Raw genomic sequence first — 72,089 nt, 5'->3', positions numbered from 1 at the left:
CTTCAGTGCAATTAAGTTAGGATCCATAATGCATTAATGGAAACACAGCAATACATCTATTTTCAAGACTGAAAGATAACTTACTCTTCTTATTTAGTGTCTTTATAAAAATATCAAAATTGTGTAAAAAAATTGTGTAAATATCAATTATATATTTCTTGTATTAGGATGATATGCAGGATGGGATTAACCTAAGCAATCATGTAGCAAGTGTCATTTATTGTACATTTTTTTCTCATTTTTTGGATATTCCTGTTCTACTTCTTTTGAATTCACTGGAAATTTTTCTGAGCCACTTCAAACAGAAGTCATCTCTTTTTTTAAATGCACTTGCCATAAGAATGATTTTACTTTTAGACATATAAATAAGGAATTACCCTGTCACTTGTAGCAATGTTCAGTCCAAATGATGATAAGTCAGCTCTTCTATGAGGAGGGACTGGAACAGCTTCAAAAGTCAACACCCTGAAAGTCAGGAGCTGTGCATTTGGAAAGAGGACAGCAGGTTCTTCAAGCCTTGAGAAAGCTTCTCATCTTACATCTTCAAACAGTGATGTCTTAGAGTACAGACAAGGGCTATTTTATCTCCCAGAACATTTTCTTTTCTTCTGGGATGAATAGAGCAAAGTAGAATACTTCTGCTCCTGCAAGAGATTTTACAAAAGACATACACAAAATAAAAGTCCCTCACCCTGCTCTTTCCACCTTCCTGGAGGATTTGCAGATGAGCTGGATGAGACATTTGCTGGAATAGTCTGAAGGATTGCCCTCACTTCTGTGGAAAAAAATGTTTAACTTAGTTGTGGTTTCTGCCCCCATGATTAATGCATCCCTCTCCACTGAGGTGCTGAGGCCACTAATCATCCATGAAGCACAGACCAGGAGACACAGGTCTGGGCATAGCTGACTGGTCATATAATGATGATAAAAGTGTTGTCTCCTTGTTTTCTTTGGCCAATCTAGAAGTCAGCCAAATGCACACAAAAACTTCCACGGCGAAGTAGTTGTGGGCGTGCTGCTAGGCGTACTGTGGGATTGCAGGTGCCAGCCAGACCTCCCTGAGGTACTGCCAGGTTGTTTTTCATACTGCAATGGGCTGACATGAATCCACTTTGCATCTGTGTTGATTCACCACAGTGGGGTAAGGAAGGCATGCTGGTCTGGTCTGAGGGGATGGATTCAATGACCTAGACCATGTTTCTGGTGTCATTTGAGATGCTGTGTGGCATCCAGGTCCTTTACCTAGGCTGGCAGATACGCCACAGGACCTTCCAGGAGCAGCAGCCTGATGCCAATGGGGTCATGTCCAAATGTCTCAAGTGTCACTAGACAGCGCTACTCAGGAAACTGAGGTCACTGAGTCTGGGTGCCCTGAGTCACCTGTGTCTATCTCAAGCTTGCTTGGGAGAGAGGTAGTCAATTATGTCACCACAATTTTGACCACTTACCAGCAGGGCTCAGTAAATTCAGAAAGTGAGCAGTAAACTGCAGCACTCTCTTATCTCCTCTGCACAGAAGCATTACCACTGAAAACAGTTTTTCCCTCTTTCCACAGCAGGAATTGATTTTATCTCCCAGTGGCCTTGCTAGGAAAGTTCTCTTTGCCCCTATTGAATGTGAGGAGTAAGTACACGACCCTTCTCCTGCAGGGACTGTGTACTGTAAGAAAATAAATGGTCCTTGAATGTTTCATGAAGCATGAGTTGAGCACTGGGCTCAGTGTGAATATAACACTCAAGTGTTTCCATTTCTCTTTAATGTTTAACAGGTTGATAGAGCTCATTCCTTTTGTTACCATAAATTACTACTGGGGAATTATAAGCAAGTGCCTCACCTACAGTAAGGCTGCATCAGATCCGTTTGTTTACTCACTTTTACGTCAACAGTACAAAAAAGTTCTGATCAACATCGTCAACAGGATCCTGAAGAGGGACCTGTATCCATCATCAGGGTACAACAGTTCTCTCGACACTGAAAATGATTACTGCTTGCACAGAACAAACTGACAACAGGAAAGCACTCCCCTTCCAGGGAGACAGGTGTTTGCTGCTGCTGGAAAACTGCCTTTCTCCTCTCCTGCTGACAGTGGTGACAGTGTCTCCAGGGTGTGAAGGCTGCATTAATGTGACACATTGCATCGTGGACTTTCATAAAAAGGCTCTTCCCTGGTCTGCAGCCAAGCACAATTCATGGCAAAGCCTTGTCTCCAGTGAACAGAGTTGGCTTGGAGGGTTTTGAGAGAGCCTTCCGAGGCTTTAGAGGATCTTAGACAGCTCTTAATGTTCCATGTGTGAAGACTTGGTATGTCTTGGAGTGTTCCATATCAGACAGGACATCCCAGGGTCTTCTGGGAGCACAGGAATCCCCACCTTGGAAGGACACGTTCAGAGTCCTCCGTGCTGCACATGTAACTTGGCAGCCCAGGATCTGCTGTTGGTTTTGAGCATCAAAAATAGATATTTTAATTGATTGATTTATTGCATTGGTGCCTCAAGTGAGTCAGCACTTTGAATCTGAGATTGTTATTATTATTATTATTATTATTATTATTATTTATTACTAGGCATCATGATTGTAACATAGCCTTTAGGAAGTGGTACATATATATATATATTTGATATGCCAGTATTCTATCAAGCATAACCAAAGTCCACATATCTGAGTTATTAATATTTAGCACTTCAGTGGTATGTAATTACAATAACTGCAGCAACAGTAATGAAGACATGTATGGAATTTAGTTAAATAGAACTGTAGTTCCACCACTGAGCTAGTAGTCCTATTTAAGCAAGCTTTTTATTCAGAAAAAAAAATCTGTAGAAGTGACAGATACCATTGTGTTTAAGATGTATTACTTCAGAAGCTATCTGTTTTCAAAGGAAAGGCTAAAATATATTAATTCTTTTTAAGAGGTATATAATGTGTAAAATATTTAATGCATTGGCTATATATGGTGGATTGTCATAATATTGTACAATCTTTTCTTTAATAATGATCAATTAATCTGGTGATTTTAACTGAAAACAAGAGATTCAGAAGTATTAAAAAAGACCTGCTGCCAAATGCCCAGAAATATAAAGCTGCTTTGTTATCATATGTATTTTTCTCTTTTATTTCTTTTTAAATTAAACAGGTTTTGGAAAAATGTGGGAATTATTTTTGAACAATATTCCTTTGATTACGTAAGACATTTATTAAAATTTAAGAATTCTATGGCATTCAATAAACTACTATTTTCTAATTGAGTATGTAAGGGAAAAAGTAAAGCAATTCCAAAGTATATTTTAAGAAAATAAAAAGAAAGATGACAGTAAAGTACTCTTATTTTTTATGTAACAATGCACTTGACCTTATAAAGCATTGAGAAGGCTATTTCTGGTCAAACTAAGCATATAAGCATGTGATTAGGCACAAATATAATTCTCTTTGAAGCTAACAGTTCTATTTCTATGCTGAAAATTAAGTACACACTCAACTGTTTTGCAAAATCAGTGTCAAGCTGTCAGCACATTGAGAGGGTTTTTCCCACCATCCACAGTGAGGAAGGAGAGTGTCTTGTTCAATCCCACTGAAGTCAAGGAAAGATGATGCTGCCTAACAAAACTAACAAATACAATGTTCTCTTACCTCCTGCTTTTAATCTCTGGGGCCTTTATGATGCTCTTTTTTTTTTTTTTCTTTCCCCCATGCAAGTACCTTAGGCCTCTGTGCTTTGCATCTATAGTTCTGCCTGTGTTTAAATTGAATGTACTATAATGGTTTTGTCTTAGTAAAGTATTTGTACACTCTTCAATTTTGTGTAAATACAGTATTTCAGAAAAAAAAAAGTTGCCTGTGGAATCTTTTCAGTTTAAATGTCTTCCTGTCTCCCCATGCCTCCCCCTCTTCCAGGCTGCTAGAAAAACCTGATGTTTCAGTCTCTCATTTCAGCTGCAACATAAGGACCTGATAACTCTGTGGGGAGTGGGAGGGATGCTAAATTTTCAGTAATTTTTTAGTCAGTTTTGTGCCAAAAAGTTTTAATAGCCTACAGTAGCTGTCCATGAATAAACATGAGCTTAATTATATCTACAGTTGTTAGCTTACCCTTGGTTTCCTAAACAAAATGGTCCTCACTTTGGGAAAAGAATATGTTATATACAGTTAAGTGTATTAACTTGTCATCTTCAAGACATATAAATGAAATAAAGCATTATTATTAGAGAAAATAGCAGAGGAGAAAAAACTAATAAACTTTACAGCTATTGGAGTAATTAACTTCTAAAGCTAATAAGCTATAAGCCATATTTTAAAGGTTCAAAACAGAACCTAGTTAAAATGCTACCTCTGCTATTAGGTTAATTAATGATGCTTGCATTTGCCAGTTGAGGGTGTACACTTTACAATACCTCTCTATCTCACTACACATTGAGTATTTCTGGAGGTGCTCAGGTCTAGATGGGGGAAAAACTATTTGAGCCTGCACTAGGTTCAGAACATCTTTTAGATTTAATTTCCACACCGAATTAGGAAGCCAAGCTCTGCAGTGTTGCAGACCAGAAGCTAAGCCAGGGCAAGGAGAGCTGCAGTGCTCTCAGCCCAGATTTGCAATGAAGTTCAACAGCCTTGTTTAGCACTACCAAAAAGCATCTCCCCCTGCTCAGTATACAGGTAAATTTGTCCTTTATCTCTTCTTCTCACCACCCACTCCCCACCAGAAAAGGTCTTGCTCTGCTTTTCTAACAAAGCTTGAAACATTCAGTGAGAGGTCTCACTTTCATTCCCTTGCCTTCCTGACACAGGCAGAACTCATGAGGTCTGTGCTCTATTCTCCATGCTGTGGGTTATTCAGGGGCAGGAGGAGCTGGGGGAAACCACACTCTGCCCCCATTGCTCTGGAACCCATACAATATATCCAAGGATTTAGTGCTACATATATTTTACATGATGGGAACATTCAGGAGAGGTTGTGGATACCCCCTTACTGACACATTGACATTTTAGGTGAAGCACAGTCCTGACAGCAGGGTTTTGTTTGGATCAGATTTCCAGCAAAGCTGAAGTGTGATATCCAAAATGGCCTCTTGCCATTGACACGCTCTTGCCAACTCAAAGGTGGTGCTCTAGGAAACTTCATCTGGATTTCCTGCCCAAGGGCCTGGGGCACCTTTGCCAAGAGACATGAGACTGGCAAATACCCAGCAGGTGTGTTGGGGAGGTGGAAATGCCACAGAGGTGAGCAGGAACTGCCTGAAACTCTGATTTCCTCAGCAGGAGGTACTGTGTCACCCACCTGTGGCTGAGGGGAAAGGATAACAATTCTTAAAAGAGTGTACAAGAAAATTTCTCAAAGCAGTAGGGCCCCCAGAAATTTCCTGGGCTGTGAGTTTCAGCTCCTGGCTGCAATTCAAATTCACAAAGTCCTCTCCTCTTCTCCAAACTTGTATTTTGTCTGCAAAGACTGGAGCTGAGAACTGCACCTCCCCTGAACAACATCCTCCACCTAATGGCAGACAGGGTATAAACTCTGCAGCACAACAAACCTTTAATTAGTCCATGCTAAACCTTAATTCTTAACACATGGTCACCAAAATATTTCCAAGCCTGATGATTTGGATATTCTCAGGCAAGATCCAGGATGGTATTTTGAATCTGTCTTTTCAGAGGAAGAAATGGAGTCTGTGTGCCTCATTTTAATAGGTGAGTGCTCTGATATTCATTTACAAAAAAGAGCATCACCTCTTCAAAAAGAAAATAAAGCTTTGGTTTTTTTTAACATAAGCTCTGAGACTGACAGACTGAGTTTCTGAGGCAATAAAGTCAAAGTGTTGCTTAGACTACAGATTCCCAAAAGGTTTAGGTATGAGCTGGCTCCCAGTCTGCTAAATTCTGACAGGATGGATGTGTTTCACTACAAAACTAGTTTTCTTGGATGAGAACTTTAGTGTCTCTGAGCTTAGATGGCAGCTGAGCATTGAGAACCGTGAATTTTCTCTCCACAAATTCCTTAGGCTCACTGAAGAGCAGACATGTAACTCATCTGGGTAAATCAGCATCTAATAAACTTCAGCAAATAATCTGTGCAGCTCAGTGATTACTGAATACATATTTACCTTGTCTTAACATGAGTAATGCTGGTATTGAACTTAAATTTCAGAGCTAATTGCAATGTTAGGCTTGTTACATGGTTAAATGTGTTTACTGCTGGAGTCCATGAGCTCAAAAGTAATTTCCAACTTAAATGGCTCCATGATTTTAAGTGACAATCCAGGTTTCTTAATGCAAGTGCTTGGATATGACCAGAGACTGATCATATTCTTCTACAATTGTGGTTTAAAATCGGAGCTCTTTGATAAATTTAGCAGCATTGAGCCTTATTGAAAAAAAAAACAAACCACCTATAAAAAGATATTCAAGCTCCTCTATGTGAAATGCTTAAAAAAAAATCAAACACAAAACACAAACTGAAGAGAACGATCTAGTGTGAGTGGGAAAGTTTGATTACATCACTTAGAGGGCATATTTTCTGTTGTATTTGAGGTGCTTTTTCCTCCCCAAATAATTACCTGCCCATGTGCAGATGGAATGAACACGCAACTGTGTGTCTGTCTGAAAAGCACATAGCATATTTCAGTATTGTGAAGAGCAAATGGCTTGTTCAGTCTGGTTCAGGAGGACACCTGGTTTGTGGGAAGTGTTAATTACACAAGTAAATCAGAGATTCTGGTTTTTATTTTTGGAAAGTATTCCAATTAATATTTAATGGCTCAGCTGGAGACACAGCAGAGATGACCTTAAGAAAGGTTGTAAATATATGAATATCTTTCAGTAGCAGAAGCCTGGGGGAGCAAAATGTCACCTGGCACAATATATGCAGCCAGCTCCTTCTCTGAGCTGGAGCTGCTTTTCCCTGCGGCTTATGAATGGGAAACAGGCCAAATGACTGGTCCCATGTCTGCGTATCCCTGATTCTTCTCCCTTTAATGTCAGATTTTCCTTGCCAGGACAGAGGGTGCATGATGCAAACTTGGTGCTTCTGCTCTTTTCTGTAAGTGAGCAATGCATGAACCACGAGCTGCTCCCAGCCAGGCTTCTCATACATTCTCTATGCAAATGAAACATATTGCAAAGCAGGTATGTTGGATGTCAAAGAGTCCATATGGTTTTAAAGGTAGTTTTGAGTGTTGAGAACTACAAATCATTCCAGTCCACTGACATCACTTTTTAACTAGATGCCTTTAGCCATAAGTGAAGCACCTTCATTTCAGTGTCCAATCCATTAGCACAAGAGTGCAAATTGTTGAGCAGTCCACTGTGGACAGTAAAGATACCAAAAAAACCCCAAAAGCTTCTCCTTTGTGACAGAACCTAAGTTTTGCAGTGCGTGTTTCATCCATCTCACTGCATCCTGCTGTGTCATGTACAGGTTTGTATCCAGCAAATTTGGAGCAAACTATCCAACATATCTTTACGTTTCCAAGTTTCCTTTACCAAATGGATTGAAATCTTCAAAACACTTTCCAAGAAAGCTCCTCATGCCTAACACTAGAGTGCTTTTACTTAACCCACTTTCCCAATTTGATTTTTTTTCTAACCGAGGCGTAGCACTCAAATTGTACTTCAATGAAGTCTGACCATAAGTGGCAGATTCATTACCACCTCCTTTTCACTTTTATAATTCCTGTCATTACATATCCAACCTCTCTCCTCTCTTTGCTTGCAGCTGTCAGCCCCGATGCACATTTTCAGAATGTTTTCTGAAGCCCATTTAATTGCTCAGTGCCCTTACTCCACGGCATGGGACTGGAGATTGGGTTTGTGTGGTTTGTGTGTGTGCATCCATGGAAATATTTAAACATGTTTTAGGTCTTGTGCTTCATATTTGTCTTTTATCATGGGAAAACAAAATGTTGATTGGTGACATGTGACCTTTTGTTACAAAAGGCTGATCACCCCTTGCAGTTCTTAGCTCAGACTGGCTTTCAGCTTGAAATCTGCCTTTTCAGCTAATCAGACCCATATTGTTATCATTGTTAATGAAGCCTGCTTTAGGCATTTAAAATATCTTTTGGGCTTCTCACACAGGAGTCTGAATACTTCATTATCCTTTTATTCTTAATACCTTGCTGGAAGCCAGATAAGTATTAGAACTGCTAATCTCAGGACACCTGAGGCACAGACAGATGAAAGACCACACAGCCAGGAAAGGATCAAATTGCATGAAATGTGGTTCACAAGATACCTACGAATGGAAGACAAATAAGGTCACACTGAATCTGTCTGTTGATCTTTTGGTAAAAGTTTCTTAAAAATGTGCTTGTCATAATGGTTAAGCATACCTCAGAGTTGACAGTGGAGATGAAGTTTTGGGAGAAAGATATTTAGGATACAAGAATAGGATGTTCCTTCTCCTCTCATCCTGAGGAGCTTGCCATGCAAAAAAGGGAGTGGCAGACACCCCTCACTCATAAAACACAGCTGCATGTTGAAGTTACAGCTCCCTTTTGAGCTTTTCTAGATGGAGTTTCAGTGTTCTTCTCTGGGTGTGACAGCTCAGGCTGGGATCTCTCTTCTTGGAGGACACCACTTTGGCCAGGCTGAAATTCTGGTAGAAATTTGAGCTGCTGTGTATGAGAGAGAGCAGACTCCATGTAGAGGATGGTGAAGTTCAGTGGGTAGGGCATTTATCACAAAGGAGGGAGGATGCCTCTGCCTCTCTTCTGAGGGCTGCTTATAGCCCATCTGTGTATGAATTCCAAATCATTTTGTTGGTGGGCTGAAAATAAGTTTCCTGAATCAGAAAATAGGTTCAGGGAAAGGTCCTGACTTTACTGACTGCCAGTGGAGGTAAACCAAGATTTTTCTTGAAGGTTTTCATCGGTAGACTCCAAGTTTAAATTTGCAAAAATCTTATGAGAAGGTCGTGTAAGATCACCTCAGTTATGAAGTCTGCTCACTGAATTAATCACATTAAAGAAAAAGAAAAAAAAGTTTGATTCTTATATACCCTAGTGAACCACCTTAACAGCACTGAATGGAAATGTAATCTAAGGTGTACATTTTTCTAAAAGTGATAAAAAAGATGTCAAGCAGACTGAAAACACAGATGGTGTGGCTGTGGAGGAGCCTGCACTGCAGTGCTCTGACAGCCTCTTACACCCCTGAGCCCTTTTCTCCCTGAGCTTTCTCGTGCTGCTGTGCACACTCCTGCTTTCCTCTCTCTGCAGAGTACCTTGTGAGCTCCTTTCTTCCAGACCCAGAGGAACACAGGGACAGTGGTTCTGAAAAGTGATTCAAACCAAGGGTAGGTTCCTTCCTTCTTAAACCCCATTTATTCTTCTTATTCATAAATTACCTCCTACTCCATTATTTTAATCTCTGGCCTTAGACCTGAACAGAGACATGAACAGCATTTGCTCTTTGCATCTCTGCCAGCCTGCCTTCCCTTATCTACTGCTGGAAGCTCAGTCAATTCCTATGCTCCCTCCACCTTCCTCAGCTTGTAAAGTTTCTACCTGCCCTCTGGTTTCTCATGTCAGCTAAAAGGCAGGCTGTTCTTCATCTTCAGACCCTTCTCTCCTTGATGCATTCCCTTGGGCTATTATGATGATACTCTCACTTTTTCTTTTCTTTTTTTTTTTTTTTCCTGTGGTTGTGATTTTCTGTGGGTTTTCTTTGTTGACTGTAATCAGTTTTCCACTGACAGCCTTTTCAGTTTTTAATTTTGTGCAGCTGAACAGGATTGCAAAATGCAAATTAAACAAACTAGGAAGAAGGCTGTGCCTCTCACTTTTTTGTGCTCAAGAAAGCAAGCTGATAAAGGAATAAACCCAAGAATCTTACTGAATCTACTTTGTCCCTTGGGATTACAGCCTACCAATTTCTGCAGTCAGTGGTACATAGAGTAATAATAGGACTACTGTCACATTCTCACTTTCAGATAAAATTACCAGATATCCATTTATGGCTGAATCAAGGTATTCAGCATGAATTCCTCATAAAAATAAAATTCTTATTGTTAGAGCTTCCATAAATCTTCCTCCTACTGTCCTAATAAGCATAATGAAGGGAAGATTGGATGGAAATGCAACTTACCCCATGTGGATGCTTAGTAGGTTTCTCCAGGCTCTTTCTCCACTAGCTGAATGTCTGTAATTGCCCTGGCACTTCAGAGCCTCTATGTCCAAATCTGAAGCTCTCAGGTTCAGCCCTTGAGTGTCAGCCACCTTTTGATTTTCAGTTGATTTTCATATCACGATATGAACCTACAAAAAACCCAGATAAATGGATCCCAGGACCTTCAGCTTTGTCATTTCCCCTATTGCCATGACATTGATTTGAAGAGCCCTGAGGGTAGCTGCTGTTTGGCAGCTGGAAACAGAACAGGACCAACATAAGGTGGAATATGTAAATAGTTTACTCTGAGACCCTGGCATCCTTACAGAGGTTGGACTTGCCTTCTGGTAGCATGCAGTTTACTCCAGGAACAAAGAAGTTGTGATTTAAGCTCTGTCTAGCACAATAATCTGCAAGAAAATGTAAATCAGGAATTTCTTGGGATATCTGTTCTCCAAATTTGTCTTTCTTAGCAGTGCTTTAACGGATCATCCTGACTAATAAAAATTTTGATCAGTAAAGTTAATTTTTTTCATGAGACATTAGTTCTTTTTTGTTCCCTAATGATAGTAAAAGATAAATCAATGAACAGTTAGAAAAATTCCCAGTTTTCATAGGGATCTCAGGTTGTTAATCATATGACTAGAAGGGCCAATGACAGCCTTGGAGCTGCTAAAGGTCTTGTCCTGAAGCCTTGAAACTGAAGAAATCTCTCCCATAGAGTTCAGAGTTCAGTTTGATATGTGGATAAAGAGGCATTTCTCACACCTGTTTAAAATTTAACAGTTCTGGGTCAGCTCTTTAACCAGGGAAACATGGTGATACCAGCAGCACTGGATTACTTTACTCTGGCAGAGGTTTTATTCCAGAATGCTGGGTTTTTAGAAAAGCAGAGAGGAGTATTTGACTAACTGATGGAGCTGTTCCCAGTTTAGCCCATGGTATTGTTCTCACAGTTCAGCCTGTGGCTAGTAATTAAGACCTTATAGCTGTTTTTTTTTCTCTCCCTACTGCCCTGTGCTGATCCTCTTGACCTTTCATAACTGTGTCTTGGCCTGCTTTATTCAAGTTATTTTTTCAGACTTTGACTATTAAATTATTCATTATTTGGCCACGAAAAAACCAAATTCAACAGCTCAAATTATTTCTCATTATGAGTCAATGCTTAAGCCCCCATCCAATTTGTTACCTCTCTGCAAATCCTTTCCAATTTGTTCATGCTTTTCCTGAAAAGGAAACACTCATGCTTCTCATGTCATTGAATTCACAACAGCCTGGCTGAAGCATGGTACATAGCAGTGCTTGCAGGACTCTGTAGCTCTCTGGTTGACCCTGGGACAAGGCAGGAGGCAGCCCTGAAAGTGACACAGCACCACCACCCTGCCCTCCCCACACAGGACTCTGTGCAACCTACATTTGAAATAGAAATCTAGAAACCAATGAGTTTCTTACAAATGGCTTGGAGAGCCAGGATGCTGCACATGGGTCTGGCATGAGTTCTGCCCATGTTGATGAAGCTGGGAGAGCAGCACTGGGGTCAGCAGGCAGTTTGTGATGGCTCTGTGGGGCTGAGTATTGTGCTGCTGAAAATCCTGGCAGCATGGGATCCTGCATGAGCTCCAGGACAGCCTCCAGCCTGGTCTCTGCCCCTCTGATATCTCTATCCAGTACCTCTGGTGCCTGCGGGCAGTTCAGCACATCTTGAATCTGAACATGATGAGTGGAGCATGCCTGAATACCACAGGCTAGAGATATTGTCTTCCAAGGATTGTCCAGGAAAAAAAAAAAAAAAAAGATGGTTTAATTTTTGGTCTGGTAGATGTTTTGATACACTGATAGATGTTTTTCAAATTCTTTGAATAAATGCAGAAAATAAAATTTTAACTAAAACCCCTTATCTTTTAAAATAGTCTCTGTTTATCTGTTTATTTTTTATAGGCTGTGCCACTTTGAAGAGTTGGAACCTTGTTATAAAAAAACCAAATATTAAGACACATATTAGCATGGCACAGATATTTAGTGTGGTATGGATTCTCAGTATACTGGTATGGAATTTTAAAGTGCTTAAATATATTTTTAAACATTTTATATTGACTAATTTAACACCATTTTTCTCCTGGTGTTAAGTCAGACTTGTGTCTCAGAAGTGTATTTCTGAAAGTGAAGTTAAAATCCTCAGAGCTGTCATGATAGTATCACCTGAAATGGCTACTAGTTCTCACTATCTGAGATGAACTCCCAGCTTTCTGGGGAGTGCCAGCCTTGGAGGGCCTTATTTTTTCTTGAGAAAGTGCCAAGGATCTGCTTTAAAAGCATCAGGGTCTCTTAAGTATTTCCCCCATCGGGTATCTACAAACTACAGCACTCCAAATCACTTTTTCAAAATGCTTCCCAGCACCTCTGTGAATGTGAAAAGCAAGCCCCAGAGAACTTCTTTTGAATGTTTTGGCATTAATGTTCTGTGAGACAGGGAGAAGAGATGAAGTGAAATGAGTCTCAAAATAGGACTGTCAAGTTCTTTTCTGGTAGAACTTACATTAATTTTTAATACTCCATCTGTGATCAGAAGAAAAGAAAGATCTTTAGTTCTCAGCACAGATCTTTTTTGAGCACACATTTTTCCTTGTAGCTGTTATATATTCAGTTCTATGATTCACGAACATATTTGTATTATTTTTCTTGCTTTATGGGAGTCAGGCAGAGTCACCTTTGGGCCTCATCTTGAACAAAAACAGCAAAATGCATCACCAGTAACCCCTCAGCAGTAATCCTGCTTTGCTACTTTACATGTGGGAGTAATAAGAGGCAGCCTTTGAGAGGATAACAAGGTCCTTATGGCAGCCCTATCTCTTTAATGATTAAATTTAAATAATATTGTGTACTTATAGCAGGATCTGGTGATCAGTGCATGCTATTTTGCACATGTTCTGCTGGATATAGAATCATATTTATTACTGTTGTCCCTTTGTGGTCTCGTTCTACCATCTGGTGCCAGGTTCCTTTCCAGTCTTTTGTATCATTGGTGCCTTTGATCATGGATGAATTTTAACTAGATATCATTTTCTCCTGTCATCAAAAGAAACTTTCTGAGCAGCTTCATTTCTTACTGATTAACTGAAACAAGCACAGAGACCACATAAAGGGTAGGCTAAAAGAAAGGCATGTGGCCAGTTGAATCTTTTGGGGATGGTAGGGCCTTCTCCAGTTTTAATTGTGTTCTTCTGCATTATGACAGGATCAGCTCAGTGAATCACCTGGATGTGGTATAAGCAACTAATTTTGTGGGTCAGTGACTTAGTTAATCCATGACAAGTCAGAAGATAAAACCAGAATTTAATTATCACTGACAGTACTTGTATTGAACTTTAATAATTTAAATATTTTTCAAGAGCTGCATTTTTTAACATGTATTATATTTAATCAGGGAGGAAAGATGTATCTGTGACTATAATATTAAGTGAAGGAAGAAAACCCACCCACTCCTTGCTTGCTTTTGTTTCCAGCTTATGAGGAAAAACTGGGGGAAAGAAATTGGCAAGACATGTCAAAATAAAACTTAAAAAATAAATAAAACAAAGACCAATTTTGCAGAAAATTTAATTTTTTGAGTATGGTGAAACTAGTTCACACTGAGGAGGTTTACTGGAGCATTATTCTTTCTCCCTTAGTGACTTGGTACAAATATGTACTTGATGAATAATGATAAAAAATAACTGGTAGAGGCTACAGGGAATTTTGAAGTATTTAAGACATGTAGGCAGTTGCAGTCCATGGTCCATTGTAGTTTAAAATTTTAGGGTACAGTGTGTAGGAAAACAGGAGAACTTGTTCTTGTGGTCTTTTCTTTATAGTCTCTCAATCAAATTTCCAGCACTCAATGTTTATGTGTGGTAGTTTCTAAACTGAAGTTTTTAATCCTGTGGGTCATAAGGGGAACAAATTGAAAGTTGAGATAAAAGGCACCACTGAAAAAACTCTCAGTGAGAAAGTTAAGAGCTCCCCAAGTGTAATGTAGATGGTGCCAGAAGGCACAGAGAAACATCCCAAAATATCTGCTTAAGTGCAAAGCTCAGAATAGCCTGTGTATCTTTAGAGGAAATTAGCCATCTCTCTTATCCAGATGCATGTTAATTTGAATTAGAAATCTTTGTTTGGAGAACAAATCTGTTTTCCTTTTTTAACTTAGCATCCAGAAGCTGAAAGAGAAGCCCCTTGTGGGCCTTTCCAGTTCTCTGCTGTTACATGAAGCTCATTCCATTCATAGGGAGATAAGGTCTTGCAAAGAAGAGGGTTGGATTTTTTAAAATTGCTTTGTAGGAAGTTGCTGATTTACTCCCTGCCTGTCCTGAGACCAGTTCCTCTTCTCTGCTCTGTTTTTCAGAAACTGAAAAAGGAAGGGAAAAAACCAAAACAAAAAAAAAAAAAACCCCACAGAATGCAATTGGTTGCTTCTGTGCAAATGAAAATATCTCCTGGATTAATTTAAACCACTGTAAAGTCCTAAAACCACAGCTGCTGACTTTGTGCTGGAGCAGATGTGATGTGCTGCCAAACACTTTCTGCCAGCTTCACGAGCACCTAGTAGGGGAGAGAATAACAAGCCATGAAGTAGCATTTTCATCTGGTCTATGTCTGTTTGTCCTTCTGAAAAATTATCTAGACAACACTGCTTCTGTTTAATGTTCAACCTCCTCTCAGCAGAGTCAAAATAAAAAAGAACCAGGTAATGAAACCCTGTCTAAATCTAAGATATTCCTCTGCTAAATTTCTCTTACAATAGCAAGAATCATGAGAATGCAAGCAAGTTAAATGTACTGTATTTAATCCTACTTTGAGTACCTGCCAAGGACATAAACCATTTTTGGTATTTAGTCCAGTCTGAGGATTTCTGGATTGCTGCTGTACTGTGGACTGCAGGCTAACAGAAAGGTCAGATCTGGAAAACAGAGTCAGCAAGAGCAGCTAGTGAAATTATCTTCTACCTTTATTGCAGTGATTCAAATGCAAATGATGGAACCTAGGTGATGTTGTAACATCTGCTTAACAGTCTGGGATTCACCGGTTCATTTTTAAGATTCTTTCGAGATTGGGGTGAAAATCATATTTTTAACCCTATGTCAGAACTTGTTTCCAACTTTCAAAGATTAGAAGATTCACTAAACACAGAAATGAAAATAGAGAGATTAAGAAATCCCTCTATTCCCAACCATTCCTTCCCTAGGTGCTTTTAATGCTTTTAGGTTTGGTCACACAGCTGTGCAATTCCTGCTAGTCCCATTTGATATAGTTAGTGTAAACACACAACGAAAATATGAGAAGGGCAAGTGATATACACAAACTGCTTATAATGGGCTGAAAAAACCACACAAGTTAGAAAAGCTGGAAGGCTGGAAATATAGTGTAAGTGTGAGAGCAGTACCTGAACTACTGTTCCCCTCAGAAAGGGGAAGGTCTATAGGGGAACCCAGAGGTGACAAACATGCCAAACCTTCACAGAAAGACACACTGTAAATGCTGGGATTAAATCCCTTGGAAAGGAAGAAAAGAACAGGCAATCTAAGCTAAAAGTGAAATAACCCTTCCAAATATTCTGATTTCTGTACCTTAGGGAATGAGAGCACAAAAAAAATTTATAGATTGAGGTGACAAACTGATAAATTTACCTTTGTTGTTAATTACCTGAATGTCATTCTTAGGCCCCAATCTATCCTACTTATGCTCTAAATTTTTTATCCTGGTATCAAATAGACACCCTGATTGAATGTCAATAGTCTGTGAAAGCTGAGGAACAAAGAAGCTTGGAGCTTGCCAGCTACTGACAGCTTTATTTAGTGTATGTAGTGGAGGTTGTGAAGGATGTGATGTTTGTGGTGTCATCTAGACAATGAGGACATGTGCAAGTTCATACAGAAATGAGGGTGAGTCCCACAGTGTAAAGCACACACACGACTCCAGACAAGCTGCTTTGCCACCAGCACTCACATAAGTGCACAGAGGCCAGTCCTGCTGTCCCTTTGTGGCTGCTCAGTTTGGAGGCTCACTGGTGAAAGCACAAATGTTCCCACTCTGGCTTCACAGGTAGGCTCACACTCACAGAGACTCCTCAAACATCAGCACAAGCTCTCACGTCTGCACCCTGGGCCCTTTACCCAGCCACTGATCCATACCTCAAGTCTTTTCAGGTAAGTCCTCTCCTACTTGCCAGACTGAAGTTTGCTAGCAACCTACACATGGACACAGGATTGTGTTCATTTGGGAAATATAAACCCTGCCGGTCTCTCCAGAGGCTGACACCTAGAGCTTGCAGCTTGCACCTCAGTCTCTCAGCTTGCTGGCATTTTGACCATTCAGCCTGCATACCTAGGTCAGAGAGGGAGATTGCATAGTAGGAGAAAAAAAAAATGTTTAGGATTGAATATGAAAATAGACTGAATTTCAGTGATCAGGCACAGGACTCAGACAAGTGTACAGCCCCACAGCCCACCTGCATGCAGCCATGCCTTTTAATCTCTGATTTTCCTGCTCTTGGCCTCCCTGATCCACACTGCTTCTTCCCTTTACTCCTTGCCATCATAAGTTTTACACGGTCTGAATTCACTTCTAATATCCAATAATAATGACATTGGCCACATTTTAAAACACATGGTCCCAAAGTATGTGGCATGTACACTGGCAATGGTGACTGAAGTGCAGTGGAGGTGAGAAATAATTCACAAGGACATAGTGTCTAGGCTGGAGGGTAGGAAACAGAGAAAATACAGGCAGGAAAACATGCCAACAAGAAAGAAGTGAAAAGCTGACAGGACTATAGATAGTGCAGAATTAGCTCTGCAGCAGAGTTCGCTGCCACAAGCATTGGGATGTATGTGACAGAATCTGCCCCCTCTCTCTCAAGGGCTGCAGAAAACTGGAGAACAGACATGAACATTTCCAAGGGTGAGGGTTGGCTTCTGTTTGTAGGTAAAACCAATTCTGCCTTTTGTTGTTATAAAAAATTGAGCCACATCACTTTGTTTATTTCTGACCAGCTTCTTTTTTCCCTTTAACACAAAACACAGAGGCTGGGGGCACACAGCAAGCCTCAGTCTTGGGACACACCCTCGGCTGTACCTGAGCACATCAGGTACAAGTGTGGCAGATTGGTATTCAGAGCAGCCAGTTGTTGGGGAGCTAGGCAGAAGGTGAAGTATTCCTTCCTTTGGAGGCCACACTTTCAGTGCTTTGTTGTTTGTTATTTTTTTTTTCTTGAGGGTCCAGCCATACTGCTGTGTGATCAGGACAAAAAATAAGGCAGGTATTCTTGTCCTTGGAAGTTTGTTCTTTCAATCCTGATAAGCTTTGGTACTGTTTAGTCAGTTTAGACATGGCAGACTCTGCAGTCTCCAGATCTAGAAGAAAATCCTGGAGATAAAAAGCCAACCTGCCTTGCAGAGCCTGGAAGCAGAGGACATGACTGCTGAGCTTCTCAATGCATCCCTTTCAAATGAGATGAGACATCAATTACTTTTTGAGACACACACAGCATTCTCCTGCCCTGTCAGCCTCTTTAGTGGTTTCCCTATGGGGGGTTCATTTGATTACATTATCATACAGCACCATAACTCCCTACTGATCTCCAATACTGAGCAGCAGGAGCCAGCATGCTCTGCCTGCAAAGACAGATTCTCTGCTCTCCTGTGTAAGCAGGTATCTGTTCTCAAAGGAGAATGCACTGCCTGAAAAAGACAGGATGCTTTGGTCTGTTTTGGTCTAGATTTTGAGGAAAAATTCCCTTTTTTTCTATGATATGGGATGTTTACTGATGTGTAGGTAAGAAATGAGGAATTTGCATCTTAATTAAGGTATGCTTCTCCACCATACCTGTTGCACGGAAATAAAAACATACAATACATATTTCTCTAAAATATACTGAAAAAAACCCCACCAAAACCAGCCAAACAAGTAAATTAAAAGATCAATTTACTATCAACCTAATGTAGATTTACTGTCCATTTTAAACCTTATAATGCTGTCCTGGAATCTTATTTACACATTTGTGAAGTTATTCTTTTTTAAAAATTGACAGAAAATACTGGAATCCCTCCAGATGACTTGATCTTAAGTAAAATGCCCAGGAGGAGTATGCAGAGGTGGCTGGTGGCTGTTCTGCGTGTTCCAGTGTGCTGGAGGGACATTCTCTGTGTGCTGGAGGAATGCAGCTCAGAGTCCTTTCACTGTCATGTTATGTCCTAAACTTGCAGTTAAAAGTATGCAATGAAATACCACAGTTTGAGAGGAAAGTTGCTTTCAGTTGTTTGCTTTTCTCTGTCTCTTCCCTCTGCTCTCTCCAGACAGTTCTCTTGGCTTCACGGAGACACACATTCATGAATGTCCCTTGTCCCTTAGGAAAAGTGCTGCATGAAGACCAAAGGGATCCGGGGTGGGGCTCGACCCGGCAGGATCCCCCCTTTGCTCTAACTGTTTATGGAATTGTAAACCAGGCTGCAGGAGGGAGACGGTCTGGAGGCAGAGGGGAGGGGGAGCTCATTCCTCCTCCCTCTCTGTCTCAAAGCCTTTTGCTTTCCAAGCTGAAATGCAGCTGAAATCTGACGCCTGGACTGCACACACTGTGAGACGTGGGCATGCCCTTGCAGTGCACTGATTTCCTCTGCAGCTCGGAGAGCCAGAGCCGCGCTGAGGCTCGGCAGAGGAGTCACTCCATCAGGCAGTGAGTGCCACATCACTGTGCTGCTGTGCAAGGGGCTCCAGCATGGTCCTGAGGCTCCTGCTCCTCCTCGCTGGGCTCCTTAGGGCCACCAAGCCAGCACCCCGCTGTGAAACCGGCCAGGAGACCCTAGGTAAGCCTAACCACCCCAAAAGTCCTCCTTCTTCTCTTCTTCCTTCTCCTGGAGATAAGTAAAGAGTTCCAGCTCCAAGGGGAGGGAGACAGGAGCTGTCACTCTCCCCTAGAGATGAGGGGGATCAACTTTTTGGAAATCTGCATACTGCTGGTGGTGAAACTGGGAAGCATGCATGGGAAGGTGGGAGGTGTGTAGCTGTGCAACAGAAAAAAAACAAGGCTGTGATGTCAAGGCTGATAAAGATCCCTCATCACTGTCTTTAAGGCTGTCACAGAGGTGTCTTTCTGTCAATCTGTGCAGCTCCCAGTTGTAAGGTCTCCCCTCACTCTTATGGGGAATGCAGAAGGTTCACCTCATCTCTGGCCTTGCCTTCTAGGAATGTGGTAGTCAGATTGCAAGAAGGTGACCTTTTGACCTTCTGTAGGCTTTTCTGCTTAAGAAAAAAAAGCTTTTCCTTACATTTAGCTTTAGGTCATTTACTTCAAGTCCAAAGTATGAGATTTATTAGGATCTGACAGCTGTAGGGTGTGTTTTAGCTTGCTATAAGCAATATGGAATTTGTTCCAGTTGATAGGCTGGAAAAGCAGATTTACCCTTTAGAATAAAGGTTAAACAGGAACATGCTGCTAAATTAATTTAAAGTTTTGATCCAGTAACAACTTGGCTAATAAAATATATTAACAGTGCCTTTTAAAAATACATGTTTTTTATCAAGTGTGCTTAATTATGTGGGGACAGAGAAGACATGAATTTCAGTGTAGTTACAAGGTCTATTCCAGGAAAAGTATTTTCAGAGACTCTAAACGTAAAATGAGTCAGAAAAATATTTATTTTATGGGATTACAGGAAGAGATAAGTTAACCTGAAACTGACCTTAATGCTACCCAAGGAAATTCAACTATATTTCAGTGCTTAAATATAAGCCATAGACTGTCACTGGCACTGAACTGCTACACAGTACAGTCCATGTGCCATGCACTGCATATAATTTGAGAGTGCTGTTCCCATGAACATCAAAGTGAGGTCTACCACAGCCTAAAGGGATTTTATTTTTGGATAAAGCTGCACAAAGAGAAGAGTTGTACACTATTTACAGCCAATTACAGGAAGAGACTGTGTGGTTTGCAGCATGACCTTTCTCTGTGAGGTATGATTCTGCTCCAGTTCCAGCTGATCAGTGTCTTGCCATGGGATATTAATCCTGGCAACCACAAATGTATGGATCATTGAGGGGTGACTCTGAGAGTGTTCTGTGTGTGTTGGCAGCTGTGGTGCCTTTAGGGCAGGGCTTGCAGAAAGGCAGCTGAATATGGAGGGATAAATAGCTGGAGGGATGGCTAGAGGTAGGGAAAGGGAGCTGTCAATGGCACTGCATGGTGTGCCACGTAGGGGACACACTGCCCACTGCAGGGCTGTTGGGTCAGACAAAAAAGAGGCAGCTTGGACATTGAGAGACCTCACAGATTTCTCCAAAGTCTTTCTTTCCTAAAGGGGGGATAAGATCATGTCAGGCCACATGAAAAGAAAGGAGCCTGCAGTGATGCACAGGGCTGTCCTCTCCGTGTTCAGGGCATTGGCTGTATCTTCAGCTGCAGAAGTGGCATTTTCTCTTCTGGTTTGGGATGCATTGTGTAGGTCTTGCTGTATCCCAGAGGCCAGACCTGTAGTGCCCTGTAAGGGGAGATCAGCCTGGGGCCGCTCTTGCAGGAAAGAACAGCAGGAGCCAGTACAACTGTCTGACTCCCAGCAAGGCTGGAGCTGCTTTCTGTAGGCTTCCTGGTGGTATTTGTTCTGCAGTGACTCATTTTGCCTTTTTTTTTTTTTTTAAATAAGAAGCCAAAATGAAACATGATTTACAATACCAAGATCCTTTGAAAATGCTTTGTGCTCTTCTGTTAAGAAAAATAAGGAAATGATTACTGTCATCCAGCTCCACAATAAGACACAGGCATCATACACTATGTGGCGAGCTTTTTGGGCAGCAGTTGGGAGCTGTGGCACTGAGAGAGGGCACATGTCTTCTCCCTGGCTGTGTCCTGTATCCCTAGGCAGTCAGCAAGCTCTGTCTCTCAGATAAGATGCTACAAGGTCCCATTGTCAGACCCTAATGAGTTTAACTGGTATCTTAGCCTATAGTTTGGGTGAGAAATGTACAGTTTAGCACGTTTCCTCTGAGAAATGGTTAAACATTTTCAGAGGGAGCTAATAGAACAGGTTCCTCTTTATCCAAGTTGTGCATCTCTGCTACTGACTGATGCAGTCCAGTGGTAATTAGTTAAATGAAGTGCTTTATAAATATCGACAAAAAACCTAAAAACCCACAAAGACAGACTGAAGTGATATGTGTTCAAATAGGCGACTTTCCTTGCAGCTGGGGACAACTCTACAATTGTGATGCCACCGGGGTCAGGCTGAGGCTGCATAACAGAACCACAGAATGGTTTGGGTTGGACGGGACCTTAAAGGACATCTCGTTCCAGACCCCCTGCCTTGAACAGAGACACCTCCCACTAGATCCGGTTGCTCCAGCCCCCATCCAGACTGGCCTTGAACACTTCCAGAATGGGGCATAACAGTGAAAAAACAGTACTGCTGCTAAAAGCAGCAAAGCCTTTCCTTTCCTGTTACTTGTATTCAGGGAGCGCTTTTCTAGAGCATTCCGGACGGGGGTACAGGGGTGTTGCAGTGGGGTTGCAAACCCCCGGCTCCCACAGGGAGCGCGGGGATCCCGCCCCAGCTCCGGCCCGGCCCGGCCCGGGCCCCGCCGCCGCCTGTGGTGCCCCCGTGCGGCCTCTGCTCAGCCCTGCTCGACCCTGCTCTGCCCCTGCTGGGCCCTGCTCTGCCCCTGCTCGGCCCCTGCTCTGCCCCTGCTGGGCCCTGCTGGGCCCTGCTCGGCCCCTGCTCTGCCCCTGCTCTGTCCTGCTCTGCCCCTGCTCTGCCCCTCCTCTGTCCTGCTCTGCCCTGCTCGGCCCCTGCTCTGCCCCTGCTCTGCCCCTCCTCTGTCCTGCTCAGCCCCTGCTCTGCCCCTGCTCTGCCCCTCCTCTGTCCTGCTCTGCCCTGCTCAGCCCCTGCTCGGCCCAGCTCGGCCCAGCTCAGCCCCTGCTCGGCCCCTGCTCAGCCCCTCCTCGGCCCAGCTCGGCCCTGCTCGGCTCTGCTCGGCCCTGCTCGGCCCTTGTTCGGCCCGTCCGCACGGCTGAGGCGGCACCGGCCGGGCCGCCTCAGGGCCAGCGGGGCTGCCCGAGCCTTCTGCCGCCCTCCCGAGCCCTGCCCCAGCAGGCTGCGCCTCTGCCCTGAAGGCTGTTCGGGCAGGGGCACAGCCTGGCAGATGGAACCATGGAATTGTAAGGCTGGGAACGACCGCTGTGATCTTCGAGTTAACCATGAGCCCAGCACCGCCGGGTTCAGCGCCAAACCAGGTCGCGGGCAGCCCATCTACACATCTTCTAAATCCTTCCGGGGATGCTGACTCAACCAGTTCCCTGGGCAGCCTGTTACAAAGATTGACAACCTTTCTGTGAAGAAATCTTCCCTAATATCCAACCTAAACCTCCTGTAGACCAACCTGAGGCTGATTCCTGCTGTTTTTACTTGTTACCTGAGAGAAGAGACTGCCCCCAGCCTCACTACAGCCCCTCTTCAGGCAGTCGTAGAGGAGAAGGTCCCCCTGAGCCTCCTACTCTCCAGGCAGGAGTGCTGAGGAGTGGGGCTGTTCAACATGAAGATTTGGAGGTAGGAGAGCAGCCTGAGTGCTGGTTGGCACACCTGTCACTTAGGGGTCTCCTCCTCTTCCAAGCACCTTGTTGTTTTCATCATTTTGGCTTTCTCCTGAGACAGACATTGTCCCATCCTGAGGATCTCTGACCTTAGCCAGTGGAGATGAGAGAGTGGGGAGGTACAAGGAAGGGAGATGAGGAGTGAGAAAACAGCAGGGCAGGGGGCAGAGGACAATTACAATACATATTCTGGAGCCCAGAACGGATTTTGTGGCACTGGCTCCTCTCTGAGCTATAACATTGAGTAATACTGATTGTCAGACTGACAGAAAAAGTGTGTTCACATAGAGATGTTATACCTTTCCCCTCTTCTTTGCAGCTCCTAACTCCACAATGTGCCACAGTTTTTGCTAAATAAAAGACAAAAAATGGGAAAAATTATTTTCTCCTATGACCTTCGCATTGGCCCCGGTCCACAGGACCTGAGTAAATTTGTTCACCTGCTGTGGATATTTCTCATGCTGGCTTCCTGGTGAAACCTGTGCACACACAGAGGCAGAACCTCTCCAGCTGCTGCTGCTTCTCTGCTGGCACTGAGTAACCTGGCAGTGGGCTGGGGTCTTCCCCCTGCCCCGGTGGGGTGGTCCCTCACCCTGCTGTGGCTGGCACTGGCAGGTGGTGACATGGAGCATGGCCACAGGGCTGTGCTGCCACGTGTGGGAAAGCCCAGGCTGCAGGAATCTCGCTGGCTGGACCTGAGATGGATGGATGTGTCCAAGTTGGGTCAAAACAAAAAAATGCACAACTAGCGTCTACATCATGCTCACTCACAAGATGAGAAATTCCTGCTCTTTGTGAAGCCAGTTGTCATCACTGAATCATGTGAGCTCTGCTGAATTCCTGCCAGTGGCTCAAGGATTTCTACACAATTATTATTTTGGCAACACTGGCCTTCAGCTCCTTTTAACATGGGAAATGGGATCAGAAACAGACGCTTATGAAGAGACAATTTATATTGAAAATAAAATACACAGGTATCTCCTTATACTGCTAAAATGATTTATACATGATTTTAATCTGAAGGCAAAGTTTTCTTCAGAATCCTTGTACAGACGTTTTTAAAGTGTGGGGGTGTGCATACATAGTCAAAACTTGAACAAAGTCCCACTGCTCTTAGTCACAGCTAAGCTTTTAGCAAGACTTAATAACACTAATGGTTGATCCCCTATAACATTTCTAGACACCACCTCTCCCTTCACACAGTCACAGTGTTTGAGGATGCTGGCTGGCTGACGGCTGCCACGGTCCCCTTAGGGCTGCTGATGCCTTGTGAGAGCCAACCCCTTCTGAAGCCTGGGCCAAATGCTGGATAAATGTCATGTGTTATTGCCTGATGCAGGGCTGAGCATGGAGGTACCATCAGAAATCACCTATCATGTTGTGAGCGTGGTGTTGGAGGCTGCTGGGCCATGTCCTGGTCTCTTTGCTGGGCTTTTGTGACCCAGGGTTTTTATGACTGGACATCCTCCCAGTTGGATGCAGCTGTCACAGATCAGTGAAGTTTAGGACTTGGGGTTACTTTTTCCACTTCAGAAAAAAACCTAAAATTTCAATCCCTTCATTTATGCTCTTGCAACTCCAGTGATATAACTGACACCAAATTTTTAGGATTATAACAGGATACATTTATCTAGTAGACAATATGAGATTAAGGCACAGATTTTAGTCAAGGTTGTAAATTAACTGTCAATCTTTTATAACCTAAAAGGACCATATTTGGTTAAAACTCTGCTTACAGAAGAATCAGCTGTGATGTTAATTATAATATTCCTCATACTTTTAAACTAAAGAAAAGAAAGACAGTGTTGATCTGTGGGGATGGATACACTGTTTAAAGAGGATGGGATGATATTTTGGCAAATGTTTTGGAAACATTGTGGCAGAAAAGATAAAACCCTCAATTTTTCAGACATGATCCCTGTCCCATGGCATTCAACAGAGTTGGGCTTGCTTAAAGGAAAACGTCTTACTGTGGTAGGTTATTGGCCAAAGTACTTGGAGAGTACTACATCCTTAAACCATGGCTACTGAGCTGTAAGGAGTGCATGGTCACAAAGTAAAGCTATGGGGGCATCACAGACCCAGATTACCTGACTGATAAGTGTTTTCAGTCTTTGCCAGGCAACCTGGCAAAAAAAGTGATCCTTTAGATGATCGTTGTAGAGATTTCCTGACCTATTCCACCTTCTTACCCCTGCTGTTTTCTAATGCCATCATCTCCCAGATTTGAGCTTTTTTTCTCTTCCTTGACTGATCAGACCCTAAGAGATGATCTCTATATGTCTCCAGACCATCCTGGTGCATAGGAAATCCTTGTTCAGCAGCAGCCCTTTCACATGTGACGCTCACTAAGCCTTCAGCCAATTTGGCAACTGCTGGCCCACTTTGTTGTCATCATCTTTGTTGCATTTTCTTCTCCCAATGGGTAATTTTTCCCTTGCAGCTTGGAAAAGATCTCAACTGAGGCCAAAAAAGGCGTTTCTTGGGTTTTGTTTAGGGAATTATGTTTATGTTCAGGATTTTTAACTCCTGAAGGACTCCTTGGAGCACCACTTACCAGCCAGAGACACAGCTGGGGTGATACCAGAGTCACTAGAGGCACCCAGGCAGTGGTGGGGACAGACAGACAGAAATACTCTTCATCAGTTCTTTTAGGCACCACTTACCACTGCAGACATGTTTAAATTGCATCTGAACAACCAGAAACAAGGGAGGATTACAGGTGCCCACTAAGGCTGTCTTTGTGCCCTTGCCATGTGACAGGTCTTGGTGTGCATCTGCACAGATTTTGGCCTGTGGTCTGCAGGTTGTGACCTTACATCACCCATGGAAAAGCTGCAGCTCCTTCCCACTGGCTCCAGAGCAGCCCTGAGAGAGAAACAATCCTGAAAGAGCTGATTGCAGTGTCATTGCTGTGGGCACACCTTCAGTAATTCAATAAAAATGGATGTTTAACTGAATGCCAGGCAGCAGGTGGGTTAGAAAGAGGGGTGATTGGCAATGAACACTGGCTTGGATCTTCCTGCTGTGATCTTGCTCTGCAAAATAAAGGCAGAGGAGGCATTAATCTCTTTCAGGTGCTTTCAGGTTTCTTCAAGTGAGGGAGCAGGGTTAAAGGAGAGCTGCACAGAGCTCTTGGGCACTGCTTCTGTCTTCTTCAAACACATCCCTCCCCGAGGCAGTTACTGCAATTGCTGGAGGGTTAATAACATCTATTCAGTCCTCTTCTCACAAAACATTTGATGTATCCAGAAAATGGAGTTAACCATGTGGCTGCTTTTTGCAAGCACTCCTCTCTCTTACAGTTTTCCTGGAATCTCTTCTCTGTGGCTGGGAATCTTCTCCACTTCAGCCTCTGCACGTGTGCCTTGGGTGTGTGGCTGCCCTCTCTTCTGGGCTTTCTGCTCAACCATTCTCCCCCTGCCCAAGCTGCTCAGCTCTCTCATTACTCTGCCCCTAGTCCCCTTACATCTCCACTCCTTCCACACTCTTATCCTGATGATTCTGATCCATTTAAGTGTTATATAATGGATCTTGTCCTGCCCTTGTGCTTTTGCTGTAGTTAGGAGCTGCTCTGGAAGGTTATGCTTTGCCATTTGAAGGTGTTTTTCCAGTGCTTGTATCTTGCTACTGATACTAAGTTTTGTCTCTTTAGAGACAAAGGCAGAATATCACTGAAAGACTGACTTGATGAACCATGTGAAACAGCCAGGAGAGTAATAGTAATGTGATAAGGACCTGAAATGCTTTGTTTGGAAAAGTGGAGGCTTTGACAATAAACAGACTAAAATGAATACATATGTTCTTCTAGTTTAAAAAATATTTGTAAGAAGCTCAGAAAGCTGTGAGGGTGTATGCTGGTCTTTACAGTATAAATTATCTGATCTATTTTGATCTGTACTGACCAGCACACCCCTCTACCAATCTGCCTCACTGCATGACTTAGATATTTCAGATTTAAAACTTGCCCTTGGGCTTATTCCAGATCATCAATCTCAGGAGTCTCCTGTTGACTTTGCTCTTGAAAAGGCAACATGGTACTAGAAGTAGCTGTTGAGCTCTGTTGTCTGGGTTAGGGTTAATCACAGCAGCTTGCTTGCTTTGGTGCTGAATCATCAAGGGGAAAAAATGTAAGCTTGGCAGTAAAATATGTATGTGCTGCATTGTAGATTTTCAAGCTTGCCTTTGCAAATTAAAACCAGAAGCGTATTTTATAGAGAGAGCTCAGAAAGCTTGAAATGGCTTTTCTCCTCTTCAATAAGTTATTTTATCCATAATCTTAATAGAAGCTGTGCTACTGAAAGGACTTTTGTAGCTCTAATGGAATAGTTAGAGTATAAAAATAAACATAAAAAATTGAAAAGGCTGTTCTGGGTCAGGAGGAAAAAGGTCCCTCTGTACCAACCTGTCGGTGGATGGGACTTAGAGAGGAGGTGACACTATCTTCCTTTGAGCCCAGGGAAGCCTTTACACAAAAAAATTGAAAAATTTAGATTCTTTCAAGCACAGTAGAAGCAGCAATTGAAGCCTGCCAAGTGAACTGGGAGACCTGAGAAACTCTTTGTATATCAGCCCCTGTCATTTCTCTTATGAAAATGAGGAAGGGAGTGGCTGATCTCTTCTGGCATTGCCAGAGCTTAGAGAAAACGAGCTGTCATGGGCAGGGATGGGGATTTTCTGGTGGTTTCTCTGTGCAGAGACCCAGGGCAGTGGGTGCAAGGTTGCAGGAGCAGACCGTACAGCTGCAGCCTGGGAGCTGGCCTTGGAGAGTTTCCTGCTATTGGCTCTCCAGGCAGGCAGCTCTGGCCCAGCTACGTGTATCCACACTTATTTATGTAAGCACACATCCTGCAGAATTATCCTTGGCCCCTGCAGAGCTGCACCCTCCAAAACATATGTAAGCATTGGTGTTAGGAAACACTGGGAAAGTCAAAACACCACATCAGCAGACATACATTTAAGGCTGGCTATAAAGCAGAGTCTGGTATAAACCTTTTCTCTCTTGATTTTATGTATACTGACTCCTGATGACCTGAAATCCCAAGCTGTTTCAGTCCTGGGTGTTTACAAGACAGAGCTGTGGCTGATATGTGGGTCACGCAGCAGCTTGCATGATGGGGAGAGGTGGCCAGAAGAAGTTGCATGTATGTCTCTGGTAAGGAGAGACAGAGAGAAAATGGCATGGTATGCTGCAATAGTGTAAGGTTTAAATCTAATTTTAGCTTAGATCTAGATCCAGGTTTAGATCCAGGTTTAGGACCCAGCAGCAAGGAGCTGCTTTTGCTGATCAGTGGGTGAGTCTTGGTAGCTTTGAGTTTGTAAGGGGCATCCTGGATCACAGGTAATGGAAAAGCTTTACCCACTAAGCAGAGGTGTTGCAGAATTACCTCTGCTTATTACATACTGAGATGAATAATTTCAGTTGCAATGGAAAATATTTATATGGATTTGGTACCTCATCTAAAAAATAGATTTATCCTCTTCAGTCAGCATCTTTGTTAATGAGCACTGGCCATGTTGCTTAATAGATTTCCTCTCCCTATATAAATATGGTAAAAATATCAAAGTGTGGATGACATGTAGCACAGTCTGAAACCAGAGATGTCTTTCCCTCTCCTGTGTGCTAACATCTCCTCCTGCTCACAAAAGGAGCCAGTCCTCAGGTGAACCCCGGGACAGCATATCAGTGGAATTTCACATCTCTTCCATCAGCTGTCAATTGCTTCCTGATGCCTCTCCTAGCCAGCTGGGCAGAAAGAGGCATCTGCTAAAGGCAGCAAGTCTGCTGCTGCTCAGGGAGCTGGGGCAGGGAGAGGCAGCACCATGCCCAGACCCTGCCTGCTGAATTTTCCCCTTGGTTTCCTCTGCTTGCTCCAGTGTGTTGCCAGAACACCTTTTTGCTCCAGCTGAATAAGCGGAATTCTGAGATGCCATTGAGAACAGGGCTGTGCCACATCTCAAACTGACTGGTGGCTAATAGCACTACTGCACAGCAAAAGTGATTGTGTATGCCTCAGTTTCATTATTTGATCATTGCACGTCAGAGACAAACTAACAGGACATTTGTAGCTTGGTCCTGGAGCCAACAGAAGGGAAAGTGCATCCTATCTTTGAGGAAGTGTGAGCAGTTGTAGAAAGACCATTCACACTCCCCAAATACCTCACAAAGAACTGTGCCCAGCACATACAACCCTCTAGTCTAAAATAATAGCTACAATACATTAATTTTCTGCTCAGAAGAGGGAAAAAAAAGGTGTCAAATATTTCTCATCCACCCCTCAAGGTAACAAAGGGGATTCATTGCTAATAGCCCTGGTGATAAACTGAGATAGTGTCCCTCTCCTACTCTCCTCGTTGGGACGTGGCTAAACTCAAGCCAGTCCTCTCCACACTACATTTTCCCCTCTGTAAGGAATGTTTGGCTGACTCCAGACTTATGTCCAAGGTCTCTCAAACGTGGGTGTGATGATGTTAGAATGTAAGACCATCCAGATTCAGGGGGCAGTAACATCCAATTTTATCAGCAGGATTAATCGCTGGAGCTCTTACTAACAAGAGATCGTTTCTTTCTCTCTCCCAACTGGCATTGTACAAACTGCTATTCCTTGATTATCCCCAGATGTAGCACTGTATGCAGTATCTGGCTGAGATGAAGCTTTTTTAGAAATGCCTTGACCTTAATAACTAACTCACAGAGGGGATTGTGCCTAGCTGGGGGAAACAATGAAATCCTATAATGGATTCATCACTGTTGATGAACCAGGTATTATTCAATGCAATTATCATAATGTACTGAGCCAGGAAAGGAGTTTGTATGGATATAATTTTTTCTAGCTTGCTGCTTAACAGAACTTGTTGGTGTTGGGGATGGGCTTCTTCTGCTAGTTCTGATGCCTCATTTATTTTATGAGGTAATGTGGCTCAATTACAATCCATAATATAGAACCAGACTGATTTCCAATTAAATGTCTCCCTCCAAGATAAAATCCCAGGGTTAATTTGGTTCTCGTTACAATGACTTTATTTTGGCTAAAGAATGATCAACTCATTAGCAACACATATGCAGATGATTATGTTTAAACAAATATGCCAGGAGTAGAAGTTTAAACTCTTTAGCAGGAAAAAAGGATAACATAATGAATTCGGTCTTGTGAGGATAAATGCTCAATTTACTGACCAAGAAGCTGGGATGCCTGTCCCCCCAGAGAGAGCAAGAAGAAATAGCAACAGAAGAGATCCCCAGTACACCACAAGAAAGGTGAACCTGGTGGTGTTCAGACTTGCACAGAGTGATTTAGCTCCTTAGAGGCACTGGTGAAACCAACTCCAATACCTTGGCAGAAATATGTTTCTTTAGCTGCCAGTATTGGAGAAGGACAGTATAGAATTATTGGCTACAGGAGCAAGAGAAGCAGTTCCTGGGCCATCCAACCATGCTCCTTCAAAATCAAGAGAGCATCATTTATTTGACCTAGTAAACAGAAAGCAGAGGAGATCTGTTGGCTCTTTGCAAACACAGTGTGAAGGAATGCACCAGGGAATGAGAGAGCTACTTAAGCTAAAGGACAATGCTGGCACAACAACAATGGCCACAAATACTTTTAAACAGGAAATTAAAAGGAAATTTCTAGCTGTTAGAAGATGATCTTTTGGAAAAGCTTTCCTGTGAGAGTAGTTGGGGAGGGAAATAATTAGCTTTAAGACATTATTAAAAGTGTGATAAAACCCAACTGCTAGAGATACAATTAAGTAGGATGAGGAGGGAATAAAGTCCCCTCATATCTACCAAAGGCTGAATTGCTTTAACAGGAAAGGTATCCACAGCATTATAAGGGACAAAAATATCTTTTAGAGGAGATTGATAAAACACCTTGATATGTACAGGACTCATGTGGACTTTTAGACTAACCAGATTAAAAAACACCTAGGTTTTGATTAGTGAAATTTCCTAGGCACCTAACTGTGTGTGGATGAGGGGCAATGGGGTTTCTCAACTCAGCCTATTCTGAGATTCTGTGATATGTGCCTGCTGGGAATATGTGCTTGTTCCTGGTAAGGCTGGTATGGCTCAGTCTGAGCTGCAGCAGATACCAGATCAGACAACTCCTAACACAAAGGAGGAACCATGTGTACCCACCCTGTAATGATTTTTCTTTTCCTCTTTATTTACAGGTCAATGTCAAACTGTACAGAAAGGTATGAAGTGTCTTTCCTTGCTGTTCTTGAAGAACCTCAAAACCATAAGTATTCCTTCATAATTTCCTGACAAGTATACTCATTTTGGTGCTACAGTAGGCTTTCTCACAAGAGAAATGTGCTCTTTCATGCAGTGCAGTATTTTGCTGCTGTGGCAACAGTGTTTCTTACCAGCCAGAATCATTACCAAGAGAAGGACACTCAAATGTAGACCCATTACTTTAACAGCCAGTAATTTTATGAAGAGATGTCTTTCTATTACTCTTTTCCACTTCTAAGTGGGTTGAGGGTGTTACCAACACTTATCTTTCCTAAGACCTCCCTAACCTGATTTATTAAAATGTATTGGGTTCATGAGAATATACATGTGATCATATTATGGGTCTGCTTGCCTGTGAGTTAAGCACCAGAATGACTTTTCATCTCTGGGCAATTTCAATCAAACTTCGTGGAGGGTCTACAGTTTCAGAGATGTTAAACTCTACAAATTTTGCAGGGCCAAGCAAAGAAAAGAGGTAACTTAGCAGTACGTTCCCCACTAAAGAAGAAAACCTATAGGATCTCACACCTACTCAGGGAATCATATGACTATTCAAGGACAGGGGAGAGAGTGATATCACAAATACACTTTCATTCTGGAATCTTGAGTTTTTCTCACCAGCAAATTCCCACCTTTCTCTTAGTAATTCTCTGGTCAAATTTCTGAGCTCAAATTATATCTCTAGAAGCAAGCATGTCTCTCATCATCTTTCTATAAGTGGTTTTAAACATGCAATTCAGTTTGCAAACTATTCCCAGCCTACCTGACAGCTAAAGAAATAAGTTCATTTGACATAGTATTTGTTATCTTCTCTTTGTCTACTCAGAATATGATTGAAGAAAGTTATGTTTCCTATGTTCATCTCCTTTTCATAGCAAAATGTGTGGATATTGCCCTGAGTTCTTGTACTGATGTTGCCTACACTCAAATGGTGTATCCCAACTTTCTGGATCAGAAGTCTCGAGAAGTCATTGAGTACAGCTCTGAGTACCTGCTCATCAGCGTGCTGCACAACCTGCTCCAGGGGGAATGCAACCCTGACCTGAGGCTCCTGGGCTGCTCAGTGCTGGCCCCGCAGTGTGAAAAGGACAAAGTCATAAAGCCCTGCAGGCACGTCTGTGAAAACCTCAAAAAGAATTGCCTCCCTGCCTTTGATGCAATAGACATGGCCTGGCCCTACTTCTTAGACTGTGACCGCTTCTTTGCTGGGGAGGAAGAGGGGTGCTTCGACCCGCTGGCAAAGCTGAGAGGTGAGGGAGGGAGGGAGGGAGGGAGGGAGGGAGAGAGGGAGGGAGGAAGGAAGGAAGGAAGGAAGGAAGCAAGCAAGCAAGCAAGCTTGTCTGCGTGGGGAGGGTCTCGTCTCACTCAGCTTGACTTATCCATGGCACAAAACCTCTTCACTTGTCATGTCAGCCTGCTGTCTTTGTAGAGACCTGTAATGTGTCATTAATTTTGTTCAACCTCTTTTATAGACTTCATTAAACTGGTCTGAAGAAGTATCTATTTCTCCCCCTCATTTAAAAAGAGCATCAAGACAGGCAGCTCAGAGCACGATATTTGGATGAATTTAGATAATCCCTGTCCCGTGTGATAGCTGTCTATATATTTGAAATATTTTATTTAAAAACTGAAACTTTGATGCACTTATAAGTGTATGACTGCCTGTCAAGTTTAACAGCTCATTAAAATATTCTCATTAATGGTTGTCACAGATTTTTGTTTGGATGAAGATACAGATAGCTGAAGACAGATGAATCTCATTTAAGAAAAAAAAAAGATTCACCAAATTTAAAGGGAAAAATCTGCACAATTTGTTACTGAAATGAGCTAGCATGCCAAAGGTCAAATTTAACTGGAGGTTTCACAAATATTTGTTAGTGTGCATATGCCTTAGTAGGATTTAAAAAAAAGACGTCACAATAAAGTGTAGGATGTACTACATACATTTAAGGTTTTGATTGCAGCTTTATTTTCTATAATTCTTCTACTAATAAAGATAATTTGAAAAAAAAGTGCAGGTTTTCATATAATCCTCTGAGCACTATGGTTTTAAACACTGTTATGATTTTTCATTGCAGGAGAAGTAGATGCTGAGGAAGATTTGCCTTCAGACTTGCCAGCAACTTTTATTCAGTTCAAACACCACTCATATTCCCAAATGGTGAGCACGCTGAAGAAGACTGCCTCGAGGTGCTCCCACATTGCCACCACTTACAGCATAGGGCGCAGCTTTGAGGGGAAGGATCTTTTTGTGATTGAGTTTTCAACCAAGCCCGGACACCACGAACTGCGTGAGTTTGATCAGTGCTGAGCAGGCTGCTGCAGGGGAGCCCAGATTATCCAAGTGAAAACAGGCCCTGTTACTGGGACGCTCTCAAACTGTAAAAATCATTGACTCCAAAACATTTCTCCTCCCTTTTGTTTCCTGAGTTGCAGTGATAGCTGATGATTCCTTGTAGCAATTACAACCCGGCAGCAATTTCTTACTGTTATGGGCTCTGTGCATGACCGTGCTTGGTAGTGCTGTTCCTTGTATCACTGTGTATTTGGCTGCAGTGAAATCATTGTTATTTATTTGTGCCCAATGCACAAATTTGGGATACATTGACTTGCCCTCCCTATCATCTACCACTTCCTCACTGTCCTTCACATCCTAAAATACACAAGTCTTCTGAGAAGGCCTCAGATAGGGAAAGACATTGGCACTAAAAAAGGATGATTCAGCACAGAAAACAATCCTCCTGAACAGAGATTCAGTCACTACTATAGCTGTCACTTGGTGATACCAGGAATTTATGTTACTGTAGCCCCTGAACAGATGTTATTATACTATTTATAGATGCTAATATATACATTAGGATATGAGTCCTCACAAATTTTCTGCAGAGGGGAGCACGACAAATCTCTATTTTGTAGTTTCATCACTAAGGCACCAAGGGCCAGATTTTTAAGTGTTTTAAATTCTTCACAAAGCAGATAACTTTCTAGGGCAGAATAAGGTATTGTTTTCCAGTTACTGGCTCCCAGGTTGAAAATAATACTTGTCTAGATATGGTGGATTGCTGAGAGCCTCAGATTGCTTCTCATCAGAAGAGCTCCAGCATCAGCACAGCCTCAGCAGTGTGGCAGAACTGAACTACATCTGACCTAATACTTTATTGAGATTATGGTCTCAGATCAGGCTGCTGTGTCCTCTGTGTGCTGTGCTGCACACAGAGGGGACTCGGAGAAGACAGCAGAGACTGGTCACTTTGTTTACTCTCAGCTGTACTGCCCTGTGTGGTCTAGAGATATTTTGAGGTGCCTTTAAACTTAATCAGGTCCCAGTAGATGTCATTAACAGAACAAAGATCTACGTTACATTTTCCTGGCCTATCACCCTTTGTGTCTTTTTCAAAGATAATAAGTTGCAGGTGTCTTTTTGAGCTTGTACTCCATTTGCCAGGAAAACACAAAGCCTATGAATCAGGCTTTTAAATGAAAACTGTGATATGGCATGATAAAAGATGGTAGTTTAACACATTTCCTAGCATTTTTCTCTAAATCTATTGCTTCATGCTGCTCGGGACACCATAAAAGGAGGTAGAAATAGGTCCAGAGCTGGAGATTTTGCCAGCCTGAGCAAGTGGCATAATAGCTCTGTGCCAGGCTCCCTCCAGTGCCTAGTGCTCAAGGCTGGCCAGGATCAAAGGCAAAGATGAAGGGATAGACAGGAAAGGGTGTCTCCAAAGTGCACCTATTTTCAACTTTCCATTAGTCACTAAGGAAGGATGGAAATTGAGAGAATAACTACAGGGAATTGCAAAGTTATGTGTTTCTAATAGGCTTATTCCAGGGTTATTTAGCCTGAAAGCCCCTTTTTATGCATAACCCAACTTCTTTCCGAAATAAAGGGGTAGTACATTACATATCTGCAGGTGGTTTCTGGGATCTGTGACAAAATGAGGCATTGAAGCCCCCCCAAGGTAGGTCAGGGTGTCAGGGTTGTGTTTTGTTTCTCCCCAGCCATGGCTTGATATTTTTGTTTTCAGCGTCCTTTGCTCAAAATTAATGATGACTCTAGCAAAAGCTTAGAGCAATGATCAGCTCTTATGGTTTGGAATCCTAATAGTTTGGAATTAACTTTATTTCACACTATTTAAACTGTTGCTGAAGTGATGTTTAATGGAGAGAAGTTCACTTAGAACTGCTGTGCTATTTGCAGGAACGTGTGCATGAATTTAGCGTAAATAAAACTTTGACTCATCAGTAAGCAGCTTGGCTTACTCTGATTTTGGAAGCCACTCAGGTATAATCAAATTAAAGCATCTCATTATTTTACATTCCACAGTCAAGCCAGAATTTAAGTACATTGGCAACATGCACGGAAATGAAGTTGTGGGGAAGGAGCTGCTGATATACCTCGCACAGTATCTGTGCTCAGAATATCTTCTTGGGAACCCTCGCATCCAGACCTTGATCAACAACACCAGAATTCATCTCCTGCCCTCACTCAATCCTGATGGGTATGAACTGGCTGCAGAAGAGGTAAAAGTTTTATTATAAGCAGATGTTCAGGCCTTCATGTTTCTATAATTCTCCATGGGAAAGAACAAACTGGGAGGGGAGTGTAATGTAAAGGGAGGAACACTAATAATTGACTGCCAGAATCCCAGGTAGCATTGATGGTGCATTGCTTTCCAAAGATGATGTGAACAGAACTAAGAGGAAATCAGAGCCATATTTGTCAGTTTTGCTGCCTGCATGTGATGATGTGGAAATGACTGTGTTACTTTTTCACACACCCAGCACTCTCTGCTATCAGTTCTAGAACAAAATGCCTGACTCACTATAATGACTTACATTGTTTTATAAGGAAATGCAGTTAATTAACATGCTGATGTTCCCCCTCTTTTAAATCTGTAGGCATAATGAAATGTGAATATTGTCTGTACTGTCAAAATTTCATAATGGATGGCAGTTTTCAGAGATCAGCTCATGTCTGATGGAGACCTGTGAAAACTAAGATTCTATTATTTGTTACCTGACATTCTTATTTCCCCCTCTCTGTTTTCTTTATCTCCACTAGCATGAAGTAGACCTTTTTTCTCTGTTTTTGCTCATTGTATTAGTCTGGGGCTATTGCACTCTGCCTCATCCTGTCTTGGGGCTTCAGCTGTATTTTCTTTTTCTCCTCTAACCCACTCTGCATGCTGCTCTGAGCAAGAGGCTCCTGTGTTCCTTTCATGAGTCACATCACTGGTGAGTGAAACACTTCCTGAATGCTAGTTAGTGCATTAATATTCATGGGGACAAAATGTGATTAATTAATAAGCGTGGGTTTTTTAACAGTACAGACATTTTCAGTTTACTCCTTTTAAAACTTCCCTTTGATTAATCAGTTTCCACAAAGTGTTATTTTGAGACAGGGAGCTATTCTGAAATTGGCTTCTGTGTGGCAAAATAGGGGGCTGGTTACAATGGATGGGTCATTGGACGACAGACAGCTCAGAACTTGGACCTGAACAGAAATTTCCCAGATTTGACATCTGAGGCTTACAGAAGAGCTGGGATTCGTGGGGCCCGTCTGGACCACATCCCCATTCCACAGTCCTACTGGTGGGGTAAGGTATGAATTACACATTTTATAAATCACTTCTACTACAGAGCAGCTCAGGAGTTAAGAGACTGAAATTGCTTGTTCTGAAGTTATTTGCTTGTAATCAGATTTTATAAGGAGGACTCAAGTGGACAGGCTCAGAATTGGCATGAAAATCACGGTATGTCTGGCCAAAGAGGCAGGTGTCACAAATAGTTTGGAAAATTTGTGGACAATTTGAACTTTGCTGGTTTAGATTAAGAATAATGACTGTTATGAGGGGGTCACAAGTGTGTAATGATTCATCATTAGTGCTTTAAACCGTGGTGCCTGTTAAAGCCTTTATGGATTTGGTTGTCATTACACCAAGCCCTGCACAGGTCTGATGCAGTAGGAGTTTCTGCCATGGAAAATGTACAAATGCTGCATGTAAAGCTGTGTGGTGTCATCTTCCATTAAGAGAGGATATTTATAGATGACTGTAACCATATGGAGCAGTGGAAACAGCCAGTTGAGCTGCAGAGGTGCTGGGAGGGAAAGTTGCTGCTGCAGAGGTCAGAGCAGGATGGAGGCAGCCCCACAGGGCCTTGCACTCATCGTCACTAAGCTCTGTGTGATGTTATGTCAGGAACGCAAAGCTCAGCCCTACCTGTGTTGCTGGCAGACCAGCTGCCCACAGCACAACTCTAACTGGACCTTAGCTGCCCTTCAAAGAAGAATCTCCGGAAGCTAAATCAGTAGTTCAGATACTGGGAGCTCTGCTTTTCTTCTACTTTTAAAGTAATTGTATTCTGATTCAATATTTATTGCTGGCACAAAGTCTCAGAGAGGTGGGGAACAGCATTGCTTCATCTGGTGTCAGCAGAAGATTTGAAAGATCATACTCCAGGTTCCTACTCTGCTGCAGGTGGTCTTATGTAAAACCAGGTCTAAATCCCAAAGGCATTCCTGATGCTACCCCAGTGTTCTGGTACCCCGTTTCACAGTAGTAGAATCTAGATAAAAGTACCTCTCTTCCTCAGCATAATGTGCATATGAAGACCCAAGGCTGTAAGAGGCTCAGTAATGCACAGTGTATTAGACCACTAATTTCTGCCATAATTAAGCTCAAGTAGTTTATTCTGTTTTTGCATGTAATCATAAATCCCAGATTATGGCACTGAATTTCTGCATGGTTATAAGGTCACAAGCTTAGAAGTTTTCAACTTTTGTCTGAATAATAACAGATAACAGTGAGCTGTGTAAATGCGAGTGGAGTTCAGAGCCTCAGATGGTAAAGAAGGGTTGAGAGCTGTGGAGCAGACCCTGAGGCCAAATAAAAATATCTGGGAGGGAAAAAAAGGGATTTTAGGAGAAAAGTCAGAGAGATTTTGATTCACCCCTGTGGTGAGTTTCCCTAGTTGGATGCCAGGTGCCCACCAAAGCCATTCTATCACTCCCCTCCTCAGCTGAACAGGGGACAGAAAATATAACTAAAAGCTCATGGGTCAAGATAAAGTCAGGGAGAGATTGGTCACTAATTAACATCAGAAGCAAAACAGACTCAACTTGAGGAAATTTATTTATATCTATTTTATTTATTATTAATTGAATTGGAGTAGAGTAATGAGAAATCTTAAAAATACCTTCCTCCCACCTCTGCCTTCTTCCCAGGCTTAATTTTGCACCTGAATTGTATACCTGCTTCCCCATTGTGGTGCAGAGGAACTAGAAATGGGGGCTATGGTCAGTTCATCCCACGTTATCTATGGTACTCCTTCCACCTGAGGGGAAGGACTCCTCAGACCCTTCCCCTGCTCCAACATGGGAAGGAAAGGATGGAGATCTTCCTTCAGCCATGTGTTCCCCCTCTCTCTGTCCAGAGGTGCAGGGTTGAGGACCTGGGTAATATTGAAGAAGGTCAAATGTGTCTTTGACCATTTTTTTGCCACTGCCCAGTGCAAACTGTGAGCTTGTCCCTGTAACTCTGGATTTCCTGGCTCTAACTTCTTCCCTCTCCAAGTCCCTGGTTCTTCTGCTGACCTGGGAGAGAGCTGGTCAGTGCAGGCAGCCACTTGCAGAAACCATCTTTACAACCATGTATTTATCTTTGTTAAGCACTGTGCAACATCACAGCAGCTTACAGAGGGGTGGGTGGAGACAGCCCAGCATTGCCCTCACAGCTACCATCACAGCTCTGCCCCAGCTGCAGCACCACCCTGGGTTATCTGTCACAGACAAGGGACAGGGAACCTTGGCACACAACCACCCCACCCCACCTGAGCTCTGCCTCAGTGGGTGTGGACCCACTGAGGGGGTTACAAACCATCACTTCTCCTGCAAACCTTTTTTTGTTTTTAAAGAAGAAATAAGATGGCCATCCAAGGTACCTGTATGAGCACCAAAACTCAGGGAACTTCTAGGTGCTCTCCTAGCCTCAAAGCTGCTTCTCACATAAAAAACCCTCAAACATCTCCAAATCCATATGCTTTACAGAGCATATGAGGGAACCAGGCCTGTGGCCTTAGTGGCACCACAAAACCTCCTTGCTGACTGTAGTTTCCTGTGTTCCACAAACCTGGCAGTAAGTGGTCTCACAGCCTTGTGTCTCCTCTGCTGATGGTACCATGGGACTGCCAAATCAGCTGTCCCTTAATGACCTTCAGTTTTGTCAGTCAGATGAGCCCATGGCTCTTAGAGTGGTGCTTTGTGCATACAGGAGCATTAGGTTGAATGTTTTAACACCAACCTCTCTCCTTTCATTTACTTAACAGTGTTTGTTACCTGCCTTATTAAAGTAATTACCTGAGTGCTGCAGGGCATTGTATAAAGATCAGGAAGCAGAAAGTGAGCTCAGCCAGAGCTCCTGCTCCCCAAAAGCCTGGCTTCATTCAGAGTGTTTTGTTCCCCTCTTCTATGAATTATTGTAATAAATGGTCTGAGGGCTCAGACAGAAAGATTTCAGGCTACATCTCAAATACAGTTCAATTGTCTTGGTTCAAACAGAATTCGGAAGTCTATGCCAGTGGAGGCTGGCATACTCTGTAAGAAAATTAGTCTGGCTGCTTTTTAAAGGGAGAAAAAAAATCTTTGAAAGCTATGGAGACAGTGACTAATTGCAGTATAATTGAAGAAATGAGATTCAGGTTTAAAAAGGGTAGTGGCCCTTCTCCATACTCATGCAGAAATAATTTCTCTGTTTTCTAGTTGTGCTCTGAATTGTTCTTGTGAGATGGATAGTTTAAAATTGATCTCATCTAACTTAAAAGCAAAAGCCCCGGTGAAAAAAAAAAAAATTAAACTCCACAAAACCCACATTAAAGGAAAACTCAAAGTCAAGAGTGGCATAGATAACACCTGCTGTCATCCAGTGGAGCTGAACCAGAATATGCTCATTGCATGCCACTGAAATGTTATTAGGATAAAAATAGCAGCATTGAAACTCCTGTTTTTTCAAAACATTCACTTCAGTAGGGCACTGTCTCTGTGAGACAGCACTGTCTTTGGGTTTATGCTTAGTCAGTTGGCTGATCAGGATGAAGTATTGAAACCAGGAGCTCTCAAATAAAACTGTATTTGACTCTTGTTCACTGAATTGCAGAAGCAGCTTTAAAACCCTGTCAAGGCCCAAGGCTGCTGTTTGAAAGCAGGGCTGATGCTGTGTCAGGCATGGCCTCTCTGGCTGGGCAGCAGGTGCTGGGGCAGCTGCAGCAGGGCAGGGAGTTGATGGGATTTTGGGACAGCAACCTCCTTATAGAGGCTGGTGCTATGGACTTGGAAGGTGTGAGCTTGTTCCAGGTGCTCAACCACCCTGAGAAACTCCCAAAGTGCCCAATGCATGGGGCAGGCAGTGACACAGCCCCTTACAAACCCTCAGGGGTCTTCTCTTCAGAAGACATGGGCTCAGAGGATGAACTTCCAGGGTGCAGGTGGAAGTGGCTGGTTCAGTTCAAAGCACTACTGGGATAAAGATCATGGTCAGGTCATCCCAGGGCACTGTACAAAAGCCAGAAAAACAAATCCTTTGGTGCAGATAGCATTCTTTGGACACTGCCATGTTTCTCGTCAGGAAGCCTGGGGGCTTCTTTCTCCTCCCACTTCTGCATTGTGTGAGTTGGTGTGTGAGACTGCTAAAAGTCCTTTCCTTTTGGAATGTCCTTTATCCGTATTTTTAATTTTTTTTTAATGTCATGCCTTTCCTGGAAACTCGGTGTTTAATCTTTCCTATTATGTAAAAATCTTTGATTAGGCTTCTAGTGGGCACAGTGCATTCTGTGTGTTCCTCAGTTGATCAGACTTTACCTGTTACATCCCATTTTTTAAGTTGTCTCTTTAAAATGCTGAAGTTGAAAGCTACAGAGTAGCATTTGTGGATCCCCAAAGGTTTTTTAACAATAGCAGATTAGGGACTGATCCAAAGAAAACAGGAATTACTATTGTTGAAACACTTCAGGAGCTTTATTCAGTTGGTTTAGTAGCTTTTTTCTTGTTTGTTCTGGATGTTTTTTCCCTGCACACTGTCAGTCACTACTGCTCTGGAGCCCTGGCTGCCTGGTTTTCTGACAGCTGAGTCAAAGCAAAGGGTGACAAGCAATCCCTAAAGCAGCCCTAAATAGATGCTGTACTAACTTCATCATAACAGGTATTTCTCATTTTTATGAAACCTGCAGACCTGCAGTGGTGCAGGGTCCAGATGAGCAGCCTCTGCCCTCCTCAGGTTTTCCCCAGGTAACTGGCCCCAGCTGCAAGGAAAGGAACCTCAGCTCTCCGGGGGCACTGGCGTGAGTCTGGGCTTGCAGGCACCGGCCGCCAGGTGCCACTGTTATCCCTAAGAATGAACCAACGCCGGAGCATCTCCCGGAAATCACTCCTCAGAAACGGGGTGAAGGAGCCTTCTGCGTGCCGGGTGCCTGAACATCTCTTGGAGTCTGCTGCCCTCTCCCTTGGCTGCTGTCACTGAGGGGGGACTGTCAAAAACTTGACTTACCTGCCACAGTTCAATGCGGGCAAACCGCAGGCACTGATGTGCTTTATACGTGTTAGTTTTCATTTATTTACAGATTAACCTGCACCTAAGGATAGCAAATATATTTTCAACAAGGGATGAGAATTGCAAATTTATCCTCCTATTCCAGTTTATCCATTCGGATTTAATCCTGCTGATTCAGAAATTAAATTAGATAGAGAGTTAGGTAAGTAGTGATAAAATCCCACAAGTTTTCCATCCTAAAGTACTGCCATCATAATTTGAAAATGTCACTGTAAGGAAAAGTTTCTTCTGCTGTCAAATGTTCTCTTTTCTTTTTTGTTCCAGTTTTTCCACAGTGAACAATGTGTATCATCCATTCCCTGGAGAAAAATTATTTTCTTCCCCCAGTAACTTTTGGGCTGGAAGAGCCAAGGAGCTTCAACATTCTCCTTTCAACACAGTCTTTTCTCCATTGGGCTTCATCCTGCACAGGATCAAATCCCTTTGGAGTTGCATGGCTAGTCACAGTTGTTTTTTTTTTTTTCTTCTGGATTTCAGGTGGCCCCTGAGACAAAAGCAGTCATGAAGTGGCTGAGGTCTATCCCATTTGTGCTCTCTGCCAGCCTGCATGGGGGCGAGCTGGTGGTGACCTATCCTTATGATTATTCAAGGCATCCTATGGAAGAAAAAATGTTCTCTCCTACACCTGATGAGAAGGTAATGTTGCTTTTGCAGGGTTAGGATGTTGGTTCCATTTGTGGAATTATGGAAACATTTAATAAATAACAAACTTTGATTAAATTAGATCATGTACAAGTGTGGGTATGTATATGCATTTATGTATTAAATATGTATAAATAACATATTTATATACATAATCCAATTGTATATATATATATATATATAAGTGTGTATATATATATTTATATTTATATACATAATCCAAGTGTATATATATATATATATATATATTTTATTTGTGTGTGTGTGTGTATATATGTATACAACATGATATCAGCTCATTTGGGTAGAGCTGATGCTAATAATTCCAAGGTCAAGTGCTCAATCCCCACAGAGGCCTTTCACTTAAGACTTGGGCTTGATAATCCTCGTGGATTCCTTCCAACTCAGCATATTGGGTGACTCTGATTTATACACTTGCTTAATGTGCTCTAAAATATAGAATTGTTTACACACTATCAGCTTGGTCTGGAAAGATTTACCTAACTTTTGTGAGGCCAAATATGGTTTTATGAAGCACAGATTAGAAAAATCCAGGTTTTAATTTTTTAAGGGAGTAGGCTGTGATATTTTTACCACTGGTTTCCAGAAGAAAAGGAACAAGCCTGACCAGCAGTGTTATTTTCCTGTGGAATCCACAAGAAGTAAGGGGAAAAAAAGCTTGTTGCCATATGGTGGCAGCCTTGTAACATTTATTCCAGATCAGACGAATGGGACTGGTTTCCCCCTCTTGTCCCTGGAAAGTTCCTCATTTGGGACTCACTGTAAATCTTCTGTGAAATTTTTTGCCATCTTTCCTATTTCCCTTTGGTTTCCTCAATCTAGTATTCATTGCCGACATGCCCACCAGGAGAACAGCAAGCTTTTCAGCCTTCTAGCTGAGCTAAAAATATCTGTGGCCTCTTAAGAAAAGTGGTTCTTTATATAAACAAAGAACAGTTGGAAATAGTCAGAAGTTGATCTTTGACTTGAAGCATCCTTTATCTTTGAGCATATCTCTAGGCTGACCTCTTCTGAAATGGCAGTTCTCACTAACACATATTAAATATTTAAAGATGTATGACTCTTCAACATTTTCTGTATCAATCCATTTCTTCTGAGCTGTACAATGCCTAATGACTATGTGTGTATGAAAATTATTTAGCAGTAAAATTAACCAGGCACTGCATGGCAACAAGCCTGTGTAAGAAATATCTGGTGGGTTCTAATGCAAGCTGCAGAACCTCTTGCTGAGGACTAGGGGAAATCATAAAATTGTGCTTTTACATCCCCCTGCCTGGGCTAGAGCTATCCTATGTTTAGGTGGTGAAGGAATATTGCCATGTGTGCTTTATCAAGCAGTTCACCCCTGGAATGGAAGTACAGCAGTACTTCCATCATTTCCACTCAGGGACAGCACGTGTGTTTTGAGTGAAAGGATGCAACCACACAGACAAAGGTCTCTATCCCAGTGTAGTGCACAGCTGGACAAACCCTAATGGCACTCCTGGTTTGCAACACAGTAAAATATGGAACCCTATACAGTTGACTGCTGCATAGTCAGTGACTGCAAAGTCTGGAAATTTGGCTACAAATCTGAAAGTTTAGAACATGCAGGGGAAGGCTGGGGATGTCTTCAGTGAAAAAGTGATTTTTCAAATGACTCAGCACAAGAAACCTTAACAGCCCTGTTAGTATCACTTGAAATTTCTCACAGAAATATATAAAACCTGTACCAGTGAAGTGACCTGCATTTAAGTAATGTGATCTACAGCTGCTGCTGTCAGGGAACCTGCATCCCAAAATACAGCAGTCTGGTTATCTGCCATACATTGGCCATAACCATTGTTCTGAATGCTGACCTGCTACATTCACTCTGCAAGGGGAAACTTGCAGACCAGGGTGAAATGCTGCAGAGCAGATGATAGCCAGATATTAAAAAATTAAATTTTGAGAAATATATTCGAACCATGTTTCTGCATTTGAAAATGCATCTGTGCTTCCACCTCCTCATGTCTGTCATGGTCCATGTGTGGAAGCACAAGGACCATCTCCTCTGCTCCAATACACTGCAGATTTCAAGTCTCTTTTTTGGCCTGTACCACAGCCTGGGGCAGTACTGGCTGAGACCAAGGAGTATCAAAGCTGGACCATGTCCTTACACTCATATTCTTGCATCTGGTTCAGCCCACCTAAAAACTTTCCCGTATTTCGGGGTTTGTGTAGATAGATGTTTTAACACTTTTCTTTTTTAACAAGAAACTGAATTGATGACTCTGCTTACCAGAGCACAAAGGTCACACTAGGTCAAGTTCACTCCCTTTGGTGAGCTAAAACACTCCCTTCCCTCCCCCTGAAAAACCCAACCTGTGGCAGTGAGTGGGGTAAAAGTGCTGGCTGAGGTAACAGCACTGACCTCACTTTACTGAGTTAAACCTCACACTGCCAAAGTCACAAGGATTGCTCTGTTCTTCCCCTTTTTGTTCCTCTACATTATACCTAAAATCTAAGTTTCCTTGAGGTCCATGACTGGTCATACATTAGCTTCTAAGTGATAACAAATGTATTGTTAAGCAGGAACTGGTTTTTTCCTCTTCTCACTACTGGCCTTCTTTCACTTGAACTATTGGCCAGGCAAAAGCCTTGTGCCTCTTGGTGTGAAATAAGAGGAGGCTTGGTCACTGGAAATAGGACATCTGCAGATGTTTTTGTAAAAGGTGAGGATCATACTCCTAACTCACATAGGCACCTTCTAAACTTTATAATAAATACCTACGTTCAGAACTGGGACCCAAATTCCTGTAGAAATTAAATATATTGATCCTGGCACTGAACTATTGGCAGTAAAAGTTCTTCTTAACATATTTAATTAACATCTATTTCTTTTCAGCAAAACTTTGAAGGACACAATTTTCTGGTCTGAGCAATACCATAGAAACTTAAGGGAGTTGCAAAAGCATTTTTTATTAAATCTGAATTTTTGGTTTCTGGTCATCAGAAGTATTTCAGTAAAGTCTCTTTACACTTATATTAATCTCTCTTTCCACCTTTCCTTGCTCACCTACCTGATCCCATAATTGGCTCAGCTATGTGGTTATTAGAAACAATCACAAATATCAATCAGTTTTCTGTGCTTGGTCATTTGGGTCTTTATCCTTGATGACAACACTAGGATAAAGCTTTAGGACCACTTCTAAAACTAGGATTTTAGCCACCAAATTTCTTGCATACACTGTCTTAAGCAATATGGAATGAAACTCATGATGATGAATAGTAGTATCAAGTAGCACCTGATAACTGCTGTAATTTCAGTGTTGAAATCTGAGAGTCTTGCCATAGCAGATGAGGTCCAAACAGACAAAAAGGAGTGGGAGAATTTTTATACAAAGTTGGAATAACCATTGGAGAAGAAGGGCAGGAACATGATTCAAATAAATGGTTTCTTCAGATAACTGCTCTTTCTTCTGTCTTCACTACATGTTCTGCCACTGTTCCTTTCTGCATGGTGACTGCTCTGCTCTTCATCACTGTCAACACTCTTTGGAAATCAGTGGTAACATCCTGCATCATCACATCCTATCCTTCACTTTTTGGAATCGTTTCTGCCCACACAGAAGGAGCTCTCTCTGAGATCAAACTGGCAGGTCTTCCTGTGTGAGTGATAAGTGCAAAGCAAATTGACACTGACTATTTTAAACAGCAGCATTCAGTGCCGAGATTTAGTTGGGCTGAAGGGTAAAAAATATCAAAAACTAAAACAAAACCTAAAGGAGTCCTAAATTTCAACTTTAAAACCTGGGACTTGAAGTACAACCAAAATGTCCTTTGCTCCTGCCCCAGGTGGTAGATTGAAGCCAAGTATCAAAAAATCCACTGTTTTTTAATATGTTGTCCCTAGATAAATATACTGGATTGCAGAGAAGAACTCTAGAGAAGAAGACAAACCAAAATTTCTTAGCGACAAACAAAACTTCCTTGTAGAGCAGTTCATCACCTCCTTCAGTCTCGAGGACGCAGGGTGGCTCAATGTCTGGACTGACAACAGCAATAGTTAATAACAGCAATGGCAAAGTTTTCAGTTTGCAAAAGCAAAGATATTCCAATCATGTCTGTTGCAGGTGTTCAAGATGCTGGCTAAAGCCTATGCAGATGCACACCCCGTCATCTCGGACCGGTCTGAACTCCGCTGTGGTGGGAATTTTGTGAAACGTGGAGGTATTATAAATGGTGCTGAGTGGTACAGCTTCACTGGAGGTAAAACCACTTTACCATCATATCAAGTGAGGTAAAACCTCTATGTGACCTTTATAAGACACCAGGGTTTGAACAAAATGATTTTATTCATTTCAGTTTGGTTAAGGTCCCTCCCATAAAAAAAAAATTTTTAGGGGATTTAAGTAGCAAAATCTATGTTGGTAATGTTTTTATGCAGATAACACGGGATGCATTCAACCCCAATGGGACTTGAGGAAAATTAACAAGTTATGCAAGGATCAAATTTGTTATACTATATAATATAATATTTTTATATTTAAATCTGACATGTAGAAATAAATGCTTAATGCTATGCTCTCATTCCTTAGCCTCATGAGTCTGAATCCCTCTTGTAGACAATGCATGTGCTGCTTTCTTATCTGTTTAAATAAATTCTTTTTTCAGGGAAAACTACAACAGAGACAAACATCCAATTCATTTGTGCTTCCGCTGTTAATTTGGTTTTCCCAATAAAAGTATTTTGTTTTCTTTAGAATTCCTTCAATACTGGCATGGATAAAATATCAGTGTTCATAAATTTTCAGCAGCGCTTCACTTGTGTTTTCCAATAGGACTCAGCTGGATCCCCAAATAATTATGTTGAAATTAGACATTTGGAATGCTTTGGGGGATGCATGAGAATTAGGTTTAGATCTCTTTGGCATACTTTCTTCCCAAAATTATATCCAATGTCTTTTGTACAGAAACAGTTTTGGACATAATAATGGCAATAGGTCATTTCTGTTTTGGTGACCTTTGGCAATCACTTCTGATAGAGACGATTATACAATTTCTGTGATTAACCAATCTTTATTGCTCTATTGCTACTTCTTGGCCAGGTGAATAATAATGTAAAATTCTGCTTTTTTGCCTGAAAGAAGTGTCACTGTTGTTAGTTTTTATAATTGAAACAAGTTATAGAATTCTGAATTTGTTGAACACTTTTTATATATTTGCAAGCACTTTTTACAGTGTAATAACCCACGCCCATGGGGACAGCATTCAGCTGACTGCAGCAGCAAAGCTCCAGCTAAAAGCTACATGGCAGTTCATGAGCTGTTCTCTTTCTTTTTAAACCTGTAGGTATGGCAGATTTTAATTACCTTCACACAAATTGCTTTGAAGTTACCGTGGAGGTAGGATGTGAAAAGTTTCCTTTGGAGGAAGAACTGTTTACAATCTGGCATGAAAACAAAGGTGCCCTTCTGAATTACATGGAAATGGTACTGCTCTGCTTTTACAGACCTTTTTGCTTTATGTTTTTCTTTTTCATTCTTTGTCAAAATTAATTTCTTTGCTGTTTTTCTGGTTAGCTCTTGAGATGTTGCTGAATCAAACACCACACTCCTCCAGGGGTCCCAGCGCCTCAGTTTATCTAGCAGGACACACAGGTGGTATTTTGTCTATGCTGCAGAAGGGATTGAGATGGAGGACTGCAAAGGCCTTGAAAATAGTGAGAAAGGGAATTATCTGTGAATACTTTGGGCAGCATTATTCATCAACAGTCCAGAATTTTAGCACTAGAGAAAACCTGAATATTCAAAAAAGAATGAATCAACTTTCCTCTTGAAGACTAAAGCAACAAGATCTGCTCTCCAGAGAGCTTCCTGAAATTTTCTTTTCCATGTTCCATGTTTGTGTCCCATATGCTACTGTCCCACAGCAAGAAATTTAGATTCAGCTAAAATCTTGCTAGAAGTGCCATTTACACACTTTCCATCTTGATTTCTGTATGAAAGTAGTTATTCAATACCTGAAGCCAAAGCTTCTAAAGGAAGAACTGTGTGTCTCTGAGCATTAAAACACGACACTTAAATGTCATTTTTAATAATAAGTTTAAGCTCAGCAAAAACAAATACCTCACTGACAATAAGTAAGTGAGCGCAGAAACAGAAGTTGCTCATCTTTCTCTCAGCCATTAGTAGATTAGCTTTCTGTCATGCCTTATTTTGATAGAGTATGCAGTAATTTAAAATTGTTAGGAGTGTTTTTATGGCCTTTCTAAGCAACCTCTTGCTACTTGTGGTAAGTATTATCATTCAATAAAGTCTACAGTACAGACCACCAAACTCATTTCGTTTTACAGCTGTCTGATGAAAATGAGTTTTAGTGAATCCAAATGGAGCTGGGTTAAATCCATATATATTACAATTGAAGTCTTCAAGATGTAAAGATTTTATAGTGTGAGATACTGTAGAAGTCTGTGCTGGAAAAGCTTTTTGAGTAAATGCAGGACAGTAAGCAAAACAACTTTGCAGATAAGGATGACTGAATTACCCACGATAAGGGTTAAATCTGCCATAACCAATTCAAACTTTTCTTATTCTGATATATACCAGGCTGTGTGGTGTGTGTACAAGTACACTTGGCTCAACACACAGAAGTAGAATTCATTTTCCTAAACACTGATCTCTTCTCCCCATCAGAAGCAATATGAAAATACCCTACCAAACTCATGTGACACCGATTTGAAGAAAAATGAAAATAGTACATTTAATAAAGCAAACCAAAGCAAGATTGGGAAAGAAATTTCAATTTTGTCATTTTTATCCTGTTATGTTATAATTGCAAAATTAGTATTGAAGCTGGATGAGGTCATACTACTTTGAGTATGTCTACACTGTAAATTGAATTTGAGTCCAAGATGACTCTTCTGACCATATTTACTCTCTATCCATATGATAAATCCCCAAGTCCATGCTGCAAAGCAAACTGCAGTGCTTCATTATAAGGGATAGTTTTCAAATCCTTATATTGAGTTGCTCCTAAACTTTCCAGTGAGCAGCTTAACTCAGTATATGGAACAGCTGCTTAACAAGAGCAGTGACAACACAGTCTCACCTTAAATTAAAAACTACTCTCACGAGACTAGACTTTTTTTTTCAAACTTTGTATTATCAATTACTGTTGGATACTTTAATGGTTATTTTTAAACATATTTATATTCCAAGAAAAAAGTGAATGTGCTTTTCCCATTGTTTTGATGCTTTTTTTTTCTATCCTTCTCTTATGACAAGGGTACTGGGAAAGGGAAAGTTAGTGGAAGTGAAAAGAGGAGGTGGGGAAGTAAAGAACAACTCAAGTTGGTCATAGCTATTCAGAGAAAAAAATCAAAATGGAATTATTTTTTGCTTAAAAAGATCATATACGTTTCCAGATATAAAATATTTTAAATTTGGAACACTGTAAAAAGAGAACCTTAGGAGACTTAATGTTTAAATACTTGGAACTTTTATTCTGTTTTATTTTATTCAACTTCCAGTATAGCTGTTTGTGCACCTCCTTGTATGAAAAAATTCACATTGCTCTTTAGTTTGTCACTAAGCACATTTCTCAACAGCTCAAGCAGCTCAGTTCTGTGCTTGTAGAGAAGGGGAAATGGCTGCCATACACACTGCTGTCATGACATTCTGACAGGCAGTGAAGTGTAGGCAGCAGAGTGATGATGAGTCACAAATACCTGAAGTGATGCATTCTATTCAGGCCATCAGATTGGTTTTGAAAGCCTTAATTTTTCATTTCTTTGTGGTTCTGTGTCCACGGCAGACATTCAGAACAGTCCTTAAATAGTGTGGTCACACCACGAGGTGCCAGTGATTTCGGCAGAGAAGGGTCTCTCAATGCAGAGCCACACACCGATCCCAAAAAAGCTCTGGTTCCATTTTCCCTTTCCCGCAGTCCCCTTGGACCTCCCTAAATAGGCAATGTGATCTGAAGGGGCGTTATCTCCTGAGAGCCTTTGAATGGGTGAATTTTTTGACAATTATTTCCTCTCTACAAAGGTTTCCTTGTGATGAGAAGGTGGTATTGCAGTGACTCCCGTCTAACTCTGCTTTGCTTTGCCAGGTTCATCGGGGGATAAAAGGAATTGTGTCCGATAAGTTTGGCAACCCAATAAAAAATGCTCGTATTTCAGTCAGGGGCATTCAGCATGATGTCACCACAGGTAATATTTTTAGTTTAAGATTTTTCCTGGGGCGGATTGAAAGTACTGGGAGCTTAACCTGCAAAAGTATCGCCATGTTTGGTAGAAATGACGCCTTAATGGGAAACTGAAGGCTTGGGTGGGGGTCCTCTTCGAGAGTAACAAGAGAGAAGACGTGTTAAGCTGACTGCTAAGTCTGTCCTGTCTCTGGGATGATGGAGCTCTTGATGTGAAAAATTCCACCTGGAACAGTCTGCTGTCCACCAAAGCTAATTTGGGGGAATATGGCAACAGCTCTGCTCAGAGGCTGTAACTCAGCATGTGGAGATGTGGAGCCTTGATGGAATAAGTTAGCTGAGATACTGTGAACATGTTGCAGGTAGTGCAGTAGGATCCCCTCTGATTTTCACAACTAGAATAGTTGCAGAAATTGAAGGGTCCACAACCTTTCCTGTTCATGTGGAAACACATAAATATGTGCAGTTTTTGGACAATTATTATTGGAACATTGAATTATGTCCATTTTATACCTGTCACCAACTGATAACATATATTGGGGCATATACAACTGCTACTTTTCACAGTCATAAAGTTCTGAGCTCTTAGGCTGTCACTGAAATCAATGCTTTCTTTTTGTTATTGATTTCAGTGAGAACAGGGTAGGCATAGAAGTGCAAAATAGAAGATATGAATGGTTACATTTTGGTCTAATGATCGTTGTTGAATCAATTTGGAAAGCCAGAATGGCTTATAATGTAGTGGCTGTTTTCCAGCTTTCAGAAAAACTAGCACTAGAGGGGATACAATAGTGGAGATGATGCAGATTATTGAGGCTGGTGGGAGACTCTGGCATGAATTAGGGTCTTTTTCAAACTTCTTCCCAGACAATGGCTTCCCATTGGCAGTGGACCTTTTAAGGATTAAGAATTAAATAAAAATATGTTTACACTGTAGGAAAGAGTAATTGCTCTGAGTTAGGTGGGGTTAAAAATGTCATATGGTTAAAAAGTTTTTTGATTTTAGTGTTAAAAAGAGCTAAGAAATTCCATGAGAAAATAGTATTAATGCAACACTAACTGAGCTAAGAGACTTGCCATTCAAAATAAAGGAAATATAAAATGAGGAATAAATTTTTCAGTTTTAAAGCTCCCTGCTTTTGCCTGCAGGGTCTAACCTTCAGCTGGAGGAAATTTACACCCATTTTACACTAATGGCAATTTATACCAGCTGCAGCTCCAAGTCCATAGTCTAATATGTGAGAATGTCTGCAAAGGAATTGAATGTAATTTAATTAAAAGAGGGATTTCTTAACTCCTTAGACATTCTGAATATATATATGTGTATATATTGCAGCCTGGATTCTGATTTAGCTTTCTTAAGTTTCATTTAGTTTAAAATTGATTTCTTTGGGAGTTATTCCTTGTACCCCAGGGAAAAGCAGCATGAAGGAAAGCATCTCTTCCCTGTGATACAGGCACAGCAGGTAGTGACATTTTGTATGTGAATTTTACTCTATTACCTCCCAAGGGCCAGCTTTTCACAGGCAAAGTCTCTTTTTGTCATCTAGAGTTTGCCTTCAAACTTTTCCCAAAATCCGAGCTGCTCCCGTGGCCCACCCCTTAGCCACCATCTGCGCTACAGGGGCTGCCGGGCGTAAAGCTGAGCTCGGTTTTGTTGTGCCTGTCCCTTTCCCAAGCTGCCGACGGCGACTACTGGCGGCTCCTGCCTCCGGGGACGTTCATCATCAGCGCCCAGGCGCCGGGCTACAGCCGGGTGATGAAGAGGGTGACCATCCCCGCCAGGATGAAGCAGGCCGGGCGGGTGGATTTCGTGCTGCGGCCCGCCGAGGCCTGGCCCGGCAAGCTGCTGCGGCGCTCCATGGAGGACGCGTACGACCCTCAGGACCCGCTGGAACTTTTTGACCCTCACGCCCAGCACGGGCAGGCCGAGGCGCGAGGAGGGTCCGCGGCAGGCAGGGAGAAGCCGTGGTGGTGGTCGTACTTCAGCTCTCTGGACCTGCACAAACCCCTGTGGCTGCTCAAGCAGCGCTGAGGGACGGCGCCGCGCTCCGCTCGGCTCGCTCCGCTGCCCTTCCGGACACCCTCTTGGCAATATTTAAATGTTTCATTTGAAAATATAATATTAATTCAAGCACGCTTGCTTCTTTTGTTTTCTCTTCACACACAACTGAGTATATTCAAGTGGGCTTTTAAGTATTAAAAACGACGGTGCGCATCCATTCAAAGGGCAGATTTTATGCAGGTTTTTTTCTTAGTAATGCTCTGTCCTCTGCCCATGTAGTTAATCATTACATTCATTATTTATTAGGTTCTAAGTACCTGCAGGAAAATATTCCTGATCCTTTAATGCATTTTTGTACATGTTTTAATACATTAATGATAACATACTAAAAACAACGTTCAGAAACACTCAGAAAACTCTTTTATTTTCCCTGTTTACGCTAGCATATTAAGTTTATTACCTCTTCTAATAACAGCTCAAAATATAGGGTCTTTTCTTAAATTTTAAATGTTTTTACAAATTTTAAAATAAGCTTTTAGTGTATTTAGCAATATACTGGAAAATGCCTTTACTGCTGAAAATACATACTATAAATGTGTGTAGATGTAGAAAAATAAATGAGATAATTCATGAGGAATTTAGGTTAAAGTGTGACATAATACACTGAAATTTTTAACATCATGCACTGTTCTGAGCCTATGTACACATTAATGAAACTTGTAGACATCAAAGAAATCAAACTTCTTTTCAAGATACTTGAGTAAAGCTAGGTGAATAGTGGTCTTGCAAGATGCTGTCCTCTCTCAAATAGCAGATGCAATGTATTTTTTAAGATGATATATATATAAAAAAAGAAGTCCTTGATTTTGATGAAACACATAGGCCCACACCTCCTTTTAGCCTGGGCTGTTAATGATCTCCCTATACAGAATGTATTTCCCCCTCCAAATGCCACAGTGTGTGAATGGTGTGATTGTTGGAGCTGATTCACTTTCTGCAGGAGCTGCTGGATTAGCTGTGTGGATTGCCCTATGAATTCGAAAAACTTTTTTTGCTCATCTTAGGTAAAGCAGCCCCATTGCATGAGCCCCATAGTCCACATGCACATATCTCATTCTGTAGCTTCCTAGGAAGACCCAAGAGATGAATGATCTTAATTCTGCAACCAGATGCTGCACATGGCCGAGTACTTTATTCCCAGTTGTAATCTGATTGAAGTTAGGAGTCTGTTATTCATGTGCTTGGATGTCTGCAGGACTGGAGACTATGTTAAAATGAAAGAAAATTATTTCAGAGCATTAACAAAAAGTAATTATATGGGAGTGAATGTACTGCATGCACATGGATAAGTGTTCCTTGCCCAGGCTTGCCAAGTTAAAGGAACTCTGAACCCTAAATAAGCCAAAGAAAATTGAGCAGGAGATACACCTCCAGACTTTATTTCCAGTAATAGGTATTACTACTGTTTTCTTTGGTCATTTTTTTCAGAGCCAGCTTCCTGTGAAAACAGTGGTGAAGCTAACAAAATCAGAACAATATGCTAAATTGCTAAGTATTAGCTGCACTTATGAAGCACAGAATGTGTTGCATGTTTAGAAAGATGTTTTCTCTAAGTACTTCCTAGATTCTCACAGATGTATTTAGATATTTTTTTCAAGTGATCACAGTAAACCCAAGCCTGCTGAAATGCAAAACAGAATGACTGTGCAGAAAATTCACTTCTTCCCTGCAGTCCTAAGTGGAAAAAGTAGACGAGAGTTAAGACTTGGGAAATATGATTTCTGAGTAGATTGTAAAGACATTTTATGTTTGAGACAGAAAAAGTAGTTTGCTGTACTACTATGCCACTTATGGTGTAGTAGTGAAAATAGTATGAGAGAGCAAGAATAGCCTCTCTCCCCACCTCAGTCATAAAAAGAGGTGTCCAGCAGAGAAAAATTTAAGATCAGAACCTTCTGCAAGTTCACACTCAACAGCCTGTGTAGGGATGTATTAAACTGCATTGAAGTAACTGTGAGGCTCTTGGGTGTGCTTCAGCCTTCTGGAGCTATTTAATCTTTTTCATAAGAGCAATTCTTCAGTTTTCAGTTCCCTTGGAGGTGGAAAAGACAGGTAGAATGACTAGGTAGCTCCAAAAATTCCATTTTACTTTAGGCGGAATTTAGGATTTATTTATCGGTGCTTTCAGAAAGAAAAGAAAAGAAGTAAAGTAAAGGAAGAAAAGAAAAGAAGTAAAGTAAAGGAAGAGGAAGGAAAAGAAAGAAGGAAGGAAAGAAAGAAAAGGAAAGAAGAAAAGAAAGAAGGGAAAGAAAGAAAAGGAAGAATTGGTCAAAGCCAGCCAAGTAACAATGTAATCAAAATTAGTATCACCATTCTATTTTTGTTTGAGATTAATATAGACTTAGTTCTATAAATATATGTGAGAGAAAATATTGGCGTGGATGTGCATCCTGAACTGGATTACATAAATCTTCTCCAATGTTTATTTAAATCAAGCAATGTGTGTTTAATATCAGACAGTTTTGTCAAAAAAAAAAAAAAGAAGAAAAAAAAAGACATAACCCAAAATAACCACTCCATGACTATAATATGGTTCAAAGGATTTTTAAGTGGTGGTGAAATTTAAGCAGCTGTAGGCAGCTCCGTAACTAATATGTGGAAATGAACACAGTGATCAGCTCCCTCATGCACCTCTGTAAGAGGCTCCTATACAGAGTTTAATGGAACATAAATTTAGGAGAATATTAAATACTTTTTAAATAGAAAGAGGGATTAAAATGCTTCAATGAAACATGCCCTCCTACAAGTGAAGTGAAAGTAACATAGAAAAGAAGTGAGAAATAACCAAATCTCTCTGGCAGTCTCCTTCATGCTTGAGCCCTGCCTTGGAGACTGGGCTTGGCCTTTTTCCAGTGCTGCTTTGGATCCTGACAGGTTCAGCAGCCAGACGGTGCTGTCAGAAATTATAGTGTGTGTTCATCAGACTCCCTCTCCTTTTAAGTCAGAGTCTACATAATTTTTTTCAATTACCTTCCAACCACATATTGAACAGTATTGATGTATGTTTTTGCAGCATCCGCCTTAATAATTAATTTTCCCAGTCTCCATATTTATTTCAGAGGGATCTTCTCTACCATGGAGCCAAACTTTTCTGCACGATCACACTAATAAATGTTTTGACCTGCCAACTGTCCAGACCTCACTGCTCTGCCAGTAATGAATCTTCCCAAGTCAAAGCATGCAAATCTAGCTAACAGCATTACAAGCACAAAGAGCAAAGAAAAAGCTCTGCTTATGTCATATGTGCAATTTCTCTTTCACTCACATGCCAGAAAAAAAGCCAAGAACACATTTAAAAAAATATCAGCAGTTAAATCACAAGCTGTGTGCATGAATCACACAAAAGAAGATTTGAGTCTGTTTGTTCCATTCATAAAAACTTTTGAGATCAAAAGTAGCAATAATAAACAAAGGCATATAATCTGCAGCTGTTTACATCTTCATCTCCTGTACGAAAATTGTATTCCAGTCTTGGGCCTCCCACATTTCAGAAGGAGCATCTTTGTTTTCCTAAAGACAGGAAAGAAGAAAAAGGTGTTCCAAGCAAACTGCTGAAAACAGAGCTTTAAGTGTCAAAACCACTGAGTATTAGAAGCTCTTCCTGCTATCATTTTTCACAGTGCTTATGCAGTTTTTCTCCCTTTCATGCCTTGGTTTAGCAGCTAAAGGGAAGCACTCCAAAACAATATTGCAGTCTGTTCTGAAGCACTGTGAACCAGCTGTCGATCAGAGTTTGCCAAGGCAGCACCATTTCTTTGTGTCCATCACTCTAGTATTGCTCTGCAATTCAAAAACAAGCCAGAGATGTCTTTAGTGGTTACAAAAGCATCCATCAAAATGAGACAGGTCTGTGTGTCTCTGAGGTGATGCTTGCAGACAGGCTGGGAGATCTCTGTCTTGGGGGGGCATTCACCCCACAGCAGTGAAGCACTGCAGATTCAACCTTTGGGAGAGGAGGAACAACAAGGATCAGAGCTGTTTGAGTGTCTTGGATGGAAATGTGAGCTGAAGCTGATACTCCTCTTTACAAAGCTCCTGTCAGAGGTACTCTCATGCTGTTTTCCTTCACTGTAAGATGCACCTTTTGAAGCTTCCACAGAGTAAAAGGAGTGGATGGGGAGGTTGCACTATACTTCCCCTGCTGTCTTTGTCTTCACAGCATGTTGGAGGAGAGATCCCCTTTGACATTTGTCTTTTCTGACATCATGCAGTCTCAAGTTGTGCAGGCAAAGGGCTTCTCATTGACTTGCTTGGTGGGGCAGCCAGACAGCTGTGAGGAGGTGTTCTGCCTCCAGCCATCCCTCATGCTTAGGTGGCACGAGAAGAGCTTCTCTGTAGTGATTCTTTCGGCACCTTTTACATCCTGGGTCCAGGTCTGTTTACATCAGAGTGTGAGAGCCTGGAAAAAGGGGTGGGTTAGTGATGGTGTTTTTAGTTTGGTTTTCTTTCTCACTATGCTACTCAGTTTTTGATTAACATTTTCACCAAGTCAAGTCTGGTTTGCCTACAACAAGAGGCAAACTAGACTTAGGGTTTGAATTTCCCTAAGCATCAGAGTTTTCAATAAAAAGATTGTAATGATGAGGACAAAATTTTTTTGCCTATTTCATAAGCAGGTGTGAGATATCTCCTAGTGAACTGCTGGCAGTCCTATCAGCAAAAGCTGCTGAAAAAGAGATTGTTTTGCAGGGAGCTGATGATATAACTTTATGAAGTAAATTCATCTAATGAGGGATATCCGACATGAATAGCTGTATTTTGGTTTTATTATCCCTTCTCATCAGCCTTTCTTACAAGAACCAAATTGGTACAGCCTTGTTACCCAGGCTGGCTCATGTTGGCCGTAGGAAGTCTGGGCAGGTCATCAGGAGATCAGGGACATGGGGATCTCTTGAGGGCAGGAAGGTGCTGAGGACTTTTACTGGCACAGCTGCCACCCAAGGGAAGTGAACAAACTAACCCAAGTACTAACATCACCATTTCCCTGGGGAAAGAAGAAAAAAATGCACTTCTGAGGTGATATGACTGTGTTCACAGGTAAATTCTTGCTGGACTAACTGCAAATTGTTCCTTTGGCTGAGACAGTCAGAGCAGCAGAGAGGAATGCAGGAAATCAGACCAGTGGCCACCTCCATGTAGTGCTGGTATATCACAAGCTCTTTAGGGGAAGTAGAACAAAGCCAGTGGCTGTGCCTGTCAACAAATATAATAACCTCTTGCCAGGATTTAGTTCTGGGATGTCATCCTGTCCTGTACCAGGGCTAGGGTAGCACTGAGGGAGGTCCCCACGTGTCTCTGCATCCCTGTGCCCATGATGCAAGTTCTCCTGGGTCTTTAAGAAATGCCATGAGCCTTCATTAACCCACAATATACTTTACTCTTTTTCTCACATGTGCAGACAATCCTCTAAATGAACTCTATATTGGAAAAAGGTTTTTATATTTATTAAATTTGAAATGTCACCAACCAGGACTCCAAAAATTAGAATGTTCATTTTGAACTTCTCTTAATTTATACACACACACATGTGCATTCATATATACACACAGACATGCACCTGCACATACGTGGAGGCATATTTTTATAGAGTGTGCAGATAAACAATAATGGGTTATAAGTTATGTCATGTGCTACTTATTATTTTGCATTGCAATCAGAAAGATATTCAAGCCATTAGGAATAAAATAGCAATGTTGTCTTTATTTAATTTGGTTATTATTTCCGAAGACTTAATAAATTGTTTCAAATCAAATAATATCTTCAAAATTCATCTTCAAAAGCGGATGAGTCACAAAACCTAAGGCATTTTTCTTCCTTTTTTATCAGCTAAACTGAATGAAATGTTGATGTTGCCAAAATATGAATATGTAAGTTTTCTGCTAAAAATTAACACTTGTACATTAATGCAAGTGATTTAGTTAGTTCTTCTGTTTTATTAAATACCAAACTTAGGCAGTTCAAAAGGTGAAAGCCTTCAGTAACAGAATTACTAATGAAATAAAAGGCAAAATCTGAGCAAGTTAAAGCAGCAGTAAGGCTTAGTGGTTAGGACTACCAGGAATCAAACAAAAGGAGACATGGCAGCTAAAACATTGTTTTGTGACTAATGCAGTGCTCAAGGCAACTCTTCTGCTGTCCAGTAGCTTGCCCAGGTAACCTACTGGAAATAGCTTACCTGGGTAGGTAACCAGGAAATGAGAAGTTTGTTTTGACAAAATTTTTTTTTCACTAATGTTAAGATATGCATGGAGAACAGACAAACTTACTTTAAAAACTGAATGCAAACACATCTGCCTATAGGAAATAAATCACTTCAGTCAGTTGAAATCACTAACCAAACATTTGTCCCATTTGTGTAGAGGATTCATGAAAACCCATTCCTCACCAGAAGGCCACTCCATTTAGGCAAAAGAATTGGGCAAGCCCAGATTTTAAAATCTCAGAGCCCCTGCTCAGCTATTCCAATTTGTGCACCAAAAGAATGCAGAATACCTTTCTTCTGATGTTAATAACACTCACTTAAATGTCTACTTGTCAGCTTGCTCCAAATCATCAGTCATGGCTTGCTCAGGGGTACAGCTCCTATTTCATTCTCTGCTGGGATTCACAAATTGGATTTTCCTCTGACTACCTCCCCTGAAAGGCTTGGTCCAGTCAGCACTCATGTTGCTCATTCAGAACACTGTAGTGTCTGTGTCAACTTGCATTTAAAACTCAGCTAGAGATGGCAGAGCCTTCAATATCCCTCTGTTTAAAATATAGCTGATACATCCTCAGCACTTCCCTCCATAAAAAGTGCTTTGGAACGACATATTCTCTCTTACTGGGCTATTTTCTAGTGATTAGGCCCTTCTGGGTAAGCTACTTGATATTTCTTAAATTCATCTTTTTTTAATGCATCATACTATCAGAGAATCCTAGAGTGGTTTGGGTTGGACAGGACCTTAAATTTAATCTTGTTCCAGCCATCTGTCAAGGGCAAAGACCTTCCACCAGAACAGGCTCCCCAACCACCCTGGCCTTGAACACTTCCATTTCTAAAGTTTAAAAAAAAAAAATTAAAAATATATGCTATAGTTATTCTTCCTGTTTTCAGGGGTTTCTCACCTCTACTAAAGTGTATTAAATCCATTTATCAGACTGGACATGTGAAGAGACCTGTGGAAGGCATCAACTCACTAGACTTTAATGCAAATATACACGACCAAGATATTAGCTCTAAGATGAGTTTGTAGTTAATGCAGATAATGATGTACTACTTTAGATGCAAACACTTTCATAACAACTCTACCCACGCCCCACGTTTTAAAAATAGTGGCAACTTCTGGCGCAATTCTTGGCACACACAGAAACATGAATGTAGCTAATTGGAGAAATTCACTGACAAAATGGATAAATCTCTTTACACACACTGAGGTGAATTTTGAGGATCTCATCCTTTAAAGGTACTAGCAAATTCTACCAAGGATCATTTCAAGTCCTTTTCCTATTACATTATCATATAGGAATATATGTTTATTTATAAAACTTCTGCAAAACCCTATTGCCAGTATAAAACTTGCAGACACGTGTAAGATAGCAGAGCTCCATCTGGTTTATGTTCAATCAAAACAAGAATAAGAGAATGGACCTAAGTCTCTGTGGCTTACAACGATAATTTTTGACTGGCACTTAGTCTGAATCCCGTAAATTTTACAAATTAGGAAGTATGTCTTCAATGTCTCATGAAGATCCTAAAGAACTGTTTGGAAAAGCATTTGACAGGTAGAAATGTTCCAAGGACACAGGGAAGGAGCTGTAAAAAACAATCTTTCCATTGCATTGCTAGTGTTTGCAAAAGCAAGTTTTCTTCTTGCTGTTGCTGTTTTTGCAGCTCTTCTTTGACAGAATCCTGAAGATGCTTAGCTTTCTTCACTCAAATATGATCATTGTAGACTGAAAAATCAGATAAGTGAATCTCTTAGATACAGGGACAATAATCTGCCCTAAAATATCTGCTCTATAGATCTTAGCCTTTAAGTTTGTGGGAACAACCATGAACACCTATGTAACTTTCTACATAAGCTAGCAGTCCAATCTCCAGTGTATCTTACTACTGCTTGAATATGGTTAAAGGAAGAGGAGAGACTTCCCTAAAGGTTGCTGTCCAGTAAGGCCACCCCCACATTCTCCCAGGCAGGTCCACACTTCTTCTACTCTCTCCACCCTCCTTTTACTCAGATTCTGCCCACTTCATTGATGGGAAACAGCAGCAGCATAATACCACACATTCATTCCTCTGAAAGACCTGTCTGCTCAGGGATTTCTCAGAACTACTCCATTACACAAAGAAATGCAGTTTAAGCATACTGGTGGAAATCTCAACTCGTGATCTTATGTAGAGGTATATGGTTCTGATGCACAAAAAACAGTGTCTCCTTTAAAATAACCCCTAAAAATATTATATAGCAGTGGATGCCTTCATGAGTTATTTAATGTCAATTTTCATGTTAAACTCTTGTCAAGTACTTTGCTCCAATTCTACCTTGAGAGAGTGATTTTCATAGTTTGTATTTATTTTAATGTTAGCTTTCTGAAGATGATGTTGTAATTTACTACCTAAATGAAGCTAAGCCCCACTGCCGGGTCTAGGGACAACTTTCAGAAATGGTGATGCAGAAATCTCTCCAATGGGAACTGGCCCCTCACTGAATGTCAGTTTGAATGCTTTCTTGGGTAGGGATGGGCTCTTGGATTTTGGCAAAAGGTGGACACAAAGCAGGTATGGCATCTTGGCCCCAAGACTGTGAGAAAGCTTTCAGGCTACACTAGACTATGTGATAACTCTTACATTTCTTTGCAGATGCATCTTGAGTAAAGGTCAGGGACTCCTCTGCTTTCCTCCTGCTGCTGCTAATATCCATTCAGCTCTTCTGCTGCTGCAAAATTGAGAAACTTGTGGTATGTCAAAAAGCAAAGGGGAACAAAAACTTTGAAGAACACAGTGCAGCTTTGCTAGAGAATTTCCAGTGTCCACATGTACTTGGGCTTAAAGGTAATTTGGGTAACTCATCACCACTTGGCATAGTAGCATGGAGTAGAGCTGTGCCATTAAATACATCCTCCACCCTTAACCATGACTGATAATCTATTTGAATAGGGATGTGAATGCAGATATTTGAAGCTGGAATAGCACAAGACAGTTTTCTTCTATTTAATCCATGCTAAAATTGCAAAAGGGTGGTGCAGGCATGCCCTTGACAGTTTGGTTTATAAAAATGAATGTTGTGGTTAAGTGGGTGGGAAATACAATGAGGAACTGAGGACCAAATGGGAAATGTCTCCTTGTTGAGGAATGCTTTTGCAATCTTGATTTTCTCTGTATAAAGCTAACCTTGGAGTGTGCAGACTGAGAGAAGAGACCACACAACCCTTAGGAGCATATGGGAGTAGTCATTATGTGGACTCAGGAGTATTTGCTAAGATGCCCTAATAATCAAATGAAGTAGCTAAGCTGCCTTGTCTTGCTGGAGAATAGATTGGTTTCTTATGCCATTTACAAAAACAACACTGAACAGATTTTTTATTGTAATCATTTGAATTCAAATTCCGCCATCTTTCATCACTTTCTGCATTTTATTTCTCTGTAGACAATTCCACACAGATAAACTCTGGAATACTAAAAGATATTGTACACATTCTTGGAGCTTTTCAAGTATCTGACTGTCTACATCAACACTGGCCTTGGAGTGGGGGGGACCAAGATATTGGCTCAGTTCCTATTTCCTTAGGCAGTGGTGGTGAGACTGAAATGCCTACCCCAGCTCAATGTTGGTGGATGTGTTACACTAGAAAAGACATCCAAATGTGAATACTCTCAGCTTAACTAGCAACATCAGTAGAAATAAGCCAGGAGAGAGTCTACTCAAAAGATTTGTGGTGAAAAAACACTTTTCAGAAGGAACTATGTGCCACCATGACCACACAGGTACCACTGATCTGCCCTGTCTTTAAAAGTGACATAGCTCTAAATGTGAAGTCTGGTTCAAATAGGGTTTCCTTTGAAATTGCTATATTTTTTAAGGAAATGTAAATGAAAAATGTAAAAGGACTCCCAGATCAGTTTGAGCAATTATCAGTTTGAGCAAATATCCTGGTGACTGCAGAAAGTTGTAACAGCACAGAGGAGCAGTGGTGAGTACACATAAATCTGTGAGCCTTGGAACCAAGGATGCCTGGTGTCCTATTGGTTTGTGACTCAAGGTAGAATTCCTAAGAAGATCCCCCATGTCCAAGCAGGGATAAACTTACTGTGAAGTCACCTTCTCAGTAGGAGCCTTACATTAGCAGGATTTCTTCCTTTTGAGATCTTCCTCCATCTCTCAGATTTTGATTGTAGTTGACCAAAAGTCAAGTGGCAAGCAGAGATAGTTGCATGAGCACATATGCACACACAAAATCCCACAAATTCATGTGTATCAAAGACTCTTACTGCAGAAACCAGCCTGATACTCTTGGAAATGCAAACATGTGGCCCAGAATACTGGGGTGGAGTGCTGCTCCCTCCTGGGCACAAGGGTGCTCAGTGGCTGGGAATCTAAAACCCAATCGTTTGTTTTAAACTGCATTGCCAGTGTTACAAATAAAAATTCAAAATGAGCTCCTTCCCTTTACAAGCAGTGATAAATGCAGTAGAAGCCACTTAATTAGTCTATGATAAATTGCATGCCCAATTAATTGTGATGATTGCCCAGGGGACAAAACCCAACTCGAGGCAGTTTGATGACTCCACAGTAATGGCACATTTAGTGAACACTGGAGAGTCTCTTTCCATGCTCTTTCTGTAGCTGTGGGAAGCTGAATCACAGCAGTTAACTGCCAGGGTTGCATTTCTTTGCACAAGCTTTGCCCCAATTTGACCTTTTCTTCATTTTATTCTAGTTAACTGAATCAATATTATCTTAATACGGTGTTTCCTTTTGTCCTCCCAGTAGCAGTGCATGGCAGTGCTGCAGATTTAAAGTGCAATCAATGAAATATTAAATGAGTGGAATGGGATTCCTTATCCCTCAGAGCAGTAGGTGGGAACTGATAGGAAACACATTAAAGGTGAAGAAATTACCTGAATGTTAAATCAGTGCAGATCTAAAAGCTGTGCTTCATAAATTTATGTAGAGAGCCGGGGAAGCATGACCATAACAAACAGGCTTGTACCTGTTTGATTGAAGAGGTAGTTTTGAAATGTTTGTGCTAAACTGGTGATGAAGACCATGCAGACATTGCTCTTTCAGTTTCAAAACAGCAAACGACTTCACAGGGCACTGTCAGGTCCCAAATGTGCCATCTGCCTGCTTGTGGTCTGTTTATTTTATACATAATTGAGTATAGTGCTCGTTTTGGTTCCTTTTACATAATCATGTTATGATAACCACATAATTAATGTTTTCAGTATTTAGCAGATAAATGAGATTTAAAAAGAAAGAGAGAGATATCTGATGCTTAGAAAGTCTTCTGAAGTGCTCAGTAGAAGCCCATATTTATTCTAGTATATTTAATCTATAATTTGTCATTTATAATATTTAGAATTAGCTTACAGTTATAGTAGTTTGTTTATGAACCTTTAATGGGATGTTAGTGCATGGATGAAACAAACATTTTTGGGGTTTTTTTTCCCTCCCACATTGTTTTTTCTTCCCAGATGTTAATTCCCAAGACTATCCAAAATTTCATCTGGAAGTAAAATAAAGTGACACATTTCAATACAGGCAAAAAATATTTCACTTTATTTCAGGAGCTGAAGAATCTCCTAGAAATCTCATGGAATATGTGTTCTAGAAAGTATATCTGGTTTTTTTCAGACCTTCTACTCCTGCAAGAATCTGAATGCTTATGCTCTTGACCATTATTTCTTATAAAAATGTGGAGTTTATACTCTTGCCCCTTCTTATTTGAAAAGTTAACCTCTCCACAAATGCAACTAGAGTTTGAGCAGAAACATATGGAGAAAATACTTCTTGTTCTTCTGGGTCCATGAAAAGTTTTGAAGTGGAGGTGAAGAATGTGTGCTTAGTGCGGGAAGAGGAGGTCAATGAGAATTTGTCCCTGTTTCAAATATTTTCTCTTCCCAGACTAGATTAGACAATGTTCTTCCTAGGCCAGGATCATAGAAATGTGTGTGTCCAGTGATTTGACTTTAGCCTCTCGGGATGGACCTCTGGTGGGAATTCTCATATTTCCTAGTGATGTTTTAAACTGCAAATATTCCGGTAAAAAACTCCATACATTCACAAATGTTCTGCAGACTTCTGTAGCAATGAACAAAGCTGATGTCTCCCATTAAGAAAGTTCTTTACAAGAATAATTTTGAAGTGCCATTATACATTATTAATGGAGACAGATCTGATGATGAAGAAAACTACATTTGGCAGAAAGAACATTTACTAAAAATGTCATTAAAGAGTTTAGGCTGTGTGCTACCAAGTATTTTGTAACTCCCTTCACTGACTTCTTGGCCTCTTTATTTCTTTCATGTCTGGTAAGTAGCTTGAGGTGGTTGATGAACATTGGAACTGAGGAAGTCTGGCTTCTCACGGCTGTTTGTCTAAAGGTTTTTTGGCTTTGACATATAAGGAGGAGGAAGCTCTAACCCAGTCCATGCCTCATTTTGTGCACTTAGAGCTTTCCTAAGGCTTGTCTTTCATGTAGGTTTTATGGAGTCAAAAAGAAGTAGGGGTTTTACCATAACTAATTCCTCAGTGGAAGCAAATTTATGCATTTTTTTCTAATAATTGGTGCCTATTCCCAGAATTTAGAAAATTTGAGTTATCTTCCAACCTGTGCCTGACAAATTTACATTGATGCAAGTAGATACATTTTGCTAAAATCTTCCAATAAATGATAAAGAAAAATAGAAAGTACAATAGGCTGTAATATTCACTTAGAATGACAGGATCCATTTCTTAGAAACCCCCACCTTTAAAAAGACAAGCATTATGGGATATATTTAATCAAATACTGCATTCAATGTCATCTTTGGGAAAAGATGCAACTTCACTGCTACATCTCTTCTTTTTGAAATGCTGAGGCAGTGAAATGAAATTGTTACCTTTGAAATGCAATGCAGCCTCAAATGCTTGTTTACTAGGGCAAAAAGTTACTGCCCAGGTGATCCCTGGCACAGACTGGAATAATTGGAAATATAAGTCTTGCTTATACAGGGCTCATTTTTATTTAGAAGTGGGCAAGGTGATCCTATTGTCCTTTCAAAATTTACTGATATGACAACACAATGTAAGTATCTTGGGATTTTTTTCTGACATACCAATGAATATTGTATGTAAATAAATAGCCCCACAGAGATGGAACAGAAAATGAGGAAGTATTTCAAATTAGTAGGATATTTACCTTTGGCACTTGAAATCAAAGAGGTGGAAGAAAAAAAAAGTGTGAGTATATATTTAAAAAAGGCGGGGGGTGGGGATGGTGTGGTTCCACTACATTTTCTCATGCAGTGGACATTTGGTGGCTCTGCAAGGCCTGGCACTGAGCTCTTTACCCATTGAATTTAGGGCAAGAGCCTGTAAAGGTTGTATTGTCTGAAGCTGGACATGGACTATGACCTGGCATTCATGGTCTGTAGATTCTATGACCTCAATTGCCAAAAGTAAGGAAGTTTTAATCATGAACTCTTGCAACTCCTTAGGGAGTGATCATAGCACAAGATATTTCTTCCAGCAGCTCCACGATTTCCCCAAGTGGATGAAGAGCCTCCCTTTCCTTATGGCTTACAAGCAACCCTTTCCTTACAGGTCAGTCCCTCTTTTTTCAGTTTTACTGGGATTTGGTGTTGGCCTTACCTAAACCCCTCCTGGAGCTGAATGAAGCCACTGCACTGAGCACTAGCCTGTCCCCAGGGAAGCTTCATAGGGATATGAAGGAATATTCCAGGGATATGAAGGAGTGAGTAAAATTTATGTGCAAGAGTCTTCAGGGATATGAAGGAGTGAGTAAAACTTATGTGCAAGAGTCTTCCTGAGCCAGGGTTCGGCTTGATCTGCTTTTCGTGGAAGTACTTAAATATCTCTTATGCCAGAAAGAGAAATAAGGAACGTGGCATTGCTCAAGGAAGGACAAGCTGGAACCTGCTCCAGGGGCTGTCCCCCTTCACTGGGGAAGCCCAGCTACTGGTAGGTGTTTGCTGGGAAATGGCACCTGTAGAGCCCAGGCTCGTGCTCTCCATCTTCCCAGCAGGACTGCCAGACGCCCACCCTGGGAAGAGAGGATTTGGGGGTTGGCAGGAGCAGAACTCATGGGGCATTAGACATATTGACAGAATGTAAATGTTTCCAGTGGCAGATGAAAAGAGAGTGGTAGTTTTGAAGAGTGAAATTTGAGCAAATGCACTCCAACCCTCCAGTCTATTCAGGGATTTAAATCCCTCTGTGGATATTGGCCTATATAGAGAGCTGCTGGACTGTGCTTTTACATAAGATCCTAAGTGACTTTGTAAGCCTTCGAGCACTTCCAAATCCTCCACTTTCAACAACAGTGCTCTTTGTACTGAAAATTTAGTATATAAAGCCATATCACATACTGGGGTTTAAATATACTCAGAAAAGTTCCACATAATGGCATCTTAATGCCTAGACAAATGCAAAATTAATATACTGGAAATCTCTGGCAGCAGTTAAGAGTAAAAGCAGTACAATTTTTTAATGTTTTGTTGGGATTTTTTTAATAGCAAGCTCTGCTTCTGAGACAGGCAGAGGAAAATCTTCTCAAGCTGTAAGCTCAGCGTCCCCAGAGTGAATAGGGTTCAATGTAGCGTGGATAATTTGTTTGCTTTGCAATTATTTTCCGTCAGTGGAGACAAATTGATTTGTACAATAAAATTGACGGTCACTGCAAGGCAGCTGGCTTTCTAAACTGTAAAAGAATTTGACTAGGTTAAGTGAGTACCAAATTTTTGGAGTACTGGGATGTCCTTTCGTACTGGTAAAACTTGCAACAATTTTAGGGCTTGCCAGTGATTGCTATGTGAAATTCAATATCAGAGAATGCCAGAATAGTTATTCCTAATACCACTGTGAGCAGGCCCTTTGCCAGTTTATTAGCAGCCTGCTCTGAAAATTATTTCCACCAAAACAGAAATCAAAATGCAGTAAATGAAACTGATAGTAGAGCGGATGAATAGGTGATTCTACTCTTGGAGGAATAATTGCCTCCAAGCCACCATCTTATTTATTAAGGGGAAATGAGGTATTTAACATGATCCAGAGTCAAGAATGTTAGGCAACAGTAGAGTTTCTAGCAGAGAAAAACAAGTAACAAAGGCTTATCTAGAAAATAGGACCATGATCAGACAGTGAGGTGTATTTCCAGAAAATGCTGGTAGTGGAAACATAGAAGAAATGACCAAAATGTTCTGCAATTTCAGTATTTGCGTATTTGTCCAAATAAAATTATCTAAATCTCATAAAAAATAAATAGCTATTGACATCCCCTCTTTCACTTTTGTTTTTAAAAAACGAAGAACTGGTTTCTCAAAAGGCCTGGCAAAATTTTAGTGCATGCATGATCAAATGCTGTGTGTGATTAGGAATGCTGTAGTACCTGGTAGCAGTCTGAAATGAGGCTTTGATTCCACTTTTCACAACACTGAGCTAATCAGGACATTCTGTCATATTCAATTTAAAAGCTGGATATGCCCCAGAAAAATGTTGGACCTAAAAGCTCAGCAAATAGCTCCAGTTAAACTTCACTTGGATGTTTCAAGTGTTAAACCTCATTGCAGACATCAGGATTAGATTAGTGATACTGTCAGTTTTGCAAAAGTCCAAGATCAGCACTAAGTAAAGTAGAAGTTTGCTAAGACAGGCTAGTTTCTCTTTGCCCAAATTAAAAGGACCTGGGAAAAGCTGATACTGTACAGTTCAAGGACATTTGATTGGGCTCAATACATAAGGTAAACAAAGCACTCCGAGCCCCGATCAAAGTGCACTTCTGGAGGCCAGCGGCATGATCTTGAGGTGTGAGAAAAAAAGTTTTGAGGAAGAAGGTCACATGTTTGAAGGTCCAGACAATCAGGCTTTGGCTTGACCTCTCTGCCTATCTGGGAGCAGCTCCCCCCCAGCTACTCATGTGAGCGGGGTTCAGAGGTTACCAATTACTTAGGGAGGCTGAGAAAGTTGTATGGAGCTGCTCTCAGCTGCCATTTCACATTAGCTTCAGGCCACTTGCAGGTAGGCTGTGGCTCTTAATGCTTCACTGCCAGTCAGGGATGTTTTTCAGCTCTCAGTCGCTGTGGCAGTGACAAACCATCTCCTGTCCCACCAGGCAGCACTCGGTGCCTCCCCATCCCCAGACGTTTGTGCATCACAAAGCTGCAACCCCACCACATGGTGGTTGTTTTAATTGCTTAACTGCTCACCAGGTAACATTTTTCTTCCCTTTTAAAAAATTTTCCTTTTTTGTTTTCTTTTTCTCCTCTCTGAATATTTCAGAGCCATCAGTAAAAATGAGTGAAATTCTTTAATTGGTTGCAGATATAGAGATGATCAGAGTAATTTGTGGCAACTTTTTCTTGCAAAAGTTAAAATAATGTATGTGTCTTCATACACTTCACTACTAACAAATTAAGCAAAGGTGACTTACAACCTTATGGTAGCAGAAGTATGAAAAAAACACCTTCAGTATAAGTCCTGCAAATATAGTTTAAAAAATCTGAATCTTACACAAAAGCTCTTAATTTAGGGGCTTGTTTTCAAATTCCGACTTTAGAAGTTAGAATTACAATTAGAAATTAACTGAGGGTGGATAGATTGTGTGAAACACACTCCGGGAGTTCTGCTTCCTTTCGAGGCTGCTCTCTTGGATATTGACAAACAGGATATTGAGCTACCCAGGATTCTGGTTTCATCCAGTTTGGAATGTCCCATTCTTTCCATTTCACAAATAAGATTTGGGAGTTTGGAGTTTTTGCTTTGTGAAAGTTACAAACTTGAGAGTGATCACACTTCCCTAATGCAAGGCATATTTTCAGTCTATAAACAAGCCAGTTTCCTTTCAGAAATACGTCTGGGTTTTATTAGACATCCTTTAACTTTCCCTGGAAAATGAATACATTTGTGTTTGGAAATATTCACATAAGTGAAGAAATTTTCTAGGAAATTAAGTGAGCCACTTTGAGTTTACAGTGAAAGGCAAGAGCAGTCCTGCCTTGGTTTGTGAATATCTTATTTCACATACACTGCTATGATATATATTTATAGTTGCTGTGAATTCACTTGGAGATTTTTTTAATGGGTGGTTTGTTTGTTCTGGTTTGGGGCTGGGAGTCCCTTTTGGGGATTTTTGTTTATGTTTATTTGTCTGTTGTTTTTGGGGTTTTTTTTTAATTCAAAAAAATCAGAAAACATAACAGATTATTTTAGTCTTGATTTACACTCACTTTATTCTTCTCCAGTTAATTTACCTTTAGGGTGAAAAGGGGTGTCTGTTAAATGTTTCACAAAGTAAATATGTGGTGCTCATAACTTCCTGTGAGACATGTACTGCTAAGTGCTAACTGGAAGTCTGCTTTCCATGGAGCAAACAGGCGAGAAGAAGGACTGGGACTTTGAAATCTGGACAATAGGGTTGGGATATCCTGGTCACATGGCAAGTCATGCTGCACAGCACAGACATTGACATGTCTGGAGAAACATTTGCTACAGCCTAGGTTTTTTCAAAAGCATCTTGACTCTGACTCATGTCACTATAGAGACTCTTATTTAATATACAGATGCATTACAAATGTTCCAATTTTTCCCTTTTTTGCATTTTTGTTGCCTCTTACCATGTGAAGTTGAATTGGGCAGCAATTACTTTTCATTTAATTCCATTTCATTTTCTATCCAAAAAAAATTCCACTATTAAGAAAACCTTAACTGGATAATCTTTTTGAGAATTTAGTGCTGTCACTGTGAGTTTAATAAGAGAAGTAAATGTACAACTTGAAGTAAATGGAATTGTCACCTCTTACCTAATCTGTGGCTAGGAAAATTCAATTATTTTCACAGAAGAAAAAAATACCAAGCACGGACAATACTCAGAAAGGTAAGGGTATGATATTCAATGGAGTTTTTAGGGGTGATGGGGTTATAATTGTCCAGATTGCAATGTCCATAGCCTTTTTGTAGTATAATACAATAGATGCTTGAATAGGATTATTGATAAGAGAGGAAGGATATGTAAGTATGATGTTTGCAGTGTTCTGACCCCATTTTGTGCAGATTTGTCCCTCTTCAGAAACATTTTTGGGTTTCAATCCCCACTATCAAAAGGCACTTCAAAACCTTGCATAGATTTCAGGAAGAACCCTGGAATGCTAGGGAGCGGAATGGCTGGGAAAAGATTCCTGGAAAAAAGGGCGTGCAGGGGGGATTTTACAGCTCATTGCTCACTTGGGTTAAAGTCAGAGCAGGCAGATTGCTGCAGAGAAGGAGAATGGGTGAAAATTGGCTGAAGATGAGGAGAAAAAGACTGGAGAACTGGAGGGAAGAGGAAGAAATCTATAGGAAGAAAAGAGAAAGTACATTGAACTTGAGATGTGTTTGTGAGGAGCACAGACCCTAAAATATAAAAACAAGACTTTCAATTTAAATGTTTGACAGCAGGCAGAAGATATGATTTCTACCTGCTTTAGATTAACCTATGATAAACAAAACCTTTATTACATTATATATCTTCTTACACATTAACTAAATATTGAATGCAATACTACTGTAAAACATATTTAATGTAGGAACATTTTTTAGTCCTGTATTTCAAATTATTTCATATAAAAGAGAGAAACTGTCCAGGTTTTCATGAGTAATATTTGGAAAACCAAAACAAAAGCACGAAACAAAATAACATGACATTCTAAATGCTTTAATGTATAAGTTTGACATTACCACCATTACCTTAATGGAAAATCCCCTTATGCCATGTGTGAAATTCAGTGTGTTTTTAAGAATATGTTTCAAAGACACATGTATTGCAGAGAGAAATATTTCTAGAAGAAATTTCAGGAGTATAAATTAGAGGAAGATTTGAAAATTTAGAGTAGGCAACAAGGATTTCATGAATGTAACTACTTAGCAATGAAAAAAGCCCAAATATATGAGGAGTTTTTAAACTGGCTGATGTAAATGTAAATATTAGACCCAGTTTGGAGGTCTTGCAGAGATTCTTCAGTGATGTTCTAGATGGCTGAAGAAAAGCCATAGAGTCCAGGGAGAACAGAAAAATACCTCCCTAGTACCTTTTTACTAGGGAAAATTAAATGAATTATCAATGCAAAAAATTATAATTTTTTTAATTATTACTTATTAATACTATTTGAAATATACATCTTGATGTGTCTACTGTACCCCTTCCTTTCATCAGCATCCTCACCATGTCAGCTGATTCTGCTTAAGCTAATTCAAAGAAAATAGACAATCACAGTGGGCAAAACACAGCCAAAAAGGTCAAAAGCTGTTACTGTGATGCAGACTCCTGTCTTGGATGGGTAACTGAATGGCAGAGTCAAATAAAGGTTTATTTGATTTATCAGGCATCAAGCTTGAGATCAAATGAAGTTTTTGAAATATTAGATCTACCAAATTTGCTGCACTTCACTGGGACAAACTGATA

At 41.1% G+C, this 72,089-nt stretch overlaps 2 protein-coding genes across 2 annotated transcripts in view; both read left to right on the top strand.

The window, feature by feature from the left end:
* Positions 1-2,006, top strand: part of GPR78 (G protein-coupled receptor 78) — a gene marked incomplete at both ends in the record, with an annotated part of 5,678 nt that extends 3,672 nt beyond the window's left edge. Inside the window, one exon of the mRNA XM_084204224.1 lies at positions 1,769-2,006. Within this exon, the coding sequence (XP_084060350.1) occupies positions 1,769-2,006 (238 nt within the window). The remainder of the gene's footprint in view (positions 1-1,768) is intronic.
* Positions 2,007-18,844: 16,838 nt separating this feature from the next.
* CPZ (carboxypeptidase Z) lies at positions 18,845-52,421 on the top strand (the record flags this gene model as incomplete). The annotated part of the gene is made up of 11 exons (XM_084204085.1): positions 18,845-18,932; positions 30,881-30,904; positions 31,820-32,194; positions 33,023-33,235; positions 35,275-35,471; positions 36,391-36,552; positions 42,029-42,187; positions 46,309-46,444; positions 47,528-47,667; positions 50,291-50,390; positions 52,066-52,421. The coding sequence occupies 11 exons, from the start codon at positions 18,845-18,847 to the stop codon at positions 52,419-52,421; spliced, it is 1,950 nt and encodes a 649-aa protein (XP_084060211.1).
* Between the last annotated feature and the right edge of the window lie 19,668 nt (positions 52,422-72,089).

The sequence above is a fragment of the Fringilla coelebs genome (assembly GCF_963513975.1).
Source record: "Fringilla coelebs genome assembly, chromosome: 4".
NCBI lineage: Eukaryota > Metazoa > Chordata > Aves > Passeriformes > Fringillidae > Fringilla > Fringilla coelebs.
This window is presented reverse-complemented; position numbering and strand designations above follow the sequence as displayed.